The 60,565-nt window shown below is 56.7% G+C and overlaps 3 protein-coding genes across 7 annotated transcripts; 1 reads left to right on the top strand and 2 right to left on the bottom strand.

Annotated features, from left to right (window-relative positions):
• Positions 1-226: 226 nt before the first annotated feature.
• Positions 227-19,869, bottom strand: ABCD1 (ATP binding cassette subfamily D member 1). The gene is made up of 10 exons (XM_014834131.3): positions 18,556-19,869; positions 15,398-15,578; positions 9,644-9,786; positions 9,381-9,549; positions 8,727-8,821; positions 5,749-5,894; positions 5,027-5,172; positions 2,107-2,191; positions 1,653-1,778; positions 227-1,499 (listed from the first exon to the last, which is right to left on the bottom strand). The coding sequence occupies exons 1-10, from the start codon at positions 19,462-19,464 to the stop codon at positions 1,301-1,303; spliced, it is 2,199 nt and encodes a 732-aa protein (XP_014689617.1). The 5' UTR covers positions 19,465-19,869; the 3' UTR covers positions 227-1,300.
• Positions 19,870-19,955: 86 nt separating this feature from the next.
• On the top strand, positions 19,956-46,189 carry BCAP31 (B cell receptor associated protein 31). 4 transcript variants are annotated; one of them, XM_044763047.2, is made up of 8 exons: positions 19,956-20,370; positions 21,293-21,428; positions 23,981-24,081; positions 28,461-28,605; positions 42,552-42,687; positions 43,618-43,741; positions 44,520-44,620; positions 45,772-46,189. In XM_044763047.2, exons 2-8 carry the CDS (start codon positions 21,337-21,339, stop codon positions 45,808-45,810), a joined length of 738 nt encoding a protein of 245 aa, XP_044618982.1. In that variant the 5' UTR covers positions 19,956-20,370; positions 21,293-21,336; the 3' UTR covers positions 45,811-46,189. The 4 variants fall into 4 exon arrangements, with proteins under 4 accessions (XP_044618982.1, XP_044618983.1, XP_044618984.1 ...); XM_044763048.2 differs by having other exon boundaries at positions 20,271-20,458; XM_044763049.2 differs by lacking the exon at positions 19,956-20,370 and adding an exon at positions 20,536-20,742.
• Positions 46,190-51,340: 5,151 nt separating this feature from the next.
• Positions 51,341-58,904, bottom strand: SLC6A8 (solute carrier family 6 member 8). Of its 2 annotated transcripts, none has more exons than XM_044763860.2 (13): positions 58,538-58,904; positions 56,822-56,953; positions 55,492-55,741; positions 55,039-55,171; positions 54,058-54,192; positions 53,862-53,965; positions 53,649-53,773; positions 52,940-53,052; positions 52,681-52,818; positions 52,499-52,601; positions 52,307-52,407; positions 52,059-52,229; positions 51,341-51,836 (listed from the first exon to the last, which is right to left on the bottom strand). In XM_044763860.2, the coding sequence occupies exons 1-13, from the start codon at positions 58,797-58,799 to the stop codon at positions 51,396-51,398; spliced, it is 2,208 nt and encodes a 735-aa protein (XP_044619795.2). In that variant the 5' UTR covers positions 58,800-58,904; the 3' UTR covers positions 51,341-51,395. The 2 variants fall into 2 exon arrangements, with proteins under 2 accessions (XP_044619795.2, XP_044619794.1); XM_044763859.2 differs by having other exon boundaries at positions 51,341-51,691; positions 58,538-58,897.
• Between the last annotated feature and the right edge of the window lie 1,661 nt (positions 58,905-60,565).

Here is a 60,565-nt window from a genome sequence, read left to right as displayed (position 1 = left end):
CTCAGCAAATAATTCTGTGTGATGTTGTTGCTGAATCTACCTCCCGACCGCCATGTCAGCCGGAGAATGTGCTGAGCCGCATCTTCTGGTGGGGGACATCTTCCGGTGGGAGACATCTTCTGGTGGGGGTTGGTAGCTGAGATTATTCCTTCCCCTCCAGGCAACCTGCTGCCCCTCCCCATCTCTCCCAGAAGCCCCACCAGACAAAGAGGCCGGGAGGCAGGACCATACTTTCCACAGAGGTTTTTACTGAGCGACTGAGGGAGGCTCCCTGGCCCGAGGGCTGGGGGCCCGGAAAGGCACTGCGGCGGCGGTGGGGTCTCCCTCCCCTATGGGGGCTGGCTTTGCAGAGACAGCTCCCCCAGCTGACCCGTCTTTGGCACTGAGCTGGGAACACCGGTGCCCTCACGCCTGGCAGTGCCAGCATCCATCTCTCGCTTCGGTTGGCCTGCCCAACCCCCGTCCCCCGTGGCAGCTGGCAGTGTAGACTGGTGGGGCGACGGCCGGCTGGGGGCTGCTTGAGAGGCTGGGCCACCCGTGGAAGGACCGCAACCCGGGCCGCCTCCCCTGCTGGCGGGTGCTCACGTTGGGAATCCAGATGGCTGCTAATAGGTATCCAATAAATTAGCTTGAAGAAGGAGAGAAGGCTGGGGACCGAGAGGGACAGGGACAACATTCTTATCATCGTTCGCTAGGAAACGCTGCACAAGTCTTTCTCCTGGCGGGCAGAAGGGGCGCAGATGATGGGCCCTGTCTGGCCGTGGGTCCCGTTTGGCTGTTTCTATGGCAGGAAGGGCGTCCCATGGGACGGGAGCCTCTGCGGGCCACTTGGGTGGTGGCAATACAGGGATGGACCATGAGGTCTCCAAGGGACGGAAGAGGAGGGGATAATGGGGGACTTGTCTCAGGAGGGAGATGCCGCACAAATGCGGAGGCTTGGCCCAGACTGGCTGGCAGTGTGAGCTGGGGCTCACCCCCTCCCCTCGCCCCCTCCCCAAAGAGAAGAAAGGACTCAGCCACCCTGCCCAGGTCACAGTCACAGTGGGGCAGGGAAAGGGGCAGGGGTGGGGCAGGCAGCAGGGGAGGACCCTCCATGTCTACTTGCCAGAAGGCGGGGACATGGAGGGGCACTCGGAGTTGCTGGCAGTCCTCTAGGCAGGGAAGGCCGGTGGCCAGGAGGCCTCGGAGGAGGGAAAGGCATGCTGGGTGTGGGGGTGAGTGGGCAGGCGCTGCTGTGTCCTTCATGTGATCCGAGGGCTTGGGGAGGGGCAAGGGCTGAGAGCCAAGCCGCGGCCCTCTGTCAGGTGGTGGCACCCTGGAGGCCTTGGCCCAGGATCTGGCAGAGCTCCTGGAGGCGCCGCTGCATCTTGGGAATGCCTGCCAGCTGCTGCTCAAGCCGCTGCTTCTCCTCAGTCAGGCTCAGGCGGGCGGCCGAGTCCAGCTTCTCGAACTTCCAGCCACCCTCCCCATCGAACTGTAGCAAGTGTGTGTGGTACTTCCTGGGCCAGGAGAGGGACAGGGATGGAGGTGCAGAGGCCGTTCAGCAGGAGACGCTTGCCGGGCAGCCCAGGGCCCTCCAATGGCAGCACCGCCCCCTCCCTGGTTGCAAAGCCATAGGAGTGTCGAATGCAAGTGGGAAGGGGGGCACCTACCATAGGGAGGGTCGGTGGGTGATGGAAAGCAGGGCAATGCCTGCATCCTTGGCTGCCTGGAAGATCTTGCCTTCCACGTCAATGCTCACAGCACTGGTACATTCATCCAGGAGGGCATACTTGGGCCTTGGGGGTGAGAGCCGAGTGGGTGAGGCTGTGGACCCTCCATTGCTGATGCCCTGGCCAGGCCCCAGCCCCCTGGTGGGAACCCTGATCCATGCACTGATCCTATCTCCTTGTGGCCCAATCCCTGCTGGGCCTGGAGCAGAGTGAGGCCTCCTAATGGTGTGGCCTCCCCCTGAAGGAGGCCCGGGGAGCAAGCACACTAAGCAGGCTCCTGGGTGGTCCCACGCAGCCCTCGGGGAGCGCCCAGGCTGCCCCTTTGTCTCTGCCACTGGCTCAGAGGGCTCCCAGGGCCTGCGGGAGCCTGACCACACAGGACAGCATGGCTCACCTGTGGTAGAACATGCGGGCCATGCCGATTCTCTGCTTCTCGCCCCCCGACAGAACGTCCTTCCAGTCACATGTGGCCTCCCAACCTGGGCAGGGGACAAGTGGGCTCTGTTCAATTCAACAAGGACTAGCAGCGTCTGCAGAGGGCCCAGCCCAGGCCCAGGCGCAGCGGGCATGATGTGCACTGTGGGCAGGCCTGGGGTCACTCAGGAGGGGCTGGGGAGCCCAGTGAGAGTGGCAGATGGCAGCACATTTGACCCCGGAGAAGGCTGTCTGCTGGGTGCGTGTGCTCTGAGTACACTAATGTCTGCAGGTGCTACCTCAACAGTCAAGAAAGGGTCGGGACCAGAATTGTGCCCCTCCAAAAAAGGTATGTGGGTGTCCTACCCCCCAGGACCTCAGAATGTGACCTTATTTGGAGACAGGGTCTTCACAGAGGTGACGAAGTTGAAGTGCGGTCGTTAGGGTGGGCCCTAATCTAATCTGACAGATGTCCTTTAAAAAGGGGACATGTGGACACACAGACACACACAGAGGGGAGACGATGAGAAGACAGGGAGAAGACAGCCGTCTACAAGCCAAGGAGAGAGGCCTGGAATGCATCCTTCCCTCAGCCCTCAAAAGGAGCCAACCCTGCCCGCGCCTTGATCTCGGACTTCTGGCCTCCGGAACTGGCAGACGGTCCGTTTCTGTTGTTTGAGGCGCCCGGTCTGTGGTGCCTCGTCACAGCAGCCCCAGCAAACTCACACAGGACCTAACGGGATGCTGAGGCCCCAGCCAATGCTTCTGTCAGTGGGCAGCAGCTGGGCTCAGCAGAGCCCCAAGGACAACTGGAGTGGTCTCTCCAGAAGGCTTCTCACCCATAGGGGCCAGGCCTTTGTGTCACCACGTGGTGCCAGTGCCTCAGCAGGCTACTTGAACAAGCGGGTGATTCACCAGAAAGGCTCCGCGTGGGGCCGGCCCGGTGGTGCAGCAGTTAAGTGCACACGTTCCGCTTTGGTGGCCCGGGGTTCGCTGGTTCGGATTGTAGGTGCGGACATGGCACCGCTTGGCACGCCATGCTGTGGTAGGCGTCCCACATATAAAGGAGAGGAAGATGGGCACGGATGTTAGCTCAGGGCCAGTCTTCCTCAGCAAAAAAGAGGATTGGCAGCAGATGTTAGCTCAGGGCTAACCTTCCTCAAAAAAAAGAAAGAAAGAAAGGCTCCTTGCCTCCTCCCTCCACTCTGCCTTCCCACAGGCCTAGAAGTTTTGGCAGGACACACGGATACCCACAAAAAAGACTACACTCCCTAGCTCACCTTGAGGTGAGGTGTGACCATATGACCGAACTCTGGCCAACGGGGTATAAGCGTAAGTGTTACGCATGTGGCAGTTTCTGGAACTTTCTTTTCTTTTCTTTTCTTTTTGAGGAAGATTAGCCCTGAGCTAACATCTGCTGCCAATCCTCCTCTTTTTGCTGAAGAAGACTGGCCCTGAGCTAACATCCATGCCCATCTTCCTCTACTTTATATGTGGGAGGCCTGCCACAGCATGGCTTTGCCAAGCGATGTGTAGGTCCACACCCAGGATCCTGAACCTGCAAACCCCGGGCCGCCCAAGCGGAGCGTGCGAACTTAACTGCTGCACCACTGGGCCGGCCCTGGAACTTTCTTTTAAAAGACAGGTGGCATGCACCATTTGCTCCTTCCCCCCACTTCCTCCATCCTATGTAATGTGATGGCCAGAGCAGCCATCTTGGACCATGAGGTGACTTTGGGAACAGAGGTCACACATAGAGCCACTCATGGGCCTTCACAGAGCAGGGCCACCCCCACCAACTGTGGTCTGCCTTCCTCGGGACTTTTATGTCACAGTAAGATAAACTTGTGAATGATTTGAGCCACTGTTGGGGGGTTCTGTTACTCACAGCTGAACTCAATGCTAACAGGTTGTGAGGGTCAGCCTCAGGGGTGCCATGGATGACAGGAGGAAGGCAGCTGGAGCAAAAGAGGTCCAGCCAGGCCAGGGGGAAGCTGGGGTGACCATGGCACCCTGGAGTGACCATGGCAACCAGGGCGACAACACCTAGGGAGAATCCTCATGGCTCATTGGCCATCCCCGGCAAACTCGCTACGGGTCCTCACAGGAGTTTCTGGCTCAGCACTGTTGCAGGGAGGGACTGGTGTGCGCCCCCTTCTACAGGTGGAGACTCTCCAGAGGTGAGGGCTTCGCTCAAAGTTGAGCTGCCCCTAGGTGGTGGAGGCAGGAGGCTGAACCCTACTGCTCCGATTTCACTCAGAAAATGGAGCCCAGGCCCGTCCCGCCGGAGGTTCCCCCAGGCGGCTGGGTCGCCCTCTCCTCCTCCTCCCCTCTGGGCACAGTGGGCATTTGCAGACAGACCTGATAAGACCCTGACCAATGCCTCCTCTTGCTACTAGCTTGTCCCTCCCTCCTGTGCTCTCCCTCCCTGGCTCAAGCCAGGAAGCAGGATGGTGGGGGCTCCCCTCTGCCTCTGCTCCTGCCATCTCCCCTCCAGGCCCTCTGCACAGACACCCTGCACTCCCCTCCTCCCCGGCTCCCCATCCAGCCCTCCAAGCGCTCCCTGCCCGCCCACAGGGTCCTCCCTGCCACCAAGCCCCAGAGCCTGGAGAGGGTGTCCCAGGCCCCGAAGGTGAGGGCCCCTGCTGGATGCCCCCTGTTGGGCCTGGCCTCCCTTCCCTAGCACACTGAGGCCACCTGGGGCCACCTGCTTACTGTCAGGTGGGGCTCTCCGGGGCATCTAGCTCTCTGGACTCCTGGACATTGGGGTGATCTTCATCTCTCAGGGGCCAAGAGGGAGGCAGGGGCAGTGGTGGCAGTGGGTTCCCTGGCTGAGTCCTGGGACCAAGGGCACTCAACTGGGGCTTGCTCCCTGTTGCTGAGAGGTGAGCTGCCCCTACCTCCTTCCCGCTGCAGGATGTGGTTCAGGTGCACGATGTCCAGAATGGCTTCCAGGTGCTGCTCTGAATAGCCCTTCCTTCGCATGTCCTCTACCGAGTCTGGGTAGATCACCTGGTCGCGCAAGGAGCCCACGGACATGTAGGGCCTGTGGGAAAGCTGCGTGTCCACTGAGGGAGGGGCCGGCCCTGCCGCCCTGCTGCTGCCCTGTGCCTGAGTGGGCTCAGTGTGGGTCCTGGCTGCCAGACTCCACAGACCCCTGCCACAAAGCCTTCCAGGCAGTGCTCGCCCCCCGTGCACTTGCACACTCATGGACACACACTCATGCATACCACACTTGTACGCATACACACTCACCCTGCACACATAGGCACACACACACATCGCAGCACACTCACAAACATGCTCACATGTGCATAAACTCACATGTGCTCACACACCACGTGCACACAGATACACTCCCCACCCCGTGTGCACATACCCATCATGCACACACACCACACAGCCGTGAAGTCGCCAGGTGAGCAGGTGGGGTGGGGTGCCAGGTGGAGGTGCCATGGCCCCTCTGACTCTGGGGGCAGCATCTTGCTGTCCTCTCCCGAGGCCCCAAGCTCTACCATCTCCTGGGTGTCAGGCTCCACAGGCCAGGGCCAGAGCTGGGGGGACTAGCTCCCCGCCTCTCCCCGTCGGCTGGGCAGGCCCCTCCGGCGGCCCGGGCACTTACCTCTGAGGAATGTAGAACATGCGCTGTGGCGGGGGCTTGTAGAGCACGCCACCGTACGTGGGCCAGAGCCCCCCAAGGATCCGGAACAGAGAGCTCTTGCCGCAGCCGTTGGGCCCCGTGATGAGCAGGTGCATGCCCTCCTCCACCTGTGGGGGCAGCAGCCGTGGTACCCAGGGGGACGTGGGCCTCTCTCCTCTCACCTGTGGCTTCTGGATAGCCTTGGAGAGCCCCCTGCACCCAGTACACGCCAAGGCTGGCAGGCAGGCCATTCTCGATCTCTTGGGAAGGGATGGCAGGGCCCAGGGTGTGAGGTCCAGGGTCCAGAGCCCTATCTGAATGCCTGTTTTGGGCCCTGGCCTGTCCCCTAAGGCCCCCACATACACCAGAGAGCATGGGGCCAGCACGAGGAGGGCCTATTCTTCCCCAGAAAGTCAACGTCACCCTCCATCCTGTACGATCCCACTTCTCTGAGATCCTAGCGTCTCAGCCTCCCCGGCAGAGCTGCTTTCCCTTCAGGAACTGCTCCAGGAAAGGCGCTTTCCTTCGAGTTCGAGGTGGACAGTACAAAGCCCCAGCTCCGCCTGCCCCCACGGCCCTCTCACAATCCTGTGGATGCTAGGGGGCCTGGAGATGACACCATGGCCCCTGGGCTCAGTGTCAAGGGCCTCAGACTCCCCAATTAGCTGATTACATGATGCCCACTGGTCTTTTGAAAATGCCTGCTGTTAGAAAAAGGCCACCCTGAGCTGTGGGGGGAATGTGCAGGGAGGAGGGTGGTCAGAGGGCAGGGAGACTGCCACCTCGGGGGCAGGGGAGAGCACAGGGCATGGAGTCAGGGCACTTGGCGCACAGCTCCCACCCCCCACAATGTTAAGTGCCCCCTTTCTCAGTGTGACGTAACAGCAAGACTAATGGCCTACTGGCCTGTGCAATCCACAGAAGATCCACGAGCGCGGCCCATGTGAACGTCCGTCTCTGGCTCACCTCAGTCAGTGTTATGGATTGAACTGTGCCTCCTCAAATTCGTATGTTGAGTCCTAACCCACAAGACCTCAGAATGTGACCTTATTTGGAAATAGAGTCTTCGCAAACGTAATTAATTAAATCGAGATGAGGTCACCCTGGAGTAGGGTGGGCCCCTAATCCAATGTGACTGGTGTCCTTATAAAAAGGGGACATTTGGACACAGAGACCTGCACATAGGGAGAATGCCATGTGAAGATGGAGGCAGATTGAGGTGAAGCCTCTGCTAGCCAAGGAATGCCAATCATGGCCAGCAACCCACCAGAAAGAAGCTGGGAGAAGTCTGGAACAGATTCTCCCTTACCACCCTCTGAAGACACCCTGATCTGGACTTCCAGCCTCCAGAACTGGGAGAGATCCACTTCTGTTGTTTGAGCCCCTCAGGTGGGGCCCAGGCCTCCCTCCATCTAGATGTGTGAGGGCCGGTCCATTGGGCCCCGGGTCCTCTGAGCAAGCAGCCCTGGGAGAGCAGCCAAGGCCCCTAGCTGGCACCATGGCTGCCTCACTCATCATCTTCCCTGCATCTCTCCCACTGTCCTTCTCACCCCCACCGCCGGCTGACTGTGGCTGGGAACTGCTCCCCTTCCGCAACATCTCCCAGCCCCAGAGGGCAGCTCCACCACCAGCTCTGCCAGGCCAGAGCTCTTGCTTAGCCCTCGAGCCCTGCTCTTCCATCCCAGTCTCCCCCGCCTCACCTCCTCGCCTTGCTCCCTAGCCAGCTGTGCCCCTGCTCACCAGGGCCTCTGGGTTTTGCCTAGTTGGGCTTCTAGCAGGCCTGCCTGGAAACCAGTCACCTTGGGTAAACCAGACATTGGCAGTTCCTCACACACACCAAGAGTGACCAGTGCCAGGGGTGACGGGGGTCACCCCACCATCCTGTGCTGTCCCTCTCAGCAGGCCCTTCCCCTCCACTTGCCTCTTCCTGCTGACGACCTGCCTGCCGCTGACCCCCTTGGCCATGTGCGCACAGTCCCTGTGGGACCTGGCCCCGAGGGCCCCCAGCTCCACACTCCTGCCACTCCACTGCCTTTTCTTGACCTGCCCTCTGCAAGAGGACTTCTTTACTACACTGCCCACCTGCCTGGAGGCTCGTAGGTGACGCTTCATGTGACTTTCGCTCTCCCCAGCGACGATGACCACCCTCCTGTGGCCCCTGCTGGCCCCTGGGGAGCTGTCTAACTGGGGACCTTTGTAACACATTAGGGCCCCCCCATGGTGGGGCTTCCTAGAGGGAAAGGCCCCTGATTTACCTCTGGTTTTCAGTGCTCACCCAAGAGCTCAGGGAATATTGGTTGAATGAATGAATGAAAGACTCTCACTTCTTCCCTTGCCCCCACCAATGAAGGGTCTCCTCTTCATTCCATCGCTCCCTGACTCTGTCCAAAGCCCTAGCTGGGGACACAGAAGACTGGTAGACATCCACCACCAGGGCTTCCTTTCCACAGACAGCCTGTGTAGTGGCTGAGAGCCCTCCCACTGGGCTAGGGTGTGCCCAGCACAGACACCTGCACTGGGGGCTTCTCAAAGCAGATGGGTGGGACACAAGCTTAGGCTGGGGGAAGGCTCTCTCTTCTGCCACAGTTGGACTTGAACCAGAGTTCCCAAGTCCTGGGCTTCTCTGGGACGGAGTGGGTTGAGAGGGCTGGCAACGATAGGCCCAGGAACCCTTGGGTGACCCTTGGCCAATCCTGCAATCACTAGTCTCTTTTATCAACTCTGACTCTATTGCCCTGGGACCACAGTCAGAGACACGTTGGTCTTTCACTTCCACCTTAGCCTGCCTGTTGTGTAGATCTAGGGACGATGGCTATTGACACACAGGTGGGCCAGCCAGGCCAGGTGCCAAGGGCTGGGGCTTGCAGATTCAGAAGGCCAGGCCCGGGTGCCAGGGCTCAGCCCAGCCCAGCCCAGTCTGCGCTTCTTGGTTGGGCGCTCCCCTCCCCGACTCGACCTACCCTGATGTTGAGGCTGGCCACCACCACCTCTCCTGTGGGTGTGATGATGGGGATGTTCTCACAAACAATTCCCTGCTCCACATCCACCACTCGGCCTGGAGAGAGAACACAAGGAAGGAAGAGTGGGAGGAGTAGTCCTCCCTCTGCTTTCTGGGAGGTTCCATGTGCCCTCTCACCCTCAACAGCATGCCAGTGTGTGGTCGATGGCCCCGCCAGTGTCTAGTGCTGTGCTCTGGGCGGGGGAGGAGCAAAACCATTTCTCTGGCCTCTGGAACCCAAGGCATGGGGTCCACTCCTGCTCTGCTGCCCTTCGCTCCTGGAACCATCTTAACGGCAGCTCCGACACGCAGGCCCCTCTTCCACAGCACCCTGGCCCCTACTCTGGTGTGGCTGAGTGATCCCCTCCACTCAGAGACCATGTCCCCCTCTTTTGCAAAGAGAAATCCTGGCCCGTGCACCCGAAAAGAACTGGGTGAGTGAGGATGTTGGCCAGCAGTGACTGCTCTGGGAAGGGAGGCTGTAGGAGCCACAGCTTGCCCAGGAAGCCCGCCCGGGGGGCACAGCTCAAAGACCCTGCACTCTGGGTGGTGCTGGGAGGTGCCTGCGGTGGGAGGGCAGGGACCAGAGAGGCCTCTGCGGGGAGGGCACCCTTACCTCGGATCTGCAAGGGTCCCTCCACACGGACACCAGACTTTACCATGGCTCCGGGCCCTGCCTGAGTGTCCTCGGGCTCCCCAGGCCGCTTGAAACGGCAGTGCCGGACATCTTCGAATACCTGGAACATCTCATGTACCCGGGCTGTGTAGCCGGCCAGCTCTGTCACCTGCAGGGAGGGCGGCCCTGGCTCAGCTCCTGCCAGCCGAGGGTGGGACAGGTGGCATGGCAGGGGCGAGGGCTGGGCTGGGCGGGGGGAGTACCTCCTTGTAGGATGACATGATCCGCTCAATGGCATCAGCAGCAGCTGTGAGGAGGTTGCGGGCTATGGTGAAAGCTTCTGTGCGCTCGCTCACCAGTTCCTCCTCCCTCATCTCTGAGGCTGCCTTCTTCAAGGCCTCTGAGTCTGCAGAGCACAGTGGAGGGGAGGGGCGGGGACACTGGAAAATCAATACTGACCCACTGGGGCAAAGATGAGTCTCTCTAGCAAGTGATACTGGGACACTGGGTATCCACACACAAAAGAACGACCCCTCTCTCAGCCCCCCACAGCTACTCAAAGTGGAGCACCAGCCTGCAGGGCAGAGCAAGGACTATAAATCTCCTAGAAGGAAGTGGGGGTAAAGCTTTGTGACCTGGGATTAGGTAGGGCTCCTTAAATATGACACCAAAAGCACAAGCAACAAAAGCAAAACAGGTAAATGAGCTTTAACAAAATTTAAAACTTTTGGGCACCAAAAGAAACCATCAAGAAAGTGAAAAGACAACCTATGGGCTGGGAGAAAATACCTGCCACTCATAGATCTGAGAAGGGTCTAGTATCCAGAACATAGAAAGAACCTTTTCTTTTCTTTTCTTTTTTTGAGGAAGATTAGCCCTGAGCTAACATCTGCTGCCAATCTTCCTCTTTTTGCTGAGGAAGACTGGCCCTGAGCTAACATCTGTGCCCATCTTCCTCTACTTTATATGTGGGATGCCTGCCACAGCATGGCTTGCCAAGTGGTGCCATGCCTGCACCCAGGATCCGAACTGGCAAACCCTGGGCTGCCGAAGCAGAATGTGCGAACTTAACCGCTGCACCACTGGGCCAGCCCCAGAAAGAACCTTTTCAATTCAGCAACAGAGAAACAAACGACCCAAGTAAACAATGGGCAAAGGATCTGAATAGACATTTCTATTGTATATACTATCACGTATACGTCCAGGAGAAACAAAAATATATGTCCAGGCAAAGACCTGAACAAAATGATCACAGCAGCATTCTTCATAATAGCCCAAAGGTGGAAACAGCCCAGCTGTCCATCAGCAGGTGACTGGATAAACGAAGTGTGGTGTGTCCATCCGATGGAAGGTTATTCCGCCATAAAAAGGGGTGAAGTTCTGCCACATGCTACACCATGGATGGACCTTGGAAACATGCTGAGAGAAAGGAGCCAGACACAAAAGGCCGTAGATCGCATGATTCCATTCCTATGAAAGGTCCAGAAGACGCAAATCCGTGGAAACAGAAAAGAGACGAGGGGCTGCCAGGGGCTGGGGGGTGGGGATCTGGGGGAGAGACTGCTAATGGGTTGAGGGTTTCTTTTTGGGGTGATGACAATGATCTGGACTTAGAGGTGATGGTTGCACAACTCTGTGAATACATTAAAAACCACTGAATCGTACACTTTAAAAGGCTAAATTACATCTCAACCATGTGGATAAAAACCGAACCCCGAGGCATTTGGCTTTCTTTCTTGGTACCACCAACCCTTCCCCTAGACTGCCCCGGCCCTGTGTCCTGTACCACTGATGGCAGCCCCTCTCGGAGCCATGCCTGCACTGGCGTCCAACACCTGGAGCTATTGCAGCCCCGAGCCTCTTGAACATGAATATTTCCCTTTGGACCTCCACTGCTGCCTCCTTTTTCCCCTCTCTCTCTCCTCAGTGCTGTATCCTGTGGCCTCCCTGAGAACGGCTGGCCATCTTCGACGCCCTCATCTCTCCCCGGGGGTCTGCTCCTGTCTTGATTTGTTTTTCTCTCTCAGTCGAGGCTTCAGAGTTGCTCACTTTGATCCTCTCTTGTCAATGGCCTTGATTCCCTTGACCCTTGGATTCCCCAAAGGGGCAGAGCTTTTAAACAAGGAATGTTCTGGCAATGGTGATGGGGGGTAAGGGGGAGGCCAACTCTGAGGGTCCTGGGGTGTGGGTGAGTGAGCGGTGCCCATTGTAGGTATCCATGGGAAGCCGGGGCTCCCGTGGCCGAAGTGGTGGGAAGGAAGGTTCTGTGAAGAGCCCAAAGACTCGATCCAGGGATATACATCTATCTGAGGTGGGAGCTCCAGGGATACAATGGCAGGGGAGGGGTGGGAGCGGGTGGGAAGTCAGCTCAGGGCAGATGGCTTCCAAAGCCGTGTGAATGCTGTGCAGGCTGGAAAGGGAATGGGGCCTTCCTTCCCACCGTGACCTCAGGGACACAGCCCCCTAGAAGGCAAGGGGGACACAAGCCCTCCTCCCTGGATGTGCTGAGACCTGGACAGACACAAAGGGAAAGAGTCTGCAGGTGCTCAGGGCATCCTGGTAACAGCTGGCACCTCCCCAGGGACAGAACTAACTGCCCTCCGCAGCCTGCCTTGGAGCCTCAGCAGCTATGACCAGGGCCCCTGGCAGCTGTTCCCACCCAGGCCGCCCCTCTCCTGGCCCTCCAGCTGCGCAGTGCCAGCAGGCCAGCAGCATAAAGGTAGCTCCATCTTGCCCAGTTGATGAGTGCCTGCCTCCTCCCACCAGTCCCCAGTGCTCTCAGCCTCCCTGAAGCACCTGGAGCCCTCACTAGCTGTCGGGGACTGGGGACACAGCAGGGACAAAACAGACAAAAGTCCCCACCGTCATTGAGCTCACAGTCCGAAGTGGCAGAGAGATGACAAACCAGATAGATATGTGGAAAAGATAGGGTGTTCAGTGCTTGGGAGCGCAGAGAGGTGGGGGAGGGGAAGAGAAAGGCAGGGCGTGATCAGGGCAGGCCTCATCTAGAAGGGGCCTGGGAGCCAAGCTCTGACAGAGGGAGGGAGGGGGCCACCGGACGTCATTGGAAAGAGCATTCCTGGCAGAGCCAGCAGCATGTGCAAAGGCCCTGAGACAGAAGCATTGGGGGAATAAAAGGGGGGCCAGTAAGACAAAAGTGGAGCGAGCAAGAGGGCTGGGATGAAAATGTTTCACATTTTCTCAAGTAACTGACTCTAAGGGCCATGAGGCTGGAGACAGGGGCTCATGCTTCTCTGAATCACCCATGAAGCCTGGCACAGCAGAGGCTCTAAAAAGTCCTAGGCCTTCAGAGGAGGAAGAGGCCTCAGGGACTAGACAGGTCAGCAGTGCCCAGTGCTAGCCAGAGAGGGAAGCGGCTGCAGGGGCTTCCTCACTGAAATCACAGGTTGATTTCCTCATGGGTCCCTCCCCAGGCTCTGGGCCAGGTGTGCTGACTGGGTCCTAAATTGAATTAAGGCCACTGTTTGTGTTGGCCCATTGGTGGAAAGTAACTACCCCCCTGCCATGGGATCTTTCGTCTTGGGGGGTCTTCCATAGAGGGACAGATAGCTGAGGGTATGGAAGTCCCAAGGTAGAGAAGCCAACAGGGAAAGAATCAAAGAGACTTCTGGTTCTGAAGTCAGGCTCTCTTTCCTTATGTATAACTGAAAACCCTCTTACTACCAAGCCGCATAAACTATAACACCTTTTAAAGCAGAACCGGGCTCCAAGGAAAGCAAGGGAAATTCCCAGGAGCAAAAAGAGCAGCCAGCAGCCAGGGACTCCTGTGAAATCATCAGAGATGGAGGAGACAGGGCAGCTTCTTTCATGTCGCTGGGGCCCTAGGTGAGGGGAACAAAAGTCTCCTCTAAGAATCTGCAATTACGTGTCTGGGGTTCAAAGGAATAGTCCCTCCAAGTTCAGGAACCCTCCTCCCTGAGCTGAGAAGTTAACATGCAAATTGCCTCCAACTGGTTGATTACCGGGAGTGCATGACCAAAACAGAAGCCAAGATGCCGGGGAGGTCAGGCCCAGGGGCTCCCAGGGAAGTCTGGCTGCAAAACCCACAAGGACCCTAAGTGTAGAGCAGCAGAGAGAAGATAAAGCTGGCTTAGACTCCCAAGAATTCAGCTAACTGAAGAGTTGGATAGAGACCACTGAATAAGTACGATTAATATGATACACAGCATAAAAGGGGCAGTCAAAAAGAGGAGAAAAGCAGACACAGACACAAGCAGTTTGAAATTTCTATTTGAAAAAGAAAATTTCTCTTTTCAAATTTCTATTTAAAAGAGAATCAGGGGCCGGCTGAGTGGCACAGCGGTTAAGCACGCACGTTCCGCTTCAGCGGCCCGGGGTTTGACAGTTCAGATCCTCAGTGCGGACATTGCACCGCTTGGCAAGCCATGCTGTGACAGGCGTCCCAAATATAAAGGAGAGGAAGATGGGCACGGATGTTAGCTCAGGGCCAGTCTTCCTCAGCAAAAAGAGGAAGATTGGCAACAGATGTTAGCTCAGGGCTAATCTTCCCCCCCAAAAAAAGAGAATCAAATAGAATTTTATAGAAATAATCACTGAAATTAAAAAAAAATCAAATTAGATGTAGCCAAAGAGAAAACTGGTGAATGAGCAAGCAAGACGATCTGAGGAAACCTCCCAGAATTCAGCAGTGATAGTGCTAGATGGGGACCAGCAAAGAGAGATGAAGAGCCGCAAAGGAGAGAGTGAGAAGTCAGCGCGTGTCCAGCAGGAGTTCTAGGAGGAAAGAGTAAAAGAGCAAGAGCGAGGCGATATTTGAAAAGATAACGGCCGAGAATTTTCCAGAGCGATTGAAAAATCTGAATATTCAAAGGATATACAAGTCCGAAGGAGGATAAACAGAAAGCCACAGGTAAACACTTCAGAGCGAAACTGCAGAATGCCAAAGAGAAAAGTCTAAAAGTAACGAGAGAGACAATGCAGGCTGTCCAGGGCGCCCAAAGTTGATAACAGACTTTCCAACAGAGACAATGGAATATTGTCAACGGGCCAAGAGAAAATAACTATCCGCCTCGACTCCCACACCCAACCAAACTTTAGTTTGGGAAAAAGGGTAAAATAAGACATTTCAGACAACAAAATAATTGCGAAGTTCCCATTCTCTTGCAGAAAGAACTTCTAAAAGATGTCTATTGGGAAGAAGGTACCTGGGCTTCGGGAAAGGACTGGTGAGCAAAGGAGTCAGTAAACACGGGGGTGAATGGAGATGCGTGTCGACCTAATAAAGCCAGAGCCGAGGATCGAACAACAGGAAAGCCAGCTGGATGCCGGGCTCCGCTGGTGTGTCAGCCAGGCCAGTCCTGAGTTAAAGCGGTCTAACGGCCTGGCGGAGGAGGAGCTATTGACCAACCCAGACTCCTCAGGTCTGCACGTGAACCTTTCAAAGGGCAGCCTCAAAAAGACTAAGAATGGAATGAATACGTTGCAAATGAGTAAAGGAACAAAATGGGAATCCTGATGACCCAAGTGCTAAAGCCAGGGGCAGAACAGGCTTTCCAGTCTCCGTGTCATCCGCCGACCCCCAGCCTTAGGGTGGAGGTCTCTACCCTCTGCAACGTCCCAGAGCTGTTCAGGCATGGGAAAGCCAAGGCCTGAGCGATGAAGGGGCTTGCTTGAGGTACTTCCCCATCCTCCCACCTCCAAGTTACAGTTGAGCTGAGGACAAGGACAGGTGGGCAATGGTACATGCACCTGGTGAAGGGACATAGAGTGTTCCTGAGTTGCAGTCCCCGGGCTCAGCTGAGTGGTACCAAGGAGCGTGAGACGCTGTAAAGGGGAGATGCACGCAGGCGGAAGGCAACAAGGAGCTGTGGGAGAGTGTGACCCCTGGTGATCTCAAGGATGCCAGCCGGGATTCATGGCCTCAGCAGCAGAAGGGGCAGGCAGGAGGGATGAGTGCTGGGCCCTCCCAAGCCTAGCACCCAGTGGTCCAGGAGCACAGGGCCGCTGCCCCACCCCCTGGGAGCCCTGGCGCTCACCTGCCTCTGAGTAGCCAGTGGCGGTGATTATGGGGACGGCCACCATAAGCAGGCCTGAGGCGCTCCACACATACTTCATGAGGAACTGCTCCAGCATGACATACCACAGGCGTTCTAGAAGGATGAGGTTGATCTGCGAAGCCAGGTCCTGGTAGGAGTGCTGCAGTAGGGCCAGCTCCACCTGCAGGGGAAGGGAGGACAGAGAGAGACTGAGAGCCCTCGTGGTAACTACCGTCAGGGTGACAGCAAGAGGCCCCAAGTGCCGTGCAGACACGCTATGCCATTTGATGGCCATGACAAGGTTGAGAGCTGGGGTTATGACTGGACTGCGTTTACAGGGGACAGGTCTTAAATTCGGGGGGCGGGTACGGGATTGCCTGACATCCCAGCACTAGGGTACAACAGTGGTGAAGAAGGGACTTAACTCCCCCTTCTGAGGCCCACTCCGTCCCCATTTCCACTACCTCTCTCCTTGGGACACTCTCCATGCCCCTCTTTGCCCTGGACAGCTTCTGCACTTGGGCTGAGGGTAGCCACCTTGCCCTTTTCTTTGGGCAACTGCCGGGGGCTCCCTGAACTGAGCAAGGGGCAGCACAGAAAAGCAAAGGCAGAACTCAGTTTTGAAGAATGTGATTCACCAGTCTCTATCTACTTAGGCCCCGCCTCCCCCTACTACCCCACCCTTCTTCCGGGTGAGAAACTTGCACTGCATTCATTCTCCCACTGGAACCTGGAGGGCACGCTCCAAGCCAGTCCCTGCAGGCCTTGCCCCCTAATGGGCAGCCCCATGCCCAGCCTGGCTCTTGTCGTCACCTCGGGCCAGCTGAAGACTCCAGCCCACTGGCTCAGCAGTGGGGTTGGCCTCCTCTGCCCTCCCCTCTCCCTTCCTGCATGGGCCTCCATCCACCATCTCAGGATGGGGACAGGTAGGAAAAGGGCCCTGTGCAGGGCCTGGAAAAGAGAGAGTAGGAAAGGGAGTGGGAGAAAAAGAGGCTCCCCGTGGTAGCACGGGGGCTGGAGGTGTCAGGAAGTGGGCACAACAAGGTGGTGATTGGGTCATGGATGTCTTGGCTCAGTGCAGGGGTGCACATGCCAGCCCTGCCTTCCCAGCCCCGCCTGACAGCAGCTGCCCAGCCTGGCCCCGATTCCTCTGCCAAGTACTTCCACACCATTTGATCCTCACCACGTCCCGTTGCACGTGTACTCTCGTGTCCGTTGTACAGGAGGCCTCTGAAGCCCAGAGAGGCAAAGTGACCTGCCCAAGCTCACACAGCCTGGAGGTAGCAAGAGGTTTGGAATTTGGACCACACTGGCAGGGCCACTAGGAGAATCAGATTCCTGTAAATGATGCTTTGACTTATTAAGAAAGGTTTACAGTCTCCTCAAGGCAACAAGAGGTTGTGTGTGTGTGAGTCTAAATAAGCCTCCTTGTTGAAATCCCAGTAATAACAGGATACCCTGCAGTCTGCCCTCCAGCTAGCCAGTCACCTCTGCCCCTACCTGTTAATCTGAGCCTGGGCCACTGTCCATCGGGACATCAGCTAGTGGGACTGGAGTGAGCCACCTGTCTGCATAGTAAGAGTAACCCATGGGGGCCTGTCACTCCACACAGCTTTCCAGCTCTTTGGTTCAGGCCTAAACAGACAGGCCGTGGACGCACACTGGGGCCCTCCCTCCTGGGCCAGGGAATCCTACTGGTGAACGTGCTATTTCCTGAAGCTAGCCTGGAGGAAGTCCTCCAAAGGGCCAGTGATCTCTCTTCTGTCCCCACCATCCAGGGCCACATAGCTTGGCTTTGCCTCAAGCCCAGGCTCCCGTTCCTGAGGTGAACCCTCCTCCTCAGAGCACCCTGGCAACCCAGGCTCGTGCTGGGAGCTGGCAGGAGTGCCAGCCAGGGCTGACAATGTAGCTGCGGGTAATGTGCCAAGCGCCTCACCCAAGGCCATGGCGGCCTGCCAAGGCCCTGCAGCCCAGCGTGCGGGAGAGGAGGAGATTAGAGGGGGTTGCAGCTGCAGACCAGGCGCTTTCTCTCCTAATCTGGAGCCCGGCCCACGCCCAGGATGGGCCCTCTCCGCGGAGTTCAGGAACAAGCCTTTTTTAAAAATCAGGGACAAGTCTGCCTCTCCACCCAATGCTCAGCCAATGAGACAAGTTCTGGGCGCAAGAGGCCACCTGACTCAGGGAGGACATACAGGCCTTCAGGAGATGGGTGCCATTGGGCCCCTCCCCCGTGAAGCACTCAGAACTGAAACCAGAGTCTCAGAGAGCAGGGCCTGAGGCAGCTGCAACCCCAAGCACGAGGAAGAGGAGTGGCCAAGGCAAGATAAAGAGAGCACTGGCCTGGAGTAACCTTTCCCAGCACCAGGCTCTCGGCAGGGGGCCCCCAGCCAGGCCCTGGCCTGACCTGCCGGGGAGCTAGGCGCCTGGGACCCGGGCGGAAGGGCGGCCACGCTGGGCGGGCAGGAAGTGCATCCCGCCGCAGTGGCAGCCTGGGCCCGGCATCCCTGGCCCGGGACCTCGGGGAGGAGGTTGAGCCAGCAGCCAGGCCAGCCCGTGGGCTCAGGCGTGGGAGGGCTTGACCTGGAGCTCCGAGCTAGTGCCGCGCGAGCGCCGCCACCGCTGTAGCTGTGGCGCTAGGCGCTGCTCATTAACCTCCGCTTGGGCTGAGTCATGCCCATAATACCCGCCTGCCTGGCCGGCCAACTCAGCCGGACGCTGGCCTTCAAAGGGCCCAGAGGCCCAGGAGAGGCCAGGCAGCAGGCCGCGTCCCACCGTCCCTGCTTCCTGATGGTAGGAGCCTCCTGGCCGGCTGCAAGAGTGGGGTGAGCCAGGAGCTCTAGCAGCTCAGACTGCTAGGATCCGCAGCTCCAAGGCCAGGACAACCTTACCGAGGAGGAGAGGAAGCAGAAGTGGCCTGGAGCATGCAGCCAGCCGGCCCACAGCAGTCCCCACCCAGCCTTCCTGCTTCTCCATTTCTGTGCCTAAGTCTAGGCTGCGCAATGCCCTGGCTGTCCCTAGCCTCCCTTTCTCGTGGCCTGCCCACACCCCTGGCATCAGTCTTAACCAGCCCTGGGCTGTCCCCACCATCCATGGCTGCCTGTTCCCAGGCCTCCCAGCCACAGGCTTTCCTCTGTGCTCAGGACCTCAACCTGCCCCACCTCGTGGCCCCCATAGAAGGCGATCTCCTCTGAGTTGGCCACCACTCGAGAGTGCATGTAGCGTAGCTCCCCTTTCCGCCGTGCCTCCTCTGCCACCAGCTCCCCAAACTTGGGTGAGAAGGCTCGCAGCACGTTGGCTGTGAGGAAGACCACGAGGCCAGCAATGGCCGAGGGCCAGGCTGTGCCGGCCCCGCGGGAGCGGGCTGCTCGAAGCAGGGTGTAGGCGGTCACGGCCACATCCAGGAGCGGCTTGGTCAGGTTGGAGTAGAGGTGGGCCACAGAGGCAGCAAAGGCCACGACATCCTCCGTCAGGGACTGGTCAGGGTTGCGAAGCCGCCCGTCCATGTTGCTGACTCGGTAGTAGGTCTGCTGGGAGAAGTAGAGGCTGTAGGCGTGGGCCACTAGACGGCTGCGAAAAGACAGGGCCAGCTGACCCTCCAGGTAGCGGATGGCACTGTTGATGAAGGTGGCAGGGAGGGCGATGAGAAGCCACTGTAAGAGCTGCCAGCCAAAGGCCTGTGGGTCCTTGCGCACGATGCAGCGGGCCAGCCGGCCGTCCAGGCGGGCCACATATACTGACAAGAAAGTCCGGCTCACCAGGGTGGCTGAGTGCAGTGCCAGCAGCCCCGTCTCCCGGCAGAGGATCTTGGGGAAGAGTAGCCGCAGGAGCCACAAGAGTCGCTGCAAGAACACCCGGTTCACACCGGCCTTGGCTGCGACGGCTGCTGTGGCGCCGGACACCTCCTGTGTGGACTCCCCTGCTGGCACCTGGGGGCCCCTGGCTGGAGCCAGGCACTGCCGCACCAGGGGGTAGATTTTGTGGGCTCCATAGGCCGTGAGGGCCAGGACCACAGCTGTGCGCTTCAGCGTGGTCACCCGCGAGGGCTGGGGGGTGGAGAGCACCGGCATATCACCTGGGCTGGACGCACGGGGTTGGGACTGGTGCCTGAGGCAGCAGTCAAGGCAGGTGGCTGGAAAGGTTGTTGCTCTGACCCTGGGTTCGTTGTCTAGGCAACTGGAAACCTTGCAGTGGTCCCTGAGACTGTCGCTTTAGGCCACTGGGGCGGTGCTGGGGCCCCTGGTGCCGTGGGCTCAGGGCCCTCCAGGGTCGTGGGCTCTTCAGGCAGCCGAGGTGAAGGAACTTGTCAGTCCCCTAGCCTCTGGGGTCAGAGCCTCGAGAGGTCTCAGACAGGGAGGACGTCTCTTCCTCTCCACCTCCACCTCCTCGCTCTCTTCTTACCCTGGTGGCGCCCCTCCCCGGGGCACCAGGCACGTCCGTCCGCTCCGCCGCCTGGCTGAAACGACAGTGACTCCGCCACTCCCCCAGAATCTCCACCCACCCCCCCTCTCGCCAGGGGCTAGTCGGGGGAAGGGGAGGAGGCGGAGGAGGGGCAGGAGGCGGAGGAGGGGCGGGAGGCGGGGCCCGGGCGCGGGGTGCTCCACCCCGTTCTCGTCCCACGGTTGGGCCCCGCCCCCTCCCAGGACCACAGAGACGTGGGCCGACCATGCGGGCTAGAGAAGCGGCCCTTCGTCTTCTCGCCAAGGCCCCGCCCAGCCTCCCCGCGCGCCTGAGGCGCCGCCGCCCGGCCGCGAAGCGCCGCTTCTTTCCCAGTCCTGGGCGTCGGAGCCTCGGCTCGGGGGCGGGGCGGAAAGCGGCCGTGGGCGGAGTCGCTGGGGACTCGCCACGGTTGGGGGCGGGGCGAGAGCCTGCGGGCGCTTCCGGTTTCCGGCCGCGGAGGAAGGGGCGGGGTCCGGGCTGTGGTGGGAGAGTTTGGCGGCGGCAGTAGCGTGTGAGCGGTTCCTGTGGGAAGCTTGGTGAGCGGGCCGCGCGCCCAGCCGGGCTCCGGCCGCTCGACGAGGGGAAGCGCGAGAGGCCGGGGGCGCGGGACCGAGGGTCGAGCCGGTAGTGCGGGGGCCGGGCCCGGCGGAGGGAAGTCGGGGTGGCGGCGGGTGGAGTCGGACTCCGGGGGCGCAGGAGCCGGCCGCGGCCGCGGGGGCGGGGCGGGGGCGAGGCTCCCGCGCGGGAGCCGCCGAGGTGGGGTTGGGGCAGGGCGCGCCGAGCTAGAGCCACGTCGGGGAGCTCTCGAGCCGCGTGGGCGCTGCGGCTGACCGGCACTGCCGGGAGGGGCTCCTCCGGCTTCTGAGGAGACAGCTGCTTCTGGAAGTTTCTCTGGATGGGGCCGTGAGGTGCTTAGTCGAGGCCTACGTTTGCTCTTGGCGCAGACTCCCGCCCTCTAGGCGGCGCTCTTGTGGGCCCGCTGAGGTACCCCGAGGCCCCCGGCCCTGGGGAGCCACGGCCTTTGTCTCGGCCCCGTTGGCGACGTTGGGAGCGAGTGCGGTCCTGCAGCGCGGCCGCCCGGGGCCCACGAGCCCCGCCGCAGAGCTCGGCCTGGCCGGGGAGCGCGGGAGGGGCCTGCCGGCTGCCGAGAGTTGCCGCCCTGTGTAGTGGTCGTTGAGAACGCTTGCCTGGTTCCACAGGCACGAGCAGTCTCCCCGACTCCCCGGGGAAGGGAATTGTCCAGAAGGGTGGCTCTGGATGGGTCTAGGCGCGTGCTGGGAGGCGGCCGCTCGCTCCGCGCTTCCGGGCCTCGGCGCTGCTGGTGAAGCAGCCCCGCTGGGCGCAGCCCGTGCCTTGGAGAGCCCGGCGCAGCCTGCCGGGGCCCAGGGCGGCCGGCGGCCCAGCTGTCACAGCTTCTCCAGCCGTCACAGCTCCTCCTGTCCTTCTGTGCCTTGTCAGGAAAGAAGCTCGCGTCTCCCTGTTGGAAAGCTGCTAGCAGCAGGATGAGTCTGCAGTGGACTGCAGTTGCCACCTTCCTCTATGCAGAGGTCTTTGCTGTGCTGCTTCTCTGCATTCCCTTCATTTCTCCCAAAAGGTATGGCCTGTGGAGCAAACAGGCAAGCGAGTTGAGAGGGTGACTGTTGTGGAGCCCTATGGCTTCTGCGTGCAAAGTTGCTCGACCCTGCAACTGGGGCCGGCTGGAAACAGGTAGAACTTGTCTGAGGTGGGGGTGGCAGGGGTTAGGTTGGTTATCACCAACCTTCTACACAGTTCGGCTTTGTGACACCTGGCCGAGTTCCTTTCCTGAGCATCCTGCCTTCTGGGTGCCGGGAAGAGGAGAAGACTTGTCTCTAGTTATGGTCCTGGGAACGATGCCCTCTTGCCGCCCCTTGGGTCCCTAGGGTTCGGGGGATGGCATTGTGGGCTCCAGAAGACTTTCACCACAGGGTCACGTTGTTGCTGATTTGGTGACTTCTGTCCTCCTAACTAGTCTCACTGGCATTGCGTAGTAGCCTCATGAGCATTACTCAGCCCATGAAGGATGAAGCCATGTTCCCTTTCAGTGAACAAAAGACCCCCGTTAAAAGTTAGCTGGAAAATTTTAATTGCAGTTAACATGATGAACACATTATTCTGACTTAGGTTAGAACATTACAAATAAGCCTTTCTGCACAAGATATTTTTAAAAGCTGTTTTTTAATAAAAAGTACAGATTCCTGATGTGATACAATAGGAAGTGTATAGCACTGCCTAGGGAATATTCTTGCCAAAAGCCGCATCTGAATCTGTTCACACCTCATACAGTTCAGAGGAAATGCAGAGACAGAGGCCCCCTCACTGCTGCAATCTGGAAAGCTTTGTAGGACAAACAACCTGGTTTCTGCAGAAAGTAAATTGGGGAAGAAAACAAAAGAGGACAGGGGAGGGAGGGGCTTACAGAATCAGAGAGATTTAAGACACTTATCACCCTATCACTTCCTGTTCAAGCAAACTATTAAAAACGGTTGCAACAATTGGGCTGTGGGATTCTGGCTCTGAGAATGAGGGATTCTCATTGAAGTTCTCGAGTTCTGGTGATGGCATTGTGGTGTCGTTAATCGTTATGAAGGCTCTTTTCTGGTAGAGCTACTTCGTGAAGTATTTATGGAGGGAGATGAAGGGAGGTCTGGGGTCGGCTTCGTAATAATCCAGGGTGGTAGAAATCTGCATGCACCAAGATTGGTCACATGGAAAAGCAATTTAAAGCAATAATGTGTATGTGACAAACATTTTGAATACTCCATAGGGGAATGCAGTGGAAAATAAATTTCCTGTTTCTGTCTCCAAAGACTACTTGTGTTTAAGACTGATTTTCTACCCTGTGAATGTCAGGAATATGGGAAAGCCTTTATTTCTTGAAGAAACTTTCAAGGACGTGAGAATGCACATAGGAGAAAAAAACATATAAATGTGAAGAATGTGGGAAAACCTTCTGTCATGCCAAGTCCTTACAAACATGCGAAAGGACTCACTTGATAAAAACCTCTTGAATGGAAACAGCACGGGGAATATTTCAATTGGCCCATATCCTTATTGTGGGAAAACTCCCACTAGAAGGAAATTTAAGAAACGTGGAAGATTGACGGAAGTTAATTCATGTATAGTGTTCTAGAAAATTTTCAACATAAAAGAGTTGCTATAAAAGTTGTAGATATATTGTGTTTACTAAGCCTTTTTCTTGAAATGCAACATTGGACTGTGGATTTCTACTAATTACTTTGAGAAATGAAGTGAGAATTCTATGAGTCATCTTTCAAAAATAGTACGTGAGATTAGTGGGAAGTGCTTTTTCCTTAAATTGGTTAATGTTTTTTCTTTCCATTTTGCAGCCTGTTGGATCCATGGGTGAATAGAAGTGTATTTTTTTTTTTTTTTGAGGAAGATTAGCCTTGAGCTAACTACTGCCAATCCTCCTTTTTTTTCTGAGGGAGGCTGGCCCTGAGCTAACATCCGTGCCCATCTTCCTCTACTTTATATGTGGGACGCCTACCACAGCATGGTGTGCCATGGGGTGCCATGTCCGCACCCGGGATCCGAACCGGCGAACCCTGGGCTGCTGAGAAGCAGAACGTGCGAACTTAACCGCTGTGCCACCGGGCCTGCCCCCTAAAGTGTATTTCTAATATGCAATTAGGTTTAACTTTTTTATAATGTTTTATTCTGTGTTAAGGGGCCATTGAAAATTGATACTTTGGTTTTTGTTGGGATTTTCCTACTGGCCTTTTGTAGCTGTTCCTAGATATCCCTAATCCATTATATATATTGTAACTTTCTTACTGAGAAAGCTTTTTTGAGATTGTGGGTATAGGAGCCCTTTTCTATTTTCCATACTATTAAATGTTGAGACTAAATTTGTATATATGACAACTTAAAAAAAAAAGACTGATTTTCTAGAAATTTATATACATGAGTGCAAGCATCTTTTTTTTTCTTTTAACACTCTTGAACGAATGTCTTAAATTGGAGAATTGCAAGCAGCTGAGGCTGAGCTTGTATGGGATATTTGCCATTGGAGAAGATGCAAAACTGGATTTCTGTTCTCAGGGCCCTGGATCCCAAGTGTGTATTGTCTCTCTTCAGCTCCTATCATTTTTGTCGTCTTTGCAGATGGCAGAAGATTTTCAAGTCCCGCCTGGTGGAGTTGGTAGTGACTTACGGTAACACCTTCTTTGTGGTTCTCATTGTCATCCTCGTCCTGCTGCTTATTGGTGAGTGAGCTGTGGCTGAGGGCAGCTACCTGCCCTCGACACTTTGCTGTGGCTTCTGCCGCAAATCCCTGTGCCATGTTCCATGTGAAACGTACAGCTTTGGCTTCTCAGAGACAGGCCACTTAAGTGGCCCCTGTTTCTCTTGGGGAAGAGGCTTCTGTTATCCACGGAGAGGGTGCTGCTGACTGCTGGCAGGGTCTTCACTTTGACCAGCAGCCTTTTGTACACCCTTTGATGACCACCTCACATCTCTGGGGCGGCTCCTCAGGTCATTCTAGAACTGAAACCAAGAGAAGCTAACTGGCCCATGATGACCTTGGTCTAAGTAGTGCTGTTCTCCAGTCACTTAGACAGAAGTATCAGTCTCCTTCGATGCCTGAACTAGGCCATGAATAGGCAATAAGTGACCAAGTAGACAGGGAGCCTAGCTGGGAAGGAAGCTGCCCTGTCCTGTTGGATGGGGGGACTGAGAGGTCTGGCAGCATATCTAGGGGGCAAATCCCAGACCTCTGTGGATCTGGGTTAGACTTCAGGTCTTTCGAGTCCTTCCACCTCTGAAGTTCTCTAAACCCCACATTGAGGTGCACACCAGCAGGGGCTTGAAAGATACACTGGTCCAAGGGTACGTACTGCTAAATGATGAGGCCTGGGGCCAGGTGGTGCTAAGATGGAAGGCAGACATTTTGTGACATGGTGGTGGCATGATTATTTGGAGAGACTAGAGGAATCATTACAGCTCTTGTGTGGCTGTTAAATGTGTATTTTGCTGTAGTAAGTGGTCAATATGTCCCTCTGCTTGGACTCCAAAGCATTGGCTTGGCTCTGCCACAAAGAGTGGTCCTGTCTCTAAGGTGTGATGCCTGCTTAGGCTCCTTTCTCCCCGAGTCCCCAGCAGAAATGTGGCAGTGGGTGGGAGGCCAGGGATGTATAGTTCAGGGGACTGTGCATGGCCCTACCCACTAGCTGCAGCATTTAGGCATTTCAGCATTTCTCCTTCCTAATATCTTAGGGGCCCGATGAGATATGTTCAGACAGGGCTGCCTCTGAACAGGCCAGGTGTGGCCTACTCATTCCCAGCCGGATAGGGTGGGTGCCAGCTGCCCACAGACCTTGCAGTTCTTGAAATACTTGGCAAGGCCCCAAGAGGCACTTCTTTCCAATCAGATTTCTCTCCCTGAGTGGCCTCTGGGCCTGGAAGGGTAGGGAATATACGTGTCATCCCCTGAGCGTGAAAAGCCAGGCTGCAGGGTTTTGGAACTGAGCATGTGTGCTTTGCTTTTGGGTGTGTGGTGGGGGTGAGAATTAGGGTGGAGCAGGACTGTGTTCTGGGTATTCCCTCAGGGCCTTGCCCCTCTACAAACCAGACTCCGTGAGCTCTCCATTTTCTAGCATAGCTGACTGAGCCAAGGAGGCCCTTTGCAGAACCCAGTAGTTGGCAAAGGTGCCATTCTTTTTTGGCGTCAGGGAACTGCCTGGAAGTTCTAGAGAGACATCTGGCCGTGATGACAGGCTGCTTCCTAAGAAGTAAGAAGTGTAAACTAGAGAGGTCAGCAGAGGGTTCTACAGGTATAAGTGTTAGCTAGTAGCAAATACTAGTGCAAGGTGATGGACATAACTAGCTAGAGCTGCAGTGCTGGCTGGCTTCTAGGCTTCACTGGGAGGGGCCTAGGGTAGATCTCACTGGGGGAGTGGGCTCGATAAGGGTCTAGGATCAACTGCCTTGGGCCAGAGGTCTGAGATGGGGGGGCAGCACTCTGCTGTGCTACTTGGGCTAGTGTGGCCCAACACCCCCACTGCTAGTCTGCTCTGTACCAAGTTGGTCCTTAAGGTGGTAGGGTTCCTGGATGCAGATGACAGTGTAGAAAAATATGGGTTTTTTTTTTTTGTATTTTAAATTTAGAAGTTTTTCTTTCTGAGAAGGATTTGCCTTAACATCTGTTGCCAATCTTCCCCTTGCCCCCAAAGCCCCAGCTCATAGTTGTATATTCTAGTTGTAAGTTCTTATAGTTCTTCTATGTGAGCCACCCCCACAGCATGGTTACTGACAGACGAGTGGTATGGTTCTGTACCTGGGAACCGAACCCGGGCCGCTAAAGTGGAGCACATCAAACTTTAACCACTAGGCCGTCAGAGCTGGCTCAAAACGTGTTTTTTCAATCACAAAAATAACATTATTTTTAAAAATTCAGAGATTTAACCTAGAAAGTTAATTTCATAATCCTATATCCCACAGCTAGCCATCGTTTAATACTTTCTTGTACATTTCCACACGCATTTTTCTCTGCTGACATCACTACATGTTTTGGATTGGATTCATATCACAGTACGTACTGTTTTGGATTGTTTTTTCCACTTACTGTGTCCTAGACATATTTTTACAGCAATTTCATTATTTTTCAGATTGTGTAGTGTCTTGTCATATGGTTATACTGTAATTTAGTTCCTTTATAGGCATTCTCACATCATTGCACATTTATGCAAATATTTCTGTAGGATAGACTTGGAGAGGTGGCACTGATGAATCCAAGGGTATGAACATTTTAAATTTTATGTCTTAGTTTGGGCTGCTATAACAAAAATATTGTAGACTGGGCAACTTAAACAATAGACATGTGTTTCTCACAGTTCTGGAGGCTGGAAGTCCAAGATCAAGATGCCAGCAGATTCACTGTCTGGTGAGGGCCCTCTTCCTGCTTCTGCCCTCTCGCTGTGTCCTCACGTGATAGAAGGAGTGAGAGAGCTCTCTGGGGCCCCTTTAAAAGGGCGCTGATCCCATTCATGCGGGCCTTGCACTCATCACCTAATCACCTCCTGAAGGCCCCACCTCCTAACACCGTTCCATTGGAGGTTAGAATGTCAACATAGGAATTTAGTGGGGAGAGGAACATGCAGTCCATAGCAAATAGGTGTGTCGTTGTTTTGGTTTATATCCCTGCTAACAGTCTTGGAGGGTGCTTGCTTCATGATACAGATTTAACACAAAGACACCAGTAGTGGGAGGCACGTTTTTATAATGTAACATCAGCTTAAAAGCCAAACAGTCTGAAACCAGAAATTAAGAACAAGACAGGGGCTGGCCCCATGGCCAAGCGGTTAAGTTCGCGCACTCCCCTTTGGCAGCCCAGGTTTTCGCCAGTTTGAATCCTGGGTGCAGACATGGCACCGCTCATCAAGCCATGCTGAGGCAGCATCCCACATGCCACAACTAGAAGGACCCACAACTAAAAATACACAACTATGTACCAGGGTGCTTTGGGAGAAAAAGGAAAAATAAAATCTTTAAAAAAAAAAAAAAAAGAGACAGTACCCATATAGTGATATCTTATGCCTCTCCCATGGTGGTCTATTAAGAGCCCTCTTTGGGTAGATCTTTATGTACTGACTTAAAAGATGTCTCTGGGGGTGAGTTAGGAAAAGCAGTAGGTATGGGGTGGTTCCATTTCTACTTTATAGGTAAACATATCAATGTACATGTATCTAAACTGGAGGACTATATGTCTGACAGTGGCTCTCAGGAGCAGAGGCTGTTCACCCTTCAGCAGTTCTTTGCATGCCCCCTCTGCGCCCAGAACTGTGCAAGGCCTTGGGGAGATAGTAGACAAGATTTCTGTTCTTGTGGAGTTTGTCGTCTAATTTGAGGGAGACGGACAATAAACCTGTACTTTGGGTAATTTCAGATCCAGGTGTAGATTACAAAGAATAACATAGGGTAATGTGATCGGAAGTGACTGGTTTAGATAAGTTGGCCACGTATCAGATTCCTTGCTGGGGATGATTGTGTTATGAGATTGTTTCTCTTTCCACATTTCCGGTATGTTTGAACTTTTGATGAGTGCAGATTCCTTTTGTAATCAGAATAAAACGGTTTAACAAAGCTCATTATAAAGCTTAGAAACAAAAACCCTTGAATCTTTAGCAGGCATCCTCTGGGTCTTGACGCCTAGGCAGCTCAGGCCTCCTCAGTGGGCATTTCTATAAACAGGACTACCCTGGCTTGTCACTGGGGTGGCTGGCGACCTGCCTGACTTGAGATAAACAGAACCAGATGTTGGGGGCGCTGTGAGAAAGAGGAGCTGCCCCCATTGCCAGCAGTGCCTCAGACTCCGTTAGCATTTTGACATGGGAAGCAAGCTTGTGGCCTGCTCTTGTAGAGTGGGGCCAGGGAGTGACGTGAGAAAAGCTGGAGGAGAGAGTGGGCCTGAGGGCAGAGCTTCTGAGAAGGCATCCCCCGAAGTGTATGTAGAAGGGGGGATAACGGGAGACAGAGTCAGGGGAAGTGAAGTGAGGCCGCCCAACTCAAGCCCCCTGTCACCTGGACAGCTTAGTCTTCTCCGAGAAAGAGCTAAACACCTCTGTATCTCGTCTCATCTCTGCCACAGATGCTGCACGCGAGATTTGGAAGTATGATGTGACGGAGAAGGTGAACCTCCAGCACAATCCTGGGGCCATGGAACACTTCCACATGAAGCTTTTCCGTGCTCAGAGGAATCTCCACATTGCTGGCTTTTCCTTGCTGCTGTCCTTGTGAGTGGGGAGGGGTGAGGGGCTGTGAAGGGACCCCTGGGCTATCCTGTGACCTTGACTCCTCAGTCTGTGACCTTGAACCGGAGGCCCTGTCAGGGGAGCCACACGATTTCCCCAGAGGCCTCTCATTTTCCTCCAGACTCCAGAGGCAGCGTGGAGAGTGGGAGAGGACTGGCCAGAAGGTCAGAAGACCCGAGTTCTGGCTCTGCCATGACTTACCACGTGCTTTTTTAGGGCAAGTGCATTACCAGCTTGCTCTGTGTATGTGGAGTGAAGTAAGTGACAAGGCATTTCCCTCCTCTGGGAGAGGCCCTTTGGAGCCCAGCTTAAAAGGACCAACTGAATAGGGGCTTTTTACGTATGGGGTCCTGACCTGAAAAGAGTGGGCAGAAATGGCATGAAGGGGCTGAGACTGACCCTGTCTCCAGAGCCTTCCCAGATGTAGACCTGTCATAGGAGCATGTTGTGCTCCATGGCAGCCTAAGTATTTCTGGTGTTTTTTTTTTTTTTTTTTTTTTTTGGCAAGACTGAGTGCCTCCATCAGGGCCATGGGGGTGGCTAGTTGGGCAAGACTAGGCTGATATAAAGCACCTCTTTCAGCCTGGGGGCCTTTCGCTGCCTCCTGCTCACAGGGGTTCTGATCGTGGGGGCCTGGCTTTTCTTGGGTCTGCTGACTGGCAGGGAGTAGACGTGCTCAGGCCAAGGGCTTCCGGAGGTATTGGGAAGAGGCTTACCGTGAGGTTATCTAGAAGCAGGGTGAATGTATGGATTCTGGGTCTGGGCCCGCTCTCCTCTAGTCATCTGGACATCCTTTTTTTTGAGGAAGATTAGCCCTGAGCTAACTACTGCCAATCTTCCTCTTTTTGCTGAGGAAGACTGGCCCTGAGCGAACATCCATGCCCATTTTCCTCTATTTTATATGTGGGATGCCTACCACAGCATGGCTTTTTGCCAAGCAGTGCCATGTCTGCACCTGGGATCTGAACCTGCGAATCCCGGGCCTCCGAGAAGCGGGACGTGCGAACTTAACCGCTGCACCACCGGGCCGGCCCCCGGACATCCTTCTTTAGTAGGCATTAGAATGATTACTTGTCTGGGTTTCACTTTTTCAGGAAAAGAGTCAGTCGTTCAGGTGAGCCTGGCCTCTCTGGGTCAGAATTGGAAAGTGCCGGGGGTGGAGCTGGACAGGGCAAACAGCTTTCAAAGTGATCTGTTTGGTCACAGAAGTGGTCTGCAAGTGTGCCGGCTTCAAATTTCTGAGAGTCAGGAAGTGAGAAGGCTGGGAGGAGTTGGACGTATAACACTAGAGTTTTAGAACTTTGGGAAGCTGTGAAAAAGAAGTTTCATCTTGTGGTCTGAGACTGAAAAGAAAGCAGATCTGGAGGACTGAGTCTCAGAAACAAAATTCTGAGTCCAACTGCAAGTGAGCCGAAGTGGGGAGATAGAGACCCGGCTGTGTCGAAAGAGACCACAGAGGCTCTCGGGGGGACTCCCAGGCAAGCTGTGATTCCATCTGGAAGACAGGAAGGACAGAAAGAGAACTAAGGACTGCCCCAGAAGAGCACACAGAGCTTTGAGAAGAGTACTAGGAAGGTGAGAGCCTGCAGGGAGCTCTGGCTCATGAAACGTGGTAAGGCCTGGGGAGAAGAGAGTCTCCTTGATGTTTCTGTGTAAAGGAACGAAATGGCATGCAGAGGTCAAGGGTAAAGGAAGCACTGGGATGAGAGAGTTGAAATCCCAGGTGAGTGAGTGTATACTGGAGTGCTAGCTGCTCTAAATGACTTAGCTTCCATTTGCCCTTGATGAAATTATGTCCAGAGGCTCTTGAGATCATTTGCAGGTGGAATTGCCGGTCCTTGAGGAATTGCAGGGTAGGAGAGATTCTGGCAGACTGCAGAGAGGCAAGCATCCCAGTTTGCAAAGGAGGAAGAAGGTAGGTGAGGCAATAACTAGAATGGGAGGGTCTGACTTTGGTCTCAGATCATGTTGTAGAGAGAATAGCTTGTGTGCTCTCCGAGAAGAGAGAGGGATCATTGGAGATGATCTACTGGAGAACAGATTTTATCAGTCTTAGCCCTGCCTTTTATCGGTCTAGTGTAGATGGATTTTCAGCAAAATGTTTGCCAGTCTCCAGTTCAGTTCTTAGGGACCAGGTACTGAAGTGTGAGCAGGGTGCTGGCATCACAGTGTGGTTAGGTGGGGTCCTAACTCCCTTGAGTGGCTGTTGCCTGGATCAGCTCCATCCAAATAGAGCCCTCAGGGGTTCACGCTGCACCCCCAGCCTGCTCAGTGTTTCTCTGCTGAGTGCGGTTGTCATGGTGAGCAGATGCAGGGAGAAATGGAAGCTAGGAGGAATTGAACAGCAGGTAGGCTAGTTACTGCTCAGAATCCACAGCTGTCTAGATGGCTTCCCTGGCAGGGCCGACTCCAATGAGACTTGAGTGTTTAATGCAGATACATTTGTAAATGTGCGTGTAGGTTCATAAAGGGCAATGGAGACAGGGCCCAGCAGGAACTCGGAAAGACTTGGGGTTGTGGTTTATTGTAGCTCAGTAGGAGTTAGTGGCACAGCCACTGCAAAAGCTGATGAGCCATTAGCACCCGTCATTGAAGGCTGGGACCGCCAGAGGGAGGCACCAGCCCTGCCAGGTTGGATGTGAACCAGTGCTCCCCGGAGGGTTGCATTTGGGGCTCCACCTCTTGAGAGATGCTCGCAAACTGCAGGTTGTGAATTCGGAAGCAGTCACAGTGGTGGCAGATAGAGTGGTGCTTATTCCTCACCTACTGTGGCTTTGAAGTCTTACTCTCCTGATTGTTCTGCTTTTGTAACCTCTTCCAGAAGGACACCTCCAGGGCAGGTGTTGTCTAACCAGGCCTGGTGACAGTGGGTAGCCAGGTGTACCAGACGAGTGAGTCTGTGCTTGGCTCAGTTCTCCCTCTCCAGCACCGTGAAGCCAGGTGTTTCAGTTTAATTCCTGCAGTTGACTTTTTAAAATTGACATTTAGTGCATGTTGGAGTCCAGTTTTATGAATGTTTTGACAAATGCAGAGTCAGGTAACACCACCGCAATCAGGGTTCAGAACAGTTATCAGTTTCCTTTCTAACCTGAAGGAGTGGCTTCAGAGAAAAGCAGTTCTCATTTATGCTCTATGCTATTCCCAAAGGGACACACGGAGGTGGGGAGAACGGAATGAGATTTTGGCTCACTGTTCCAGTCTGCTCTTGTGATCCCACTCTGTTCTCTATTATAGTAGCTGCCTCCCCTACTTTGCTGTGACCTCTCCATTTGACAAGCACGTAAGGATTTCTTGAATTCCCTTTTTTTGCCTTCCTTCTTCTCCCTAATGCCCCCCAGTACACAATTGTATATTCCAGCTGTAGGTCCTCTAGTTGTGGCATGTGGGACGCCGCCTCAGCATGGCCTGATGAGCAGTACTAGGTCCACGTCCAGGATCCAAACGGGCAAAACCCCGGGCTGCCGAAGCCGAGTGTGTGAACTTAACCACTCGGCTGTGGGGCTGGCCCCCAAATTCCCTTTTAAATGTGTCAGACGTAGTAACTTCTTGGGCCTGCTTGTTCCCACAGCTGCACATCTCTTTTTTTTTTTTTTTAATTGAGTTATTGATAGGTTACAATCTTGTGAAATTTTAATTGTACATTAATGTTTGTCAGTCATGTTGTAGGTGCACCACTTCACCCTTTGTGCCCACCCCCCACCCCACCTTTCCCCTGGTATCCACTAAACTGTTCTTAGTCCATAATTTTAAATTCCTCATATGAGTGGAGTCATACACAGATTATCTTTCTCTCGCTGGCTTATTTCACTTAACATAATTCTCTCAAGGTCCATCCATGTTATTGCAAATGGAATGATTTTGTTCTGTTTTCCACAGCTGCACATCTCTTACCTCTCCATCTTAGCTAAAGATTCCTTGCTGTGTCTGCCATACCATCCCAAGTCCCCATTTAGTTGCCAATCAAAAAAGGACATGAGGTTGATCTTGTGTAACTTCTTAAAAAAGGAAACAGTGACCCCAAGGATCAGTGTAAATTCGTCAGTTGCCCACAAATGGTGTGTTTAATTGTTTCTAGAGTTTTCCAGGACTATATATGCCTCCCTAGTCTAGGGGTCAGATCTTATATGGCAGCTGTGGCCCTATAGGAACTTCTTTCTTTGCATGGCATTAGCCATAGAAATGTTCTTGTCTAAACTTGATATCCACACAACCCATATGCGGCTTGCAAGAAACACTATAAAAAAAACTATTGTCTTTGTTATTGTGATTGCCAAAGTTCTACCTGCTTATTAAAATAAACAAAGCCACCTGAAGTTCAGATAATACAAACATGTCAAGCGTGAGAGTGAGGACCCTGTAGTTCCATCCCCAGAGATAGCTACAGGCAGTAATTGAGATGTTTCTGAACTTTTAAAAATAATGTTTTACTCAATGTATAACTTTTCTCTTACAAGTACCATGGGGTTTTTTTTGCTCTGCTTTGACTTGCCTTTTTCACTCAACAGTGTATCTTGGCGATTTTTCCAAATGACTCATGCAGACCTCTCTCATTCTTAATGGTTGTGTAGTGTTGTGTCATGTGAGGGGACCATTGTGTGTTTAACCAATTCCCTGCTGACAGATGTGGGAGCTGGTTCGAAATTTTTACTATTCGAGAACCCCTTTTGCATATCGGTGGGTTCTACTCTGTCCTCCCACACATTATGTTCCTTTTTTCCTTTTTCTCTTTGTAATCTTTGGGAATAGATTGGTGGTATCCTGGTCCCCTGGCACCTCACTGCTCTAAGTCTGGTCTGTGGTCCTGGGCAGGACCCGGGGCTCACCCCTGGCCTGCTAGTGAGGGCCTGCATTTCCATGAACTCCTGGCTGACCCCATGCACATAAGTGCTGGATGGCACTGATCTGGCACATCTCCCCATGTGTACTACCCCCGAGGTCATTGGTGGATAGCAGTTCTGGCTGTGTTGTGGGGTTTCACAACCTGGGATAGAGTTCATCTAGGTCTGGATATGGTCAAATGCATTTGAAACACTTGAAGTACCCTCTCGTGCTCTCAGGTACCTGGTTATTTCTTTCGGAAACCATGCTATGCTTACCCTGTCGTTTTTGAAGTGCTTTCTCTTTGAGGAATGTATTCTCTCATCATGTCAGCACACACGCACTGTCTGCCCTACATGGACTAACTCCTTTTTTTGTTCTGCATGTCCTTGCTTATGTGCCCCTCTGAACTTTTATGCATGTTCTTTTACAAATGAACCAGTGACTCTTGTTAGCCGCATGCAAGCCTGTGGGAAAGAGATGTTTCTCTGTTTTGCTTTGCTGAGTCAAGTTTGGTTGCATTATGAGATTGTTTTGTGGGGTCCCACTCATGGTCTTAGCAAACATTCGAGCATTACTCTACAGGAGACGGTGCTGGGGTGTTGGCACAGAAAGAGGAATAAGAGAGTGGTTGAAGGGAGAGCAGCACCAGAGTAGCCCTCACCACACCGTGTTGGAGTTACGGCAGAGTAGTGCTCGGAATGTCATGGGGCACAGATAAGCGCACCCCTCCACACAGTCTTGGTGTCTCCACGTAGGAGTGCGGCAGCGTGGAAAGGGAGGAAGAGGAGTCAGAAGCTTGTTTGCGTTGGTTTGAGCTGTTAGTACTAGATCGTTGGTTTTCAGCCCACCTCTGACTGCAGGCTGGGGAGTGGGCTGCTGTGTTCCCTGAGTAGTTTTTAGCTGGCTTTTGGTGGGAAGGCGCCTGCGCCATCTGTAAGCTAAAATCTACCTCCTGTATGTCTTCCTTATTAGTCTTAGTTTTATGACTCTGACAACCTTAATTTCTTAGTCCCCTTTGTACGTCTGAAGAATATTAAGTCATCTGGTAGCACATAGCCATTGGAGGAAGATGAGGCTTTAAATAAACAAAGAAGAAGATAAGTTGTCTGGGGCCAGCCCCGTGGCCGAGTGGTTAAGTTCGTGTGCTTCCGCTTCGGTGGCCTGGGGTTTCGCTGGTTTGCATCCTGGGGGCGCACCTAGTACCGCTCATCAAGCCATGCTGAGATGGCATCCCACGTGGCAGAACTAGAAGGACCTACAACTAGAATATACAACTATATGCTGGGGGGCTTTGGGGGAAAAAAAAAGAGGAAGATTGGCAACAGATGTTAGCTCAGGGACAATCTTTAAAAAAAAACTAATTAGAAGAAGGAAAAAAATCCACATGCTGCTTAAAAACGGGCTAGCTGTTGTTGCCATGTGGGAACTTGCATTTTCCACTGAGTGTATTGCGGACATCACTCTAGGACAACTGGTCTGGCTCTCCAGCATTCTTACGTGTCTCACCAATTCCCTGCTGGTGAACATTGAGCTCATCTCCTCCGTTTTTCTGATATCATAAACAGTGGAAAACCCCTCTTGGTGGTTATTTTGCCTGCATCTCAGCTAGGGTGGGTTCTTTAGGGCTCCTGATCCCATTCCAAGAGTCTGTGCCCCTCTTACCATCTGTGTCTCTCTCGTCCATGTTTGCGCTCGTCTCACTGGCAGGCACTGGCTCAGTCCCTGAACCCCAGTAGGTACCAGCTAAGTCTGGGGAAGGGCAGGCCGAGCAGGGTGGATGGGTCAGGAGTACCAGGAGGCAGGGTAGAAGGTTTTGAATGCTGGTCCCAGAGTTTGTACTCAATCTCTCTGTGGTAGAGGGCTGAATTTTTTCCAATGGTGCTGCACCAAGGTCAGAGTTATATGCTCATATTAGGCAACAATGTTTGGGATAGAATGGAGCAGGAGAGCTCAGAAGCAGGGAGACCAAGTCTGAGGTCGCCAGCGTGAGAGATGCTGGCAGCTTGAACCAGGGCACGGTAGCTGGTGGGGCAAGAGGGGCAGGTTTGAAAGCTGCTGATGGGAGAAGGGGTAGGAGGTGATGGAGCTGTCGAGCCTCTGAGGTGAGCCTCTGAGGCTGAGGTGGTGGCGGCTCTGCTTTGGGCACCTGCAGACGGGCACCTGTGGCAGGCCCCAGAGGACTGCCTGCATGCACGCACACATGCATGCACGTGTGGGAGGGAAGGTAGCTGGTGAGGTCCACTGGAAGAAACGAGGAAGCTAGGAGGAGAGGAGGAGGAGAAGGGGGGCTGGTCAGCAGGATGATGCACTATGAGCTGATGTGCTGTTTCACGAGGGGTGGGGAGATGGGTGAAAGGATGGTGCTGGCGGGGCAGCCACTCCCTGGAAGTGAGGTAGAGGGAGTGGAAGCAGATGCAGGGAGAGGCAAGACTGGGGAGAGGCAGCAGGTTAGTAGATGAAGGAGCCACGGAGGGAGAGAGCAACAGTCGGAAGTGAGACTGGGGGTGACCCTGGTTCCTAGCAGGGCCGGGGTCAGGAGCACGTTGGGGGAGCTTCCAGCAGTCCTGTTTGTTTCTGTTTGTGTTTTTATTGTTCGTTCATTTAAGTCGGCATCTAGATAAGGTAACTAAGGGATAACTAAGGGTTTAAAATCCTAATGCTCAGGCCTATGCAAAGACAGGGTAATTTAGGTGGAGGACGACTGCCTTCAGTTCCCCTTCGTCCGTGCCACCATCCCTTGGCTGCCATCGTTTTCCAAGGGTCCAAATGTGATAGTGCTTCAGATCTAGGTCCTGGGCAAGAGCCTTTTTGCTAAGTCCGTTGATTTCTAGTTCTCCCCAAGCCAAACTTGTCCCCGCTATAGTGGTGTGTCAGTGTCCTGTGGGTGCTGGGCCTAGGAAGGGGCTCTGATAGGGGGACTGCAGTGAAGTGAGGGGAGTTCCCTATGAAGAGGCCAAGAAGGACCATCTGACATGCATCAGAATGAGCATCAGCTTCTTTTAAAATACACACAGTCTGCTCAGCTGCTTAACTGGGGCAGAAGAATTCTCTTCCTCACACTCTAAAAACAAACGGTGAGTGATCTCCTTGGGGGCAGCATGCCAAGCAAGCAGAGGTTCCTTCTTCCTGATTCCAAGGTCACTGGAAGCCTGACGTTCCGGGAGGACCCCTTTCTCTGAGGGCCTCAGGGCTCCTGCCTCTGAGGCCTAAAAGCGGAGGGTGGGGGAGTGGAGAGCAGGGTTGTAGACGGACCCACTGGGCTCCTCCAACCTGGCATTGCCTGACCAACTATCCACTGGGTAGAAATATTCTCGCTGTGAAGGAGTGTGACTGTTGTGACTGAGGAGCTGGATTTTCCCTTTAGTGTAATTTTAATTCATTTAAACTGAAGAGGCCATGTGTAGCTGGTGGCCTCCATATTGGACAGCGTAGCTAAAGCCACCTTTTGTCCTTTGCTTCGGTTCCCTGCCCCAAGCCCAGGCGAGTTTCCTGGGCTCTGAGCATGGTATGTCGCCTGCTAGAGGCACTACCCTGTCTCCTTTAGACTCTAGTACGGTGCTACGTCCCCGGGTGACATCTCCCTCCCTCCCCTCCCTCAAAGGTTGCTTCTCCAGGAGCCAGCGTGTTTTAGTTTGAGTCAGCTAGTCTGGGATATCTTTCCAAAGTTGTCTGACCTTGTTCAGTTGCTCTCTGCTCCCTGTTTACACAGAATCCCTTAGATAGCTGGATTCAGGAGGGCAACGTGACAAAAACCCCAGAAACAACTCGCTCCTGTTGACTGGTTCTCTTCAGCTTGAGAGGGTGGACGACGGGTGGATGGCCAACTTCGCTGTCCTCCGGGTGGGCAGGCACCTTCCAGGTCGGCAGCTGGAGTTCCCCCAGGCTGTGGGCCTTCCCCCCCATTTTCTCCAGCCTTTGTGTACTGGAGGGCGTGTGGTAAGATGTGCTTGAGGCAGCCCTTCAGGAAGATTTTCCCTGCATCTTTTGAATCAACTTTCCTTTCTCCTGTTTTGCTGCTTCCATATTTTCATGACTCTAGGCTCTTCAGGGTGAGAGTTTCTTGGGGCGGCTTCTACCCTGTTATTACTGTTCTCCTTTGCCTGAAGCCTTTCCTGGGGTATCACCAGGCTTTTGGTTCCTTGGTAGGGTGGCCGCCTCCTGTGTTTTTTCCTGGACAGTGGGGTGGGTTTGCCCAGAATCCACCGCCTGCCCTGCGGAGCACTGCCAGAAACAGAGCTGTAGTTGGCCTGGAGAGTCAACAGGTGGTGCTGTGACACCAGCTTCCCACTTGCACAGGGGCAGTGGAGTGAAGGGGAATTGCCTACCTGTCCTGCAGTAGGGTCCTGAGGGCTGAGTGACCTAACTCACCTGAGGACGTGGCACTCACCATCTGGCTGGCACATGCTAAGTGGGCAGGATTGACAATGGGAGGGGAGAGTCGGGATGGGCACAACTGCAGAATATTCCAGTTGGGACACGGGAGGACTCTCCCCCTTGCTCCTCCCCCAATTCCTGTTAAGCCCACAGGAGGGAGACTGGATTAGTGCAAAAGCTCATATGAACATCTCCCCCACTTGATATGATTGGCCCTGTTTCTCTAGTGTCCATACAGAGACTCTGTTTCTCCTGCTTTCCCTTGTTTGCTCAACCTTTTATGAAAACAACGAGAACTCCGCTCAGCATCCAAAAATATCTTACCGAGAAAGCTGAGTTGATTTCAGGTATTTGGGGATGACGTTTGTCTGCCAAGGACACATCTGGATTCTCTTAAGGTTTGTGCACTGACTTTTTCCTCTGTCAGTGCATTTAACCCAGACTCTGGGCCCCTCTGTTAACCCTGCACCTTTGGGAAATCCCTTTGGCTTATGGTTTCTCACCTGTTGTGTGGTTAGCCGGATGACTGGACTTGGGCGGTAGAGCAGAGAGCAGTGGAGGATAACCTCAGGGGAGGGCAGAGCAGGACGTCAGCGTTTTCTGCAGGCTAACATCTTCTGGGCTGCAGAGACTTGGAGATTCTGAAGCTTAGCACCCTCCACTGTATACCCTGCTGTGTCCTGGGCCTGGGGCCCGGTGGACTCTTGGTGTGCTGAGGGAACACACAGAAGGCACGTTGATGTGCCTGGGAGGGCTAGTGGGTGGAGAGTCGTAGGGGGAACCTCACAGCTGAATCTTTTTTTTTTTTTTTAAGATTGTCACCTGAGCTAATATCTGTTGCCAGTCTTTTTTTTTTCTCTTCTTCTCTCCAAAGCCCCCCAGTATATAGTTGTGCATTCTAGTTGTGAGTGCCTCTGGCTGTGCTGTGTAGGACGCCACCTCGGCATGGCCTGACGAGCGGTGCCGTGGCCGCGCCCAGGATCCAAACTGGCGAAACTCTGGGTCGGTCGCCAAAGCGGAGCGCTTGAATTTAACCACTCGGCCGTGGGGCCAGCCCCTCAAAGCTGAATCTTGATGGGCGAGTTGAGGGCGGGCACAAGAGCATGGGCCCTAGTGTGTCGGGGCAGTAAGATGTTCTAGAAGGCAGGCTCCTGGTCAGCAGTGCTAGTTGCACTGCTCTTGGCTTACCCTGGGGCCCTGTGTGAGTACCCTGCAGACTCGGGCCAGGGCACTGGCTCCGTCCCTAGCTTTGGTGATGAGTGTTTTCCTGCGTGCCTTCTCCGCCACCACTGTAGTCACAAGTCAGGGTTGCTCATCAACACAGGTCTGACATGGCGCCTTCCCAATACTGCTTCCTGTCACCCTGTTGCTTGACTGACTGGCAGGTTCCATGTCTGCCCGTGTCCCCATCAGCGCGGCTGGGCCAAGGGAAGGCTGAGTCGGGGGAGAACCAGGGCACCAGACCTGCGTTCTGCCCTGGCCTGAGGTGCAGCCTCACACACACGGGGAGGGGTGGTCATCTTCAAGGCCCCTTTTCAGCATGCCAGGTATAGGGGGTCAAGAGCTCCAAAGGACAGTCCCTGGCCCGAAGGCATCCCTAACTCGGCAGCCAGACAAGGAAGAGATGATGCAGAGAGAGAAGGAGAACAGAGTGAGAACGATGCGGCAGATGGGGTCGGCACTCAGAAGGGGGACTGGGGATGGCCAGGAGAGGCTTTTTGGGGGAAGGTGGTGATTGAGCTGGGTCTTGAGTCATCAACAAGAGTTGTCAGAGCAGGGGAGAAGCCATTGCAGACCTGATGGGCTGATGTGCAGTGGCACGGACATGAGGCAAGTGAGAACCCGGCGTGTTCCAAGAAGTGCCGGTGGTTTGGTGTTACTAGAGCAGAGGGCCATGTGGGTGGTGAGGAGAGAAGAGCCAGCTCTCAGAGGGCCATGTGCCAGCCAAAGGCCAAAGGCGGTGGGCAGGCGTCAGAGGGTTTGAAGCAGAGGGGTGACATGATCAGATTATCTTGGAGAAAGATCTACTCTGGCTTTCCTTGGGGCATGGATTGTAGAGCTGTATGGTTGCGGGTCAGAAGGAGGCCAGTTCAGAGCTGTTAAAATCCTCCCCAGAAAGAAGCTTTGAGGGCCATCCCTGTTGGTGCTGGGGCTGACTGGGAGGTGGTCTGTCTGGAGGTGACAAGGACAGGACTGGACAATGGCTTGGGCCGGTAGGGAGGAGGTGGGGGCCCAAGGTGGTTGAGAGCTGGGGTAGATCAGTGACACTTTGTACACAGCGAGGGGGACGGTGCAGGGGCGGTCTGGCCTTCTTCGACAGGCTGAGTTGGGCGGGTCTCGAGGTAGACAGTTGGAGGTAAGGGCTGGGCTGAGATAAACCCTGTGGGGGATGAGATTGGTGGGTGGTGAGGGTTGCTTGAGTCAAGGGCAGGGGAGAGTTCCATGAGGGTGACTTGCTGGCTGCACCAAGTGCCGCAGAAAGAGTGCCCTGAGGACCCCAGGGCCCTCCTTGGATTGAGTGGTTAGGGCTCTGGTGGTCCTGCTGGTGGCTTGGCCAGGCCAGGGCCTAGGCTGACCTCGGTTGAGGAATGGAGGAGGAGGGGAGAGTGGTTGAGGGGTGAGGTTCCTGGAGGGAAGAATTACCCAGAATTGTCCTGGGCCGGGTTGGAGGAACAGGTTTAACAGGAAGGGAAAGGACGTGGATGGCATGAAAGACGAGGGGCCTGGGGGGCTCCTGCCCTGCACTGAAGGGGAGACCCTAACTAAGGGCTGCAAGTTAAGACGAGGGCCCCCTGGACAGCTCTTGTGTGGGACTCCATGTGTTGGCAACCCTGGTTCTCCATAGCTGAGGACGGGCTGGGAGGGCACCAAGGGGAGCTGGGCCCCTGCTGCACTGCCACTGTCATTCATTGCTGCCACCACCCCCCTGGGCCCAGCCTTGCTGGGTAACTGGGGCCACAGCCATGGTCACTTACAGTGCTACTAGAATCCGCTCCTGTCAGCCGCTTGCCCAGCCTTGTTGCGGGGGAGTGTCATCCTTGGGCTTGCCTCCCCCATCTTTGCCTGCTGGGTCCGCCAGGTGGCACACGTGCACTCCCCCCATCCGGGCTCCAGCTGGGAGGAGCGGCCTGCTCCACATTGCCGGGATCTGTTCAGAGTTGCCCAAGCACTCTGTGCTGGGAGGCTGGGGTTTAGTCAGACTTGCCTTTCTTTCTGGGCCCCTCCAAGTGACTTCCACCCTGCCCATGTGGTTCAGGTGTGTTGCTTCTCTCTGGCTTCTGGGGTGCTTGGGAGTTCCCTCCACCTTCAGGGCTCCAGCCCAGTGGGGGGCAGGTTGGTGGGCAGTTGGGGGCTGAGACAGGGAAACCTGAGCCCTGGGCCACGAGGTCCCGGCCGCTAATTTTAGAGAGCACATGTCACTGGAAACTCTCCCCTCCTGCCAGGAACCAGCGGCCTGGCTCTTCCCATGCTGCAAGCGGTGCCTGGAGCCTCTCCCTGCACCAGGAAGTGTAGTGGGTGTCTCTCGGCCCTTGCAAGCCTGCTCCCCTCTATGTACTCATTCCTGCCGGGGGTTCTGCCAGGGCCCAGGCCTAGGAGAGAACTGGCCTTGTTTGCTTTCCCCATCCCCTTGGGCTGTCTGAGCAGCAGGTGTCCATGAAAGCCCTGTGAAGGCTGCTGGGGGTCTCAGAGAGTGTGGCCTGAGAGCAGGCAAGTGCGGCAGCTTCGTCTCCTCCAAGCAAGCACTTTGTTGTAGAAAGACCCTGGACAAAGAGTCTTTCCCTCTTTCTCAGGGCCTCTGCACAGACAGGACCATGCCTTCCTCTGAGCTGTGTCTGGCCTGGGCCCCGTCCCAGGTGTGTGGGGAAAGTGTCGTGTCCCCCCACATCCCCTGCCTCTGCCCAATTTTGACCGTTTGAGCTGTGCCTTTCTCGAGGGATGGAGTCCTTCCCTCCTCTCTCTTCCTGCCAGGTAACATCTCAGGGCAAGGGTGGCTTTTGGGAAATGGAGTAGTGTGTGCCCCCAGCTGCCACCTGTTTGCTCCTCATGGCTTGGCTGGACCTGGACCTGAGGTGTGCACCTGGGTCCTGATTCTTCATTTTCTGTCCACTTAGCCTCAGAAGACCTGAATGCAGTGATGTTATCTAACAGATGTGTTCTGGCAGCTGCCTGTAGACAGCGTTTGAGAAGAGAGTGGGGAGAGAAGAGTCATTTTCATCTCTCTCAGTTGGCTTGGGAGTGGTTCCCTGGAAATTTAGAATATGTAATGGTTCCCAGCTCAGGTCTCAAGATTGGACAGCCAGGAGTGGGGATTCCACCCAAATCTGTTTCTAGCTCTTGACCTCGACTAGTTGCTTCAGCCTGTTGAGCCTCAGTTTCTCCTCTGTGAAATGGAGGCAGCTTTAGTGCCTACCTTACAAGGTGGCCTTGGCCGAGGATTCAGCTGGCCCGTTGGAAGCACCCCCAGGTGCTAGCTGCTCTTGTTTACCAAGGTGAACCTGGCCTGGCCGCGAAGAAAATGGCGCTGTGGCTTCTCTGGCACATCCAGACCCTGACCTGGAAAGTGCTGGGTTCCAGGCCCGGGCCGGCAGTGTCTCGCCTGGTTGCCTGGCAATCCAAAAGGCAGGTCTAGGCTGGAGGCAGGCATGGCAGGGAGCAACCAAGAGAAATTCGTGCCAGTCATTTTTCCCTCTTTCTTTTGCTCACATCTCCCTTCTTTTTATAAATAATCACAGTCTGCTCAGACGCCTGGTGACTCTCATCTCCCAGCAGGCCACACTGCTGGCCTCCAATGAAGCCTTTAAAAAGCAAGCAGAGAGCGCTAGTGAGGCAGCCAAGAAGTACATGGAAGAAAATGACCAACTGAAGAAGGTGAGTTCTGTCTACCTGACCCTGCCACATGACATTCTTTATGGGCCCCAGTGGCCACTGTTAGCCTATCAAGCTGGAAATTGTGTGACATACTGTTGTCGAAAGCTGAAGAGTTGGGTGGAGGGGCCAAGGGGCAGTTCTCAGTGGTGGCTGGTGCAGCGGGTTCTAGGGGACTCGGCAGGGAATGGGGCACCCTTGTTGTTGCTTTCTTGCCTCCAACTGCTGTGTCCAGGCTAGACTTTCCCCTGATAAAACTGACTCCCTAGCGAGCCAAGCCCTGTGCTATAAACACAGGCAAGTTAGCACAGAAGAACACAAGATAAGGCCCTGGTCTCCTGAGGATTGCCATCAGCTGGGGACGAGGTAGGGACAGGGGGCGGCCAGTCCTAGAAGGCTTGTCAGAGGAAGTGAGATGTGAGCCAAACTAGGAAGGAGATGGATGGACTTGGATTCATAGGTAGGACAGAGTTGGATGGGCATGGGAGAGTTTGGGGCTTCTTGGCTGGAGTTAGCTGTGGAGCCTGGGGAGAGGCAGGAGGGGCATTTGTCAGTTGGGGGTGACTGGCAGAAATCTCCAGATGATGGCAAATTGAATCATTGGATGGACTATTAAATTCTGAGGAGCTGCTGAGAAAGGAGGCAGGGCTGGGGGCCAGGGAAGGCAGGGCGTGTGGCCTGTGAGCTGTAGCAGGTGGCCCTGCTGGCCCTAGCCTTTCCCTGGTGGCTGGGAACAAGCAGTGGCCCAGTTCTGCACTGACATTTCTAAAGGGGCAAGTGCCCAGGGCAGCTTGAGGAATCACAGCTCAGTAGGGAGGATAGAGCTGGAGTCCCTCCCTCCCTCCTTCCCTCCCTTCCTTCCTTCCCTACTTCCCTACTTCTTGCTTCCCTCTCTCCCACCTAAGTAACTCGGGCCCTTGGTGCTCTTCCTAGGAAACTGCTGTTGGTGGAGTCAAGTTGGATGGCAGGGACGCCGAGGTGAAAGCAGAGGAAGAGAACAGGAGCCTGAAGGCTGATCTTAAGAAGCTGAAGGACGAGCTGGCCATCAGCAAGCAAAGTGAGCGTTGTCCTCGGGTGTTCTCGGCCCCCGGAAGTCCAGAGCCTCTGCCCTTCTCATGCCAAAGTATTAACAACAAACTCACACTTGAGCGCAGGAGCTGGGTGAAAACTAAAAAATGGTACCCTGCTCGTCCAGCCCAAACATAGCCGGGTTCAGTCCCAGCCACTGGGGCTCAGCGATTTGGCGGTGCACATGGGATCCCACCGAGGAGGGCCCAGGGTGCTCCAGAGGCACGTGGACTGACTCTGGATCGTCTCGCCGAGCGTCAGGCATGGGGAATGGTGCTTGGCATGGGCATCGTCATTACCAGGGGGCTTGTGGGTGGAGAAGGAGAGAACCCTGGAGGCTAAATCAGAGCTGGTTGAGACATTCCCGAGAAACCTGCTGTGAGTTCCTGTCTGCTCCCCATTGGAGGGCCCCTTCTTCTCAACTTTGAGGATGGGATTCTGGTCCCTGCCTCCTGCTCTCACTCCTGACATTCTTAGGATGTTTGTCCCGTGCCCTCAGCCTCCCTGAAGTCACCCCTGCTGAGGCCCCTGGGGTCCCTCCATGAGGGCTGGGGCATCCTCAGTATTGTCCCACTTCCCCCAGCTTTGTTGGCCAGCCCTCCCCCACTTTGGGGCAGCTGGCAGAGGAGCTTTCTTGAGAGGGGTGATCTAGACAGCTTCACTGGGGACAGATGTGGGCCTGTATCTGGTGTCTCCACCAAATAGGTTTTTTCTTCTTACTCCCCACCTTTTCATTTACCTTTCTTCATCATTTGTGTCATTCCCAGAACTAGAGAAAGCTGAAAACGAGGTTCTGGCCATGCGGAAGCAGTCGGAGGGCCTGACCAAGGAGTACGACCGCCTCTTGGAGGAGCACACAAAGCTGCAGGTCAGCACCTCTTGCCCTGCTCTGTTGGCTTGGAGGGTCCCTCTTCCCCTCGCCCCGCCCTCTCAGTCTCAGTGCAGGCCTGTCCCCAGTTGGGCTGCCTCAGCAGAGCCCAGGGGGAACCCTCATTGTGCTGGCGAGGCTGATACCCTACTGCTGCAGGTCCTTTAAGAGGCCCTGGCGGCAGGCTGGCTGCTTTCTCTCCTGCTCTGCTTTTCTTCCTTTATCGCTCTTGAGTCTGGGTCTAGAGAAGAGCCTGCCAAGCAGTGCCGATCTGGGCCCAGCAGCCAGAACCCTTATTTGGGCAGGAGGCGTGTGGGTAGATGGCGGCCACTTACTAAGGTGGCCTCAGCAGTGGGGTCGGCCTTCTGTACTGTGGGCCTTCCCAGCCTCGTGCCCAGCATCGATGCCCTTAAGAGGAGCTCCATCCCTTACATGCACCCCGGGTGTGGGGCCCTGGACTCCAGTCCAGTTCCACTGAATGGGGCCCCGTGAGAACCAGATAGAGACGTGCAGGAGAAACTCCAGGTCTGGCAGCTCACCTTCCCTCTGTAGGGGCTGCGGGGTGATGTGGGCCAAAGAGCTCGGGCCATCGCAGCCGTACACCCCCAAGCCTGGTCTGAATCCTCAGACTAGTTGCATCTCTGGGAGCTCAGGTGGCCTGGAACTTGGGTGTGAGGACCAGGTAAACAGCCCTAAGTTCTGACAGCTTGCCTCTGCACTTGGTGGCCCAAGTTTGGGTACCATAGTGGGCAGAGAGGGAAAGCCCAGCCTCCAAAGAGGAACCAGTGGCCTCAGTGTAGGGCAGGCTCACCTGTAGGACCTGTATAAGGTCTGTGGTCAGGGGACCAGGAGCTGGGACTTGAATGCCGAGGCTGCCGTGGGCATGAAGGCAGGAGTGGAGTGGGGCCCAAGGGGACGTGTTGGTGTGAGATTGGCGGCTCTAAGGAAAGTGACAGCAGAGGCTTCCAGCTGCACCCCCCGGCTGGTGTTAGGCTTGCAGCCTTCACTAGAGTGGGGTCACTCCCACCGTGGTAGGCCTTCAGATGCTTACTTGGATACCTGTCATTTGGGGGAAGGGGGCACCACACTGGGCTTCTGGGGTGGAGGGGCGCCCTGCCAACCCACTGCTTTGCGATTTCTGTCCCTTCCAGGCGGCGGTAGATGGTCCCACGGACAAGAAGGAGGAGTGAGGGTCCTCCTCCCCGCCTGTGCCGGTTGCCACCTGGCCTGCACTGGCTGCTTCCTGAGAACCCTTGGTACTTCGGTTTGCTCCCTTCCGCTTCCCGGCCCCTTGCACTGCTTGCAGTTCCACGCTCTCCCAGCATACCACAGGGGCCCTGGTTTCTGCCCGCTCAGGATGAGCTTGCTTCTCTCCTGGCCGACCAGGAACCTTTTGGGCACCTGTCACCAGGCATGGTGGGGCTTGCTGCCCGCTGGGTTGAGCCCCTTTTTGTTTTGCGCGTTGATGTTTGGGGCTCCAAGTCCCCTTTTCTGTGGTCCTGCAAGAGGGTGGGTGGAGCAGGCAGAGTAGAGTTTCTCTTGGGGGCAATAAAGGTTGTTATGAAGTAAGTATCTGTGGTGCGTGCGTGAAACAGGCCGCGAGGAAGCCTCTTTCTCCCCCATCCCTGGAGTGACCAGGAAGGTGGCGGCAGGCAGCTCTGACAGACTCCTAGTCTTGCCCTGGAGGCCCTCAGGGTATTTTCTTTCAATTTGTTCTAATCCCTGAAGGCTCCCTCATCTCTGGCCGGGCTCAGGCTCACACTTGCCCTCTCCACCCCTCTGCCTCCTCCTCCCTAGGCCAGGCCCCACTTTATGGCCACTTGGGGTGTGTCTGTCCTGTTTGTCTCTCTGGAGCTTGGCCGCTGGGCCCTGGTGAGCTTGGGAGACTCAGTAAACCAGTGGGGCTTCCGGGTGGCAGACTTGCCTGCCTTCTCCGGGACCTGTTCATCACATTTAGGACAGATAGAATGTGGCAGAGTGCCACCAGTCACTCCCTGCCCCACCCCCTCCTGAAGGTTTGCAGGATGACCTCTGACTAATGCCAGCTCAGAGAGGAGACTCGCCCTTGGCAGTGACCTGCGACTGGCCCAGGGCAGAGCTAGGTGTTGGGGAGGGGCTCTGGATGGATCGGGTACCCCCTCTGCTGCCTGCAGCCCCACGAACATGTCAGGCGCACTGGCCTGCTTGAGGAACCCGCTCCTGCAGTGGGCTCCCCGTCGGTGACTCCCCAGGCTGGCTTCGGCAGGTAGCCGCTGTCCTCTGCTGGCCTGGAGGACTGGGTGGAGGGACCGGGTGAGCAGGCCAGAGGTGTTTTCTTTTGGAATGAGGGGGACCCCTGAAGATATTGGTGCTGCCCAGCCTTGTGCTGCCGTCTCTAGTGTCCCTTCTTCACACTTTCCTGGGGAGTGCCGCCCCTTTCTAGCCAGCCTGCAAGGGGGTGTCTGTGGGGGAGGGGGCCCACAGGTGACGCCCTCTGGTTGCTATGCCAAGGCTGAGGGCTAGTCCTACTTTTCCAGGAAGTGTTCCCTGACTACTTCGGCCTCCCTCAACTTGCCCTTCTCTGAACTTCTAGAGGCCAAAGTCCAAACAGCGTGTCTTCAGGTTCTTCCCTGCCCTGCCCCAGGCAGCCTCTGAGCCCCCTCGGCGTTAGGCCCTGGGCAAGGCAGAGGGGAGAAAGCTGCACAAGGCCACTTTTTGAGTACCTCATCTAGCCGTGGGGGTGGGGTGGGGCGCGAGATAGGAATGGGAGCGACAGACTCTTAGAGCTGGAAAGTGAGGTGCTGGGCCAGCCTAGGCTGGAGGGCCACCCGCAGAAACTGGCCCCTCAGACCCAACCTGAGTGCTGTGTTTCGCCAATAGCCTTCTGCTCGGAGCCGGACTGTGTTCACAATGTTCCTGACAGCATCCCCCGCCTTGCCCCTGGCTGTGGTAGCCCGGTGGGTACCATGGGCCCACCTCTCCCACTAGATTGCCAGTCCCTGTGTCCTAAGCCCTTACCACAGGGGCGAATTCTTGAGTAAATGGTGCCTGCCCACCGTTCTCAGGGCCCTGACCAAGTGATCTGACCTTTGTCAAGTTCTCTTCTTGTGATGTCAATGTTTTCTGAATCTTTTGGTGGCATTGTGGCAGGTGGCTTAGAGGCCATTTGGCAAGAGATGACGAGGACCTGAGCCAAGGCATGGCCACATTTGGGGGAGTGGAGACATTAAGGGGCTGGTGTGAGCCCCAGATGGGGAGCGGAGCGGGCCTGGGGATGACAGTAGGCTGCAGGCTAGGTCGCAGGTGGGGAGGAGGCAGGGACTGCTGATGCAGGAGTTGGTGGGGGCAGGGTGTGGGGTGAGGGGCCTCCTCACTTCAGGAGAGCCAGGCTGGAGATGGGGGAGCTGCCAGCAGTCGGGGTTCTGGAGGTTGCGGATGTGCTGAGAGCAAGAGGGTGTGTGGAGTGTCAAGTCTTGAAGAGAAGTGGGATGAGGGTTGTCAGGAGTCAGGTTGTCAGGTCCTGCAGGGGCCAGGCAGTAGTCTTGCTGGGGAGGCGCCTCTCCACATGCCGGCATAGGCTCTAAAGGGTTGGCTTGAGTTGGGCTCAGGCCTTGCTGAGCTGACACTCCTTGTCAAGCTTGAGGGGCGAGGAGGCCCTGCCCCCTGTCCAGGTTCTTCTTGGCGACTATCACAGCATGGCTGATGGCAGTGTCACAAGCCAGAGCCTGCCCCTGGCTGTACAGCTGAGGGCTAAAGCCTCTTCTTTGCTAAGGGAACCATGTCTTGCTAAAGTGCAGGGACTGTCCTGGGAGTGCCCATGAGGGAGTAAGCTGTCACTTTTCTCTGAGGGACTCCCCCCCCCCCCCCAGGCTGACATCTAGAGTGAACAGCAAGCTCCTAAGCCTTGCCACCCAGCCCAGGCCTCATCCCACCCTTCTTCCAGGCCTCCGGATGGAGGGAGTGCCCTCCTGCACCTACGACTGCAGCCTCTTGTGCATGAGGTCCCCGCCCACAGGCATCTGAATGGAGTCACTCTGGCCAGTGCTTCCCCACCCCTTCTTGTAAATTGTGGTAAAATATATGTAGTCTAAAACTGCCGTTTTAACCACTTTTAAGATTACAGTTCAGGGGCATCAAGTGCATTCACATTGCTGCACAGCCATCCCCACCATCCAGAACTTGTTCATCTTCCTGAGCTGAAACTCGGTCCCCATGAAACCCTGCCCCCCCGCAGCCGCCATCCTCCTTTCTGTCTCTGTGAAGTTGAAGTTGACTGCTCTCGGGACCTCACACAGGTGGAATCATACGGTATCTGTCCTTTCGTGGCTGGCCTCTTCCACTTAGCATGTCTTCAGGGTTCATCCAGGCAGTAGCACGTGTCAGAATGTCCTTCCTTTTTAAGGCTGAATAATATTCCACTGCATGGATTGACCACATTTTATTCATCCATTTCCCCATTGACGGACACTTGAATTGCTTCCTCCTCCTCTTTCTTAATCCCACTCCAATCAGGCTTTTGCACACACACTCCCCACCCCCCCCAAACCTCTCTTGTCCAGGTCTCCATGATCCTGTTGCCAAGTCCCGGTGAGCGTTTGGGGCCTCATCTTCCTTGACTGTCGGCAGCACCCCACAGAGCCGATCACTCCCTCCTCCCTGAGCGCCCACCCCGGGGAGCCTCACTCATGTTCCAGGACCCGCCTGGCACTCTTGGGGTCCCTTCCACCCCTCTGGCCCCCACTGCTCAGTCTATGCTGCTAGCTCCCCGTCTTCTTGGCCACCTGTGGGTGTCCCAGGGCCCAGTGCTGGGGCCGCTTCTCCCTCTATACCCACTTGGCTGCTCTTGGTGAGCTCAGCCAGGCTCGGGGCTTTCAGGGCCTTCTTTATGTGCTGAGAACTTCAAAGTTCTCTCTCCAGGCCAGACTCTTTTTAGAACTCCAGACTCCTTGTCCACCTGCTCACTAGATGTCTCCACTGGGATGACACCACCGCCCCCTCCAAACCTTCTCTTCTCAGCGCTGGGCCCGGCAACACCATCCTTCCTGGTGCTCAGGCTCAGTCTCTCACTGACTCCTCTCTCAACCTTGCATCCTAGCCGTCCACAAGCTGGGCTGGCTCTGCCTTGCAAACAGGTCCCTAATCCAAAGACTTCTCCCCTGCACAGCTGGTGCCCTGGTCCCAGGGACCTCCAACTTCCCCCAGCTCTGCTGTAGCCTCTTGCTGCCGCCTCCCTAGCTCTCCGCCTTCACCTTGGAAGGTCACCTGTTTAGTGCGGCATTTGGGCAACCTTCTGGAAATTCAGTGCCTGCAACTTCCTGCCCACTTTCCCAAGACCTCATACCACCTTCCCTACTGGTCGTGTCCCTCCTCGGCACACTGTCACCCTTTCTCCCCAAGTAGTGAGCTCCACTTTCTGCCGGCTCCCTTCCCTGCTCTGTCCTCAGTTCCTGGAACAGGCAGGGCGCAGAACAAATACTTGCCCAAGGAAGCAGCTCGAGGTGGGGAGGCCTCCCCGCCCCCCTCCAGTCCCACCTCCTCCCCCCAAGACAAGCAGAGGTGGAGCAGGAGCCAGCTTTGGAAAATGACATGTTTTTATTGCTATGTTTGCAGTGGCTTTTTAGCACAGTAAGAATGTCCCCGCTGGCCCCCCGCCCTCACCCAGCCCCACCCCTCCAGCCAACGTCAGGGTGTGGGGGAAGCCCTTCTGGGGTCCTCTCGGCTGCCTCGGGATTGGACGTGACACAGACGGGGGTTAAGTACAGCTGCTACCTGGAAGACTTGAGACATGGAAAGTGCATCAGCCTTCAGCTCGCAGGTGGCAGCCGTGGCCGGGATCCCTTCCCCGGCTGGGGCCCACCTCAGATCCCTGCAGTCTGCCCAGTGCAGGGGGCAGGGTGTAGGCAAGCCCGAGCATGCCAGGTGAGCAGCCCCAGATCCACCCGGACAGAACACGGCATCCGTCAACTTGTGGGCAAGGGGGGAGTGTGGGGACTCCCCTCAAGGCCCTCACCATGCACTTTTCCACCCCAGTCTGGGGCCGGGGACTACACATGCATACCCACGTGACAGACTCGCACGCTCGACAGCTTGAAGCTTTGTTTTGCCTATGAAAATTAGATCTATAAATTCACACTCCTTGGCTTGGGCACAGGAATAAGGATGGGCTGAAAGGGACAGAGAGTGGCAAGGAGAGGGACGTCGGGGTGTTTTCTCTTTAGAAATATACAAGCAGAAATCTCTCTCCAAGTTTTTATAAAATGTGCAAAATACAAGCCTCATTTGCCCACAGGCACAGTTTACACCTGGTATTCACCTTTGCTAAGAGATAGAGATCTGTATATACCCTACATACTCACGCACACATGCACTCGGACACAAGCTCACACAATTGATATTGGTGGCAATTGGCGCAGGAACCAGAAGGTTCCATTGCTGGCTGGCTCTCTAAGCTTCTAGAGTAGGGATGGGGAGAGGGGTCTAGCCCAGCTGAAATATTCACCTTGGTTCCGCTGCCCCTCCCTTGCCTCCCCCCTCTCCTCTCCTGTTTCCCAAGCTGCCACTGCTGCCTCTGGGGTGAGGGACCACCCAAGGGTGTGTTGGGCAGAGCCTAAGAGGCAGGCAGGCAGGGTGGGCATGGTGGGGTGGAGTGAGACGCGTCCACAGCGGGCACTGGGGGGAGGGCAGGCGGCAGGGCCTGGGAAGCAGTGTGTGTACCAGCTTGGTTAAGGGGGGAGGCATCTATTTTTGGTGGGTTGTGATATTTTTGGTGTTTTATTAAAAATGGAAAAAAGTTATTTTAGTTATAAGCACTCATGGTGCTTCTCCCCCCCCCGGCAGACCCCAAAAGTGTCAGGGAAAGGCAAGCCCCCTGAATGGGTGGGGGGGGGGGGCTAAAGCAGGGGCTGCTATGGCTACAAGAGGGTGAGCTGGTGTTGTGAGCTGGGGTGCCTGTCACATGACGCTCTCCACCACCACCACCTTGCTGCTCTCGGACACTGGGGTCAGGGTGGTCAGGCCCCTGACATCCGAGTCCTGAGCTCTGTACTCCAAGTGGTGGAGGCCCCAGACAGGCTGCGTCAGGTGTTGCCAGCGCTGCAGGAGAAAGAGACACGCTGAGTCCCCGGGGAGGGTCCCTTACTCGTCCTTGGCCTCTCTCCACTTCCCACCACCTGCCATCGACACAGGGCTCAGGGACTGCTCCTCCCGGGGTTACAAACCAGGCCCCACTCCTTGCACTCTGGAAACAGAGTTGAGTGGCTGTTAGAATGGAGGCTAGGGACAGGCCTCTCCTCCCCCTGCCAGCTTTCCTTCCACGCCCCCCACAATGGTCTGAGTTCACCCAGAGGCTTCCAGCACAATGGTCCATCCTGGTGGGTGGGAGAATGGGCATCTGGAAGTTAAGGCCTTGACCCAGTAGAAGGGAGGGGCTGGCATAGGGGAGAGGGCACAGGGAACTAACCTCAGCCACGGTCCCCTTGGCCCTGAGGAGGCAGCCCAGGAGGTGTAGGGGCACACACAGCATGGAGGAGAGTGCGAAGGCCCAGCCCATGGCCTCGCCCCACCACGGGTACACGTAGGTATTGTTGTAGACCAACGGCTTGTAGTACACCACGTTGAAGATGAAGATGCCCTGCGGGTGGGAGCCTGCGCTCAGCCACTGGCAGGCCCTTGGCGCCCCTCGCCCTGCCCAGCCACCTCGGGCCTTACCATGCAGACCAGCGGGGTGAAGAAAGACCAGCACCATTTCATCCAGGGGCAAGGTCGGTACCCAATCATGCAGGCAACGTCATCCATGAAGCGGTCGGCTCCTGGGGTGAAGCGAGGCGGGAGGGCCTGAGCTGGATACCCACCACCCCACACTGCACTGCACCCTTAGCTCACCCCTTGGCTCAGACCTACCATACACCCAGGCAACCACCACGCACTCCCAGAAGGCCTGCCAGAGCAGGGTCGTGCCGCTGGCTGAGTAGTAGTCAAACAACTGGAAGACGTACATCCCGCCCTGGGGATGGAGCCAGGTCAGGGAAGGTGGCAGATGGCAGTTGGAGGCCAGGGGCAGCCCCCACCCTGTCCCCACTCACATCGGTCACCATGGAGAGGTCGATGACAAAGCAGAGGGCACAGCATAGGGCCACAGAGATCTCCCTTTGGAAACGGAAGTAGTAGGAGGCCGGGAGGAGGTCGAGCAGGCCAGTGATGAAGCCTTCCACACCTACAAACTGTGGCCGGGCTGCTCAGGCCACGCCCCTCCACCTGCTGTCTCCCCTGGCACACCATGCCCTCTGCCCACCAGCCCTTCCTCACCCTCCCGGCTCCCTCTGTCCTGTTCTCCCTGCAAACCTGGCTGTCGAGACCAAGCAGCAGCAGCATGAAGAAGAACAGGGCAGCCCAGAGAGGGGCCACAGGCATCAGCGTGACGGCCCGGGGGTAGGCAATGAAGGCCAGGCCAGGCCCTGAGGATGAAGGGTCAGAGTGTGGACACCTGCAGCCCGTGCCCATGTCCCGTTCCCTGCCCCGTGGTGCCAGACTAATGGACAACACCAGGGCGCCCTGTGGCCGAGGGCCTTTCCACTTGTGTCAAGGCATTGCTGGGCTGCTCAAGCCCCTGTGGGTCTGCCATACCAGGGGCTGGAAGGTTCCTGCAAGCTCTGGGTGGACCACCACCCATAAGAATGGGGTGTCTGGCTCAGACTCCTGGCCCTGGGTTCTAGGAGCTATTGCGGTCACAGGTCACCACTGACCCTGGAAACAGCCTCCTTTCCCTCTGCCACAGAGGTATGAGGACATACCCTGAGGCCCCTGGGGACAGATGGATGGGGGCTCAAGGCTCCACGTGGCCTGGCCCATAAGGCTCTAGCTCCAAGCTGGCTGGAACAGCTGTGCTTTGCAGCTGCTCAGCCAGGCCTACCTCTGGTCTAGAGTGTTTAGTTGAGTTTGAATTTTTTCTCTCATTTCTCAGAATGTCTATTTGCATGCACATTCATGTACATGGTCCATTAGGACAGCAGCTGCTGCTCTGAAGGTTGGGCTGGGGCTTGGGGGTCTTTACCTGATTCCGCGACCTTGGAGATGTGCACGCCCTGCTCTGCAGCCATGAAGCCCAGGATGGAGAAGACCACAAAGCCAGCAAAGAAGCTGGTCCCGCTGTTGATGAGCGCGAGGATGATGGCGTCCCTGTGGGCAGAAGGAACCATGTGGGCTGGTTAGGCTGCCTGTTGCCCACAGGCAGGCAGGTCAGGGTTGGCAGGGCTATGGTGCCTACTTGTAGCAGTTGTTGTTGAAGCGATTGTAGCTGCCCAGGGCTGTGAGGGCTCCCAGGCCAATGGCGTAAGAGAAGAAAATCTGGGTCCCGGCATCTATCCATACCTGGAGACAGGCAGGGAAGAGTGGGTATGAGGGACCCTGCTGGGCCGGCCTGCCCCTTGTTTCCCTGCCCCCCGGCCCTGCCTCCACCTCACCTGAGGAGACCCCAGCTTCGACCAGTCAGGCTTGAGATAGTAGATGATGCCGTCCAAGGCGCCAGGCAGCAGCACTCCACGCACCAGCAGCACAACGAGGACCACGTAGGGGAATGTAGCGGTGAAGTACACGATCTGGGGGGCCAGGCTGCTCAGAGGGGCCTGCAGCACCCACCTCCCCCTTGGAGGCCCCCAGCCTGAGCAGGACGGCCGGGCAGGCCACGGTCCCGGGCTACTGGACAGTGTGTTCAGAGGTAAGGAGGGAGGCCAGTCAGCAGCGTCCCCCACTTCTACTCCTCGGAGCCATGGCTCCTCCCAAAGGAAGCTGGGTGCTCGGCTGGAGCACCAGCAGCCCCATGGCGAGCACAGGTCAGCCGCGGAGGGAGGGGAGAGGCAGGGCCCTCCCCAGGCAGAGTGGGACATCAGCATGGGGGCAGTTCCCATGCCTCCTGTGCCAGCGACTCCAGGTCCTCCTCTGCAGAGAGGTGGGGTCCTAGGTAGCTGGGATTAGAAGCGGCCCAGCCAGAGACAGAGGCAAGAGCAAGGCGGCCGATGGAGGCCTCTGCCTCCCGTCTAAGCGGGCCTACCAGCCCAGCAAGCGGCTGCTCTGTGGACCCCGCAGGGAATGAGCCAGCCCTCCAGGGACCTGGCCATGTCCCACAGTCCTCGGCACACTGTCTTATTATGCGTCTGTTTACACATTTGTCTCCCCAACCTGACAGAGAGCCCCCGAGGGAGGGCATGTGTCTGGACTCCCCCTGGGTCCGCGGGGCCAGAGAGGCAGGCGAGAGAGACAGCCATAGGCCAGGCCCACCCAGACCAGACCATCAAAACACACTCAGATCGTGAGTGAGGAATAGAGGCCCCGGCCCTCGCCCAGTCTCCCGTTGCAACAGGGGTCCCTGGCAGAGACACCCCTCCCCCAGACAATGCCGCCCTCCAGCCCTGCCGCCCTCCAGCTGTGCCCGCCTCCAGCCATACCTTTCCTGTTGACTTGACCCCCTTCCAGACACAGAAGTACACCAGCACCCAGCAGGCCAGCAGACACAGGGTCACCTCCCAGTTGAGGGCCCCTGGTACCTCCAACCCCCCAGAAAGCCGCAAGACTTTGTTCCTGGGGGAGGGAGAGCCCATGAGGGCTGTGCCAGCAGAGGGCAAAGCGACGGGGAGCTGTCCCAGGGGTGGTGCTCCCCCTCATGCAGCCCTGGAGTCCAGCTGGTCCCTCCTGAGCACCTGGGCTGGGCCTGGGCCCAAGCCTGTGGCCACCCCCAACATGTGTAGCAGCAGTCTCCCCTCCCCTAGGCTGGCCAGCGTGGCTTGCTCTGCATCCCTGGCCTTATCCTCCCAGGGCTGGGCCCTGGCACGCACAGACTCAGGCCACATGTGGGAGACCAGAGGGACAGGATGGACCCGGCCCAGAGGTGCCTGACTTACTCCCAGAACTCAATGACTGGGGACCGGCGGTCAGCAAGCTGGTCACATGTGAGGTTGGCCAGGCTGGCATTGGCACAGTCTTCGTGGCGGAAGATCTCCACACAGTCGGGAGTGTTCCAGGTATGGCCACACGTGGCCCAGGGCAGCGTGGTGGTGAAGGACTTCACCAGGTAATAGAAGCCCCAGGCCAGCACCATGATGTAGTAGGTGTTGCAGTAGAAGACGATCACCATGGAGGCGTAGCCCAGGCCTGCGGGGGGAGTTTCCATGCAGGCTTTTCTCAGGTCAGCTCCCTGCTGCCCCTATTGTCTATCCTACCAGGGATTGCCGGTGCTCCCTGCCGTCCTCCCCCTCCCCACCATCCATCCCACCAAATCCTTCTCTGTTGTGCTCTGGAGACTTCTTTGAGGCCCTCTGGACTCTCTCTTGTGGAAATGTCCCGATGCTGGGCTAACTGACCAATCTGTCCCCTGCCAAAAATCAGCCCCTGCTCCTTGCCCACTGTGCACACCTCATCTCCTGCATCCTCCCCAGACTGAAGGCAGAGCCTCTCCCATCCTGCCCCAACCCGAGCGTTCAGTCCTGTTGATTCCCTAGCCTCATGCACCCGTCCCCTTCTCTTGGGTCCCCCTGCCCCCACAGTGCTTGAGGGAGGGCCAAGCCTCCACATGGCCCCCCCAGCGGCTTCCAGTACTCAGCAGCTGGGGCACTTTCTGGTGACCTGGGGCAGTGTAGGCAACAGTCACCCTCTCAGTGTGCAACCTCAGCCAGTCACTTCACCTCTCTGTGTCCCAGCTTCCTTGGGGACGGTAATAGTAGGACCTACCTCCTAGGGCCTCGAGAGATGATGGGAGAACACTGCCCACATACAGAAGGGGCTCTAAGATGACCTTTGCCATTAGTCCTTCCATTCAGACCCTGAACTTTCGATGGCTCCTGTCCAAGCTCCTTAGGCTGGCCCTCTGGCTTTGGGAGAGCTGGCCCCAGGCAGCTTCTCCCACTATCATTTCTTGCACCCAGCCACCCTCCACTCAGCTCCAGTGAGCCAAGTGTTCTTGGCAGGGCCTATCCCCCACCCTGCTAGGGCCTGAGCATCCAAGCCCTGGTGGAGAGGCCCAATCCCCCACTCTAGTCTTTGCCTCCCAAAGTCACTGGGTGGTCTTCATGTCCTCCAGCTTCCCCCTCACAACTTGGGGGCATCACTGGGCCCCAGGCCCAGTGCTAAGACAGGATGAGATTTCTCAAGTGCGTGCCAAACTTGCCCCAGCAATGGGAAAGGGGAGGAGGCGCTGAGGGAGAGGGCAACAGGGGCTGGCCCAGGACTGCTCACCTTTGAACAGGGGGCAGATGTTCCAGACATTGATGCTGCCGGCCTTCATGAACTGGCCCAGCGAGATCTCCAAGAAGAAAATGGGGATTCCTCCAATCAGGGCGATCAGGACGTAGGGAATAAGGAATACACCTAGAGGAGAGAGCACAGGAGGACTTGACCCCAAACCCCCAGCCAAGCGGCCTAGGCCAGGCTTTCAGAAGCCCTGCGAGGCCGGGGTGGAGCCCCAGCTCTGGACTCCACCCCAGCACCATCATAACTTCCCACTGGTGAATCAGTGCAGGGGTGGCCACTGACTCAGAGGCCCAAGGTGAACAGACTTGGGGTGGGGGGGGGTTTGGAGTGGTGGAGGGGGCTCTAGCAGCCCCTGGGCCCTTAGAGCTTCCAGGGCTCTACACCCACAAGGCTCCCGCCCCCACGGTCACCTAGAGCGACCTCATGGGCATGGAGGACACATGCGCTTGCACACACAAGCCATCCCTCCTGTCGCAGTTCCCCGTTTCCCAGGCAGCACAGCAAGTAACAGTGAGGGCATGTGCATGTGTGCACCATGGCTGGCGTTCAGACCTGGGGGCCTGCCTAGCTTGGGCGAGTGTGAAGGTCCAGGGAAGAGGGTGGGTGGCAGTCCTCTGTCAGTGGGCTGAAGGTGAGCAAGGACAGAGGGAGACAAGGCGGGGTGGGGGTGGGGGGAACAGCCAGGTACAGCATACACCAATGAGCCTGGCTCTGTAGGTGGCAGGCAGGGCCAGAGACCACAGATTGGGGGTGGGGGGTTGGGGAGCTGGGTACCAGCAGCCCTTGTCCACTGCCCTGTCCTCCTCTCCAGGCCCCCTACTCTTGAACCTGGCTCAGCTCTCTCCACTACTCAGAAGCGGGGCTTGGCAGCCTTGGCTGCAGCTTGCGCAGCTCCTGGTCCCAGCATCCTTCTTGTGTGTGACCTTGGGCAAAGGCCTTCACTCTGGGCCTCAGTTTCCCACCAACCCTGGTGCTGCTTTGCAGTCACAGGACACACGCGTGCCCATCGCCGTTGCTAAGCTGGGCTGGGGCAGGCGGGCAGGCATGGGGTGTGCATGCAGTGTGTCTAGCAGCGGCGCCAGGCGGCCCAGGCCGCAGGCTTCCCAAGCCTGGCTCAGGCCCCCAGTGTTCCAGGCCCAGGCTGGAGGGGAGGAGGGCGGGGAGGGGAGGGAAGGGGAGAGAGGGGAAGTGAAGAGAGGGGAAGGGAAGGGAAGGGAGGGGAGGGCAGGGGGAGGGACAGAGTGGCCCATTGTGTGTGTGTGTGTCCGTGTGTGCACACGTGGGGGGCCCACACAATGTGCCACTTGTGTGCCTGACCAGCGGGGGCAGCCAGGGCTCCTCACCTCTGGGAGCCCCCCAGGGGGCAGGCCTCCTCTTCCCACCTCAGTGGCCAATCACTCCAGGGCCCTCGGGCCCTCGGGCCCTCGGGCCGGGAGCCTGGGGGGGCAGCCCCGCGGCTTCGGCAGGAGCTTCGCCGGCCCCTCCCCCCACACCCTGCCAGGCACATGACCGGCGAGGGGGGTGGAGGCCGCCGGGCTGGGCCACCGAGCGGCGGCGGCCGGCGAGGGGCGGCCCCCGGTCCCCCGGCTACCGCGGGGGCCCTCCCCACCCCGTGGACTTCGCCCTTGCGCCCCGGTGGGGCCGGCGGCGGGCGGGGGAGGGGGCCCCGGCGAGGAGGCGCGGCGGGACGGGGGCGCTCACCTCCGCCGTTCTTGTAGCACAGGTAGGGGAAGCGCCACACGTTGCCCAGGCCCACGGCGAAGCCCACGCACGACATGATGAAGTCCATCTGGCGCGTCCAGGTCTCGCGCGGCGGTACGGCCAGGCGGCCGCCGGGCGCCCCCAGACCCGCGGGGCCGTCGCCCTTGGCCGGGGCCCCGTCGGGCCCGGGCGTGATCAGGGGGCCCTTCTTCTCGTCGCCGGACACGCTGTAGATGCCATTCTCGGCGCTCTTCTTCGCCATGGCCCCGGCGGGCCGCGCGGCCGGGCCGGGGGGCGCGGCACCTCGCGGGGGCGGGCGGGCGGGCGGGCGGCTGGGGGCGCCGGCGGCACGGGGGGGCCCCGAAGGCGCGGGACCGCCGGGGGTCGGGGCAGCGGGGGCGACGCGGTCAGAAGCAGTCCACGAAGCACTTGAAAGTGAGCCTGAAGAATCTCATGTGTGTCGGGGGCCCGGGGGCGCGCGGGCGGCGGCGGGGCCCGGCCGGGCGGCGGCGGCGGCTCCCGAGGCTCCTGCGCGCGGCTCCGGCGGCGGCGGCGGCTGCGGCTGCGGCGGCTCGCCCGGCCCGAGGCTCAGGCTAGCGGGGTGCGGGCGGCATCGGGCGCCCACTGCCTACAAGGGGCGGCCGGAGCAGGGGTCTGCGGCCCGCGCCCCCCGCCCCGGCCCGGGCCCGCGCGGCTGCCCGGCTCGCCCGCGGCTCCGGCGGCGGCGGTGGCGGCGGCGGTGGCGGCGGCCCGGGCGCGCTCGCCCCTCCTTCCCGGCGGCGGCGGCGGCGGCTCCAGCCGCTCTCGGGGCCGCGGCGGACTCAGCGACTTGCCACTGCGCTCCGACCGTCTCTCTCCTCCCCGGCCCGACCGGCTGCCGCTTAAGAACCGACTCCGGGGTGATGTCACTGTCGCCCCACCCCCACGACCGAGCTGGTCCCCCTCCCCCTCCTCCGCCCCTCCCTCCCGGCCTCCCCGTCACTCCGCCCACCTCCTCCCGCCCTCCTCCAGAGGAGAAGACGCCGCTCCAGCGGGAAGCAGGATGGCTGCTACCTGGGGCGCCAGCCAGGACCTCCTCCCGAGGGGCCGAACCGCCCCGACCCTAGGTTTACCTGGGCGTGGTGCCAGCCCAGATCGCCTCTCCTAACCTGCCCTTCCCGGTTCTAGGAGAGCCACTTCCCTGGCTGCCTTCCAGCCATCCTTGGCCCCTCTCTCCCCTTCTCCCCCTCCTTCCAGCCTGTCCCATCTCTTGCCCTTCTCTGACTCTCAGCTGGAGGCTGGGCTAATGTTGGGTACCAAGGCCTACAGATTCCCAGCTCCCTGCACCAGAGGGGGTGCAGGGTGGTCCCGCCTCCGGAAGGGCTGGGCCCAGCCGCGGGCAAGAGAAGGCTGGGGAGTGAAGGGTTTGCCTCCAGGTGTGCTGTGGGGTTTTGCCAGAGGCACCACCCTGCCTGCTCCTGGCATTCAGCCCTACCCGAGCAGCGCAGCCCTGGAAGCTGGAAGTCAGGGTCCTAGCTCTTGGAGTGACAGATCTCTGAGTATCCTAAGCCAGCAGCGGGGAGCCCGTCTGGCTGAGGGGCACAGCTACACTTTGTCAGCAAGGTGGAGGGGTCATAGGGATCCCTGTCGCCCTGCCCCAGCTCTACCTACAGGAGACTCGGGCAGGAATAGGGTAAGGCTGCCCCCTGGTGCCTGGCGGGTGCATAGACCCTCCCCCAAAGGCCTCAGCTGGGAGGCCCCAGCACCCCACCCTCTGGGCTTCTCTACCCCTGGGACCTCCAGGCCTCCCCAACAAGAGCAAGGTTGTTCGGCTGCCTCCCCACTGGCAGCTGAGCAGTCTGTTCAAAATTTTCCAGGGCCAAGAGCAGCCATGGGGTGGGGAAGGAAGGTGTCGTTGTCCTGGCCAGGGATATAAAGTGTGTCCCCCGCCTCCCCCTGTCGCAGGCTTCCTGATTGCCACGCTGCAGTCCCCAGATGGCTCATCCTGTTAAGCTAAACCCTCGGCCATTCGGCAGCTTTAGGAAGAAA

Source organism: Equus asinus, chromosome X, assembly GCF_041296235.1.
Source record: "Equus asinus isolate D_3611 breed Donkey chromosome X, EquAss-T2T_v2, whole genome shotgun sequence".
NCBI lineage: Eukaryota > Metazoa > Chordata > Mammalia > Perissodactyla > Equidae > Equus > Equus asinus.
Note: the sequence above shows the minus strand (reverse complement) of the source record. Positions and strands in the feature narration are given on the sequence as shown.

Bases quoted from the DNA above. Each gene is read 5' to 3' on its own strand.
- ABCD1 (XM_014834131.3), bottom strand. From the start codon at position 19,464: ATGCCGGTGCTCTCCACCCCCCAGCCCTCGCGGGTGACCACGCTGAAG. The intron at 5,895-8,726 runs GTAGGTCGAGTC...CTGCCCCCACAG, and splicing joins TGGCCAGCCTCAACATCAGG to GTGGAGGAGGGCATGCACCT. The intron at 2,192-5,026 runs GTAGGGGCAGCT...TCCCCTGCCCAG, and splicing joins CATCCTGCAGCGGGAAGGAG to GTTGGGAGGCCACATGTGAC.
- BCAP31 (XM_044763047.2), top strand. From the start codon at position 21,337: ATGAGTCTGCAGTGGACTGCAGTTGCCACCTTCCTCTATGCAGAGGTC. The intron at 28,606-42,551 runs GTGAGTGGGGAG...AAATAATCACAG, and splicing joins TTTTCCTTGCTGCTGTCCTT to TCTGCTCAGACGCCTGGTGA. The intron at 42,688-43,617 runs GTGAGTTCTGTC...TGCTCTTCCTAG, and splicing joins AAAATGACCAACTGAAGAAG to GAAACTGCTGTTGGTGGAGT.
- SLC6A8 (XM_044763860.2), bottom strand. From the start codon at position 58,799: ATGGCGAAGAAGAGCGCCGAGAATGGCATCTACAGCGTGTCCGGCGAC. The intron at 53,053-53,648 runs GTAAAGACCCCC...CTTCATCCTCAG, and splicing joins CTCCAAGGTCGCGGAATCAG to GGCCTGGCCTGGCCTTCATT. The intron at 52,602-52,680 runs GTGAGTGGGGAC...CTCCATCCCCAG, and splicing joins ACCTCTCCATGGTGACCGAT to GGCGGGATGTACGTCTTCCA.